The sequence below is a fragment of the Littorina saxatilis genome, linkage group LG1 (genome assembly GCF_037325665.1).
Source record: "Littorina saxatilis isolate snail1 linkage group LG1, US_GU_Lsax_2.0, whole genome shotgun sequence".
Classification (NCBI taxonomy): Eukaryota; Metazoa; Mollusca; class Gastropoda; order Littorinimorpha; family Littorinidae; genus Littorina; species Littorina saxatilis.
Genome location: NC_090245.1, coordinates 86670883 through 86740882, shown reverse-complemented (window position 1 = coordinate 86740882; position 70000 = coordinate 86670883). Strand labels below are relative to the sequence as shown.

At 40.5% G+C, this 70000-nt stretch overlaps 2 protein-coding genes and 2 long non-coding RNA genes across 4 annotated transcripts; 2 read left to right on the top strand and 2 right to left on the bottom strand.

Moving 5' to 3' along the window:
* Positions 1 to 17086: 17086 nt before the first annotated feature.
* On the bottom strand, positions 17087 to 32725 carry LOC138982679 (N6-Methyl-AMP deaminase-like). The gene is made up of 8 exons (XM_070356008.1): positions 32580 to 32725; positions 22351 to 22484; positions 21761 to 21821; positions 20525 to 20821; positions 20070 to 20150; positions 19502 to 19646; positions 18883 to 18983; positions 17087 to 18564 (listed from the first exon to the last, which is right to left on the bottom strand). Exons 1-8 carry the CDS (start codon positions 32625 to 32627, stop codon positions 18376 to 18378), a joined length of 1056 nt encoding a protein of 351 aa, XP_070212109.1. The 5' UTR covers positions 32628 to 32725; the 3' UTR covers positions 17087 to 18375.
* Positions 32726 to 32822: 97 nt separating this feature from the next.
* LOC138951672 (tripartite motif-containing protein 2-like) lies at positions 32823 to 36650 on the top strand. The gene is made up of 4 exons (XM_070323257.1): positions 32823 to 33204; positions 34046 to 34144; positions 34726 to 35839; positions 36610 to 36650. Exons 1-4 carry the CDS (start codon positions 33043 to 33045, stop codon positions 36648 to 36650), a joined length of 1416 nt encoding a protein of 471 aa, XP_070179358.1. The 5' UTR covers positions 32823 to 33042.
* Positions 36651 to 36952: 302 nt separating this feature from the next.
* LOC138982608 (uncharacterized) lies at positions 36953 to 39181 on the bottom strand. The gene is made up of 2 exons (XR_011460900.1): positions 39102 to 39181; positions 36953 to 37059 (listed from the first exon to the last, which is right to left on the bottom strand). It is a non-coding gene; the product is annotated as an uncharacterized lncRNA (long non-coding RNA).
* Positions 39182 to 51763: 12582 nt separating this feature from the next.
* Positions 51764 to 57001, top strand: LOC138982689 (uncharacterized). The gene is made up of 4 exons (XR_011460933.1): positions 51764 to 52129; positions 53621 to 53907; positions 54202 to 54404; positions 54823 to 57001. It is a non-coding gene; the product is annotated as an uncharacterized lncRNA (long non-coding RNA).
* Positions 57002 to 70000: the final 12999 nt, after the last annotated feature.

The window sequence follows — 70000 nt, the reverse complement described above, 5'->3', positions numbered from 1 at the left end:
GAGAGTTAACTTGTCACACAAAAGATTTCACCTGCTTATGAAGGCGTGTTAAAGTTAATCGTCTGCTCAATTCACAAGGTCGGTTTTACGTTTTTCCCGCCTCCTTCCTTGAAGAGCGTGCCATGAAAAGACAACACATGTACGTGCGCGACCTCGACCTTTTAGAAGCCGCTAATTGCCGAAAGACAAACAAAATGTGTTGACTCTCAGGGCAAAGGTTTGTGGTTTTCTTAACAGGTTAGTGTCTTTTTCTTGAGATGCCTGACCTTGTGGTTGGATTCAGACAATGACCTTCGTAAAACTTCTGGCGTTTTCAAAGAATGTTTATGAAACTAGGCTCAAGTACTATTTTTTATTTTGCACAAAGTCATCACCAAACAGGGCTCTTTTGGCAGACATGCAGTTTCTGTTAAAAATAATGTTTTGAAGTGGCTAACTACAGCTGTCGTCATATATTGATGACTAAATTAGCAAAAGCCAATCCATACTTCCATAGATCTGTTAATACGGATTTCAACTTTGCAAGAATACATGCTCGCGTGGATGTCAGAATGGACCAAATAAAACAGCCAATAGCAAGCAAATGGGTGAAATAACAAACACACTTAAAAAATAAAGACTAAAGCTCTCAACATAAGACAAGAAAATGAATGTACCTTTATCAACCAGACTAAAAAAAATCTCTTCATTAAACGTCAGACAAACACAACAATCAACACACTTAAACAAAACATCATTATACACGACAGACAAACAAATTCACAGATTAACTTCCTCTCTCACAAAACAAACAAACGAGGGAAGTAAGTCGAGCACAAGAAAAAATCTTCTCTCAAAACGGAAAAAGTCCACCATCGTGAACTTCGATCGTCAAACAAAATCAACGAGGAACTACAAATCCCTGATTCGACTTCTCAGGTCTATGGCAAGCCTGAATGCATGCTGCTGCAGATCCTGTGCAAACTGAGCCAATCCTTTTGACTGGGCACACAGGTGCGGCTGGACATTGTCCATAGTGCACAGGCTACATAGGGAGACACACAGGTTGGACGTGTCTTCTTTTCGGGAAGGGAGAGAAGGGTGGAGGATGGAGGAGTAGGGGCGTTTGGGGGGAGGAGGGGGCGGGGGTTGAAGGGAAGTATGTGGTGGGGGGGGGGGGGGGGAGGGGGATTAGAACTCGCAAGGGTTTAGATAAAAATGGTTGGGAAAAGCAATTATTTTTATCCAGTAGAACCAGACAGCATCAATCCAGGGGAAGTTTAAAACAGGCGAAGGCCCGTTCTCTCATTTCAGACAAAGTTAGCTGCAAAACTTCTTGAAGACTAAGCTGCTAACAGACAAAGATAAGTGGTTTGAAGATTGTCATGTAACTTAGGTTGAAACATGATGAGAGATGGAATGAGAGCTGAATTGATGAAGGAAACAGATAACGAGCACACACATGATATGAAAAAATTGCATTACTATAATTACTCTTCGGGTGTATTTTGACGTTTTGAGCCTCACTTTTAATCTTCGTACTACAGCTTTGTACAATATCTGTGTTGATTTCTTGTTTTTCTAATTGATTTTCCTGTTAGCCACTTATACGTTACGTGAGCTGCCACTATGGCAGTAGGCATTGTAAGCGTAACTCCACCAGACATAAAAGCGTTCAAGGAAAAATCAAAACCAAACCGAGCCACATCCAACCTCCTGCCCTGGAGGCCATGGTCTTCCACTTAATGTGTTTTCCTCTTTTTCTTCTGTTTCTTCTAGTTGTGTTCTTTGAACACGAGATACCACTGTCTAGTAGATTAGCAACCCGAGGGAAAGGGTGTAACGTTGAGACAGAAGGGGAGATAATTATGTAAGAGGACAACCGGAATGAAGCTTGCAAATACATGTTAAAACTCTACGTCAACAGGAAATAACAGCATGGACAAATACGGCACAGGACTCGAATACTCGAGGGGAGGAGTTTGCAACAACCTTCAGCACTTTTTTGCGGATCGTCTGAAACCTGAGCCCGACCAAATTCTGTACTACAGGAAATGAACAGGCACTGACTGACACATAGGTACACACAGATAGAGAGAGGGGAGGAGGGAAAGAGAGGAAGGAGACAGACAGACAGACAGACAGACAGTGAAAACGCGGGAAACATGGACGCCTTGAAAGCGACTCACGCTTGTGGAAGCTTCAGTATGTGGCATGTGCACTCACTTAATCGTACGAATTGGGCGGGAGTAAATGTGGTACAGGCCTGGAAAAGCTACACACCAGGTAATGTCTAACTGAAGCAACGATGAAATAAAAAAGAAAGAAAACTAGTAAGTCGAGAAGAATCATTGTAATTTTGTTGAAAATTGGGAGCAAAATCTATCGCTTGTATATGAAAAAAACTACTTGATTCATACTTGAAAAGGGATAGCTCCTTTGACAAAAAAATCACGTTTTATAAAATCAGAAGACGTGGTTGTGTCAGTGTATTGATTATGCTGAAGTACAGAAAACTGCTAGGGTTATGCCTCTTCACAATTCAAATCTCTTTTGGCAAACAATATCATTTTTGACAATCAAAAAACATGATTCTTTTGGAAGACTATAATAAAGTAAATAGAAGTTGATGAAGAAGATGGCATCACAACAATTCAATGCGTTCTGCTCCGATAATTTTCGCTTGCGTTCGAAGAAAACTACTGGGGCGAAACAGCTTAAAAAGGCAAAGCTTGTTTTGGCTAAAAGGGTATATGTTTGATAATCAGATCACGTAATGATATATTTTAACGTATTCATTTTTATTCAAGTGTCTTATCTATATTGAGAAAACTACCGGGATTATGTAGCCTGAAAACGGGTTTGTGTTTGTCTGATTGTTTGTTTGATTGTTTATTTGATTGTTTGTTTGTTTGTTAAGTTCTTTGTTTGTTTGTTTGTTTGTTTGTTTGTTTGTTTGTTTGTTTGTTTGTTTGTTTGTTTGTTTGTTTGTTTGTTTGATTGATTGTTGTTTCAAACCGTTTGGATTTTTGTGTGTGCTGCTGTTGTTGCAAATGTATCATGTATCCAGGAAGAAGAACAGGGCGATGCATCTTCAAGTCAAAACACGTGCTTGATTCTGAGCATTAATTTTGTTGCACGTGCAATGTACCTCAAAATATAGCTCGCTGTACTACCAAATTTACTCAGCTTTACAAACAGGAGCTTATTTTACTTTGCACTTTTGCAACTAACTACTTTCTTGTGTATGTGAAAATTAGTACAATAAGGACACTATGGAACTTGACTAAAGCTATAAAAAAAAATAATTAAAAACGATATAAAATACTCGTTTAGAACTGTCGTTTGAGCAGACGCGTATAACTTATGACAACGTGATGCGTCCATGAATGTATGTGGTCAGGCTTTATTAACTCTTAATCGTTTATAGCTAGTAGATCAGCAACAGTTTTTTTTCTTATCAACAAAGAGTGCACCTAAAACCCTCCCCCGCATCAGCAACAGGTCTTTTTTGTCTTTTTACATTATCCACATACGTTCCTTTAAACATGCACACAAAAAAGAAAAGGGGGAAAAATGATGAAGAAAAACACTATAGCAAGAAAAAGAAAAAGAATGGGTGCAAAACCTGTTCTCTATCATCAAAACTGTACCGAAAGCTCTAATCCCAAACCAAACTCGTTCACTTTTTTTTTCCCCTGTCTCGGAATCTCTGTCATATGCAACGAAGCAACGTTTGACAGCAGGGTTCGTATCCATATCAATGCAGCAAAAAATGTCATCGTGTAAATACGACTGCAGCAGTGCTTTGAACTTGTCCGTGTTACCACCAGCCTATGTTCCTTTGCAGCCAAAATGCAGCCAGGAATCACGTGCCAAGGTGGACAGTGCAAGCCATAAGTTGTCTGTGGGCCGAGAGTGGCATCATGCCACCATGACGTGGTTATGACGGTTTATTGCTTTCGTAATAATCGTTTTCATCTTTTGAATGCGCTGACACCCGCTGTCTGTGTTTCAGATCATATGTTAATGTGAACCAGAGATCTTTTCTGTGTGTGAACGTGTTTGTCATGCTCGAAAGTGTCCTTATTTTCAGGCAAATGGGCAAGAACTCCACGACTTGTCATTCTTGGCTAATGTGTTAGAATTATTAGCAACAAATCTTTCAATGACGTGCGTTGAAGTATCTTTTTTCATTGTGACTTGCATTGGGGTTGGCTTTCAGCTAAACAACACTTAGTTAAATCCCATTTTTGCATGTAGTTGTTCTCATCATTATCGTAACACTTTTACTGACGCGATCCAGCCGTACAGATCAACAGATCAGTATGTACATCAGTTCGCTGCATCTCTGCCGTCACTGAGTTGGTGTTGTTCAACATTGTATTTGCTTTCTCTCCGTACGTCCCCACTGAACTGGCAGGAAAATACTAGCTTAAGGATGTGTGTTTTTTCCCTTCTTTTTTTCAATATCTTCTGTGCCAGCTACATTCATTTTGAAATAGTAACGGCGTCAGTGAAAATTGACTACAGCTTTTGTTTCGCTGCCCATTTTGCTTTTCTGTGTCTTAGGGTTTAGTCCTCTCTCTCTCGCTCTCTCTCTCTCTCTCTCTCTCTCTCTCTCTCTCTCTCTCTCTCTCTCTCTCTCTCTCTCTCTCTCTCTCTCTCTCTCTCTCTCTCTCTCTCTCTCTCTCTCTCTCTCTCTCTCTGCCCGTGCATTTTCTTTTAGTTATACAACCCTGAAAACAAAACAACAGTTTATCAATATTATCTCCATTAAAAATGCTATCAAAGTACAATTCTCTCGATACCCTCAGGTCTACCAAAGCCAGTCTATTTTCCGATACACAGTGAGACACATAGAACGTGTGTGGGCCAGTAAGAATAATCAAGTCCTACTTCCTTGTCAGGTCTCCCCACGCACGCTCCACCGAGAGGTTCTCGGTGTAACACAAAATTTTTACTCCACGAAAAATTTACTCCGGAGTAAAAATTTCGTACGAAATTCTTACTCCGAGTAAACCTTTCGTACGAGAAAAAAACTCCCCATTGTACGAAAAAATTACTCCCTCCACAAAATGTTGACTCCCCAATTGTTTTACTTCCAGTGAAAATCTCGTACGCGAAAATGGGATGAGGGTGAAGGGATAATGCCAATATGTGATCTCGCGCAAACAAATGTCGCGCTAACCTCCCTCCACCCCTTCCACCACCAAGACTAACAGGGGACAGGGGAGTAAAAGTTGCGTACACCTGGCGTGGCGTAAATTGCTCGTGTTAGGGTGGTATCATTTATTCGTTATTTATTCGTCAGGGGAGTAACATCTTCGACCGAAATGTTGACTCGGAACACACCTGTCGTTGGAAGTAATTTTCTCGTGTTATGGGGGAGTAGTTTTTTCGTAAAGGGAGTAAACGTTTCGTACGAAATTTTTACTCCGGAGTAAAAAATCTTCCATGGACCCCCTCAACGGAGTTTTAGAGGGTCCCAAGTATCCAGGGTCCCGAAAGCCCGAGTGTTCTTCCTGTACATTGATCACGCATAGTGTGATATGGGGTGTCTTTTTTTTTCGAAATATTCCCGTAGGGCTTCAATTCGGCTTTGGTCGGGCGTCAATCCAGGATCATCAACTCGAAGTTTCAAAAGTAATCCTATCAATGTGTACGTCTTCTTTCATTCTATCTGAAAAAATCTCACTCTTGTGGTTCAATTTCCCTCCATTGCTTCGCTGGATCTGTGTCACTGTGTTCGTTTACCGCTGATGTCGGCCCGCATCCTTCTGCGCTAGCAACCAGTGCTTTTTAGATCAAAACCTTTGCCGGGCGCAGCTACATCTGCATCGGCGTTAGCCTCCTTTCCAGTGTTCTTTCTGCGTGAAATTGGCATTGATGCTTGCACTCGATTTTACTGACGACCACAGTCTGAAACCAGTACCAAGGGTACGCACAATAACGGAAATTTAGTGCGTCCGGGTACCCGCTCTTCGTAGGTTTAGTGCATCCCAGGACCCCCTCCACAAATTTTTAGTACGTGTTTTGGGCTTCTAGTGCGTATAGGACGCAGGGACGCACGGTTTGGGGAGCCCTGCCGGTTGACTGAAAATGGCATAGTGCCCGAATGACGTCATAAGTTTGACCCACGTGATGCACCGCACGGTCTTGCAGAAGGATCACCGCACAGTAAACATAAAATAATTATTAGATCTGGAAACCCTTCCCTTGCTCGGAAAGTGTGAATAGTTTTGTGTTGTGTGTATTTGATTTGGGGTTTTTTAGTTTTGTTTTATGAGTTCGTGTTTCAGTCGGGGATGCTGCCAAAAAACCCTGTCTGGTATGAAATGTCGGTCTGGTATCCCGGTGTCATTGGATACGAGTGGGGTTTATAGGCACTTCGAAAAGCTTGTCTGCCATGAAATATCACTCTGGTATTCTGGTGTTATTTGCTATGAGTTGGATTTATGGATTTATGGGGACGCAGTAGCCCCTTTAATTACATGTGTCCGTTCTAAACCTCTGGTCCTTTTGTCTGTGTTTGTGTCTGGTGAAGTTGTCTGAAGAACCCGAAAAGACAGAGATCATGACGAATTTTTTCATGACCATGACGACATATTTTTATGCTTAGGCCAAGTGAAAAATTCCATGTTTCCGATCCCCGACCGACCCTATTTTTGTCCTCCCAACCCTAGAACGTGTTTTGACTCTTCCGAACAAAAAAATTATTAATTATAACAAAACTCGATTTTGAATACAAACCCTTCGCGCGAATACCAGAAAACGTAACCGACTTATATATTACCGACCTTTTTTTTCTTTTTTTTTCTTTTTTTCTTTCTTCTTTTTTGTCATCAAAATCGTAGCATATCATTTTGGGGGCCTTATATTGTTTATGGTAATGTTGATGAAGAAGGTGATAAGAAAATGTCATATTCTTTGTTTTGATAACTCAAGAACGTTCAAACAGATAAAAAGGTCTGCCCGTGTTCCTGTTTGTTTTATTGTGCTGTTGTTGTGTGACTGTGTTGTCTTCTTCTTCTCCTTATTCTTCTTTGTCTTTCTCTTCTTTTTCTCCTTCTTAATCTTATTGCTTTCTAGCTTTAGCCTGCACCATTCTTCTCTTTTGGTTTGTATGAGATCCATATTGCGCCCTCTTCTTCATATCAAATGGAAGCACATAAATACAGGCATTTCTTTTCGTCCCAAAGAAGGAACTAGATTTGTGTCTGTTTTTCATGCACCGAACCCTACACCCAACCCAAGCCACACTTTTACTCATCCACTAGATTCCAGGAGTTTCCGCTTCCTTATACGTCTACCAAAAAGAAAGTCCACTGAATTCCCTAGAATCTTCTGGCTTTTCCTTCCCGACAGATCTGCAGTAGGTTGACCGAGACCTGCTTCCTTTTCCTGAATTACTCCTCACTCCGAGTACGCAAAATTCCTGGCTAAGTCTCGGGTCAAATTCGGGAAGTTGGACGGGGTTTGCACTCGCGCTTGGCATGCGCGCAATATGTCTGTTTCACGATCGAGATTAAGAGCTTATCTGCTCCGATCGATTTCAACCCCAGGAACTCCTTTTTTTCCGTTTTATTTTTACCCTCCGCCAGAAAGAAGCACGCCTTGCTGATACGATGACCTGACCGCGGCTGGACATTCTGGTCACTCAAGTGCTGAAGCTCTTGCTGCACCTCGGACGTGGGCCCATGTCCTGACTTACCTCACATTATTTGACCCAACAAACTAAATCAGAAGAGTGGCTTGGATAAACCTTAGACGCTGCCTGACTCGGGACCCCTTCCGTGAGACTCAAAGGAGCCAAAGTTTGTGAAAAATTAGCGTGAACAGACGTCAGAATCTAGTGGCTTGAGAATTAATCGTTCATGAACAGTCCATTTCCACACGATGGACAGGATAACTGAAAAGACCACCTATAACGTAAATCCAATGCACAGCCAAAGAAGAGAGAGGGGGGGGTGGATAGGGGGTAGAGCATAATCATTAACCGTTTGTGGTACCTCTTTTGAAAAGACAACAAGGCCTCTTTTGGGACGATCCTTTCAGCACTGGCTAACGGTAAAACACATTTCTTTCGCCATGAACACGTTGGTGGTTTCTTGTTGTTGTTTATCATAGCTCGCTTCCGTCTCTTTACAAACGGAATGCCATCAAGGCATCGACGGAAATGGACACACACAGACGGAACAAATACTCGTAGAATCAGACAAGGCATACCAAAGAAGGAAGGGAATAAGGGAAAAAGTTAGTTCTTCCTTAAGCCTCAAAGAATGCAGCCTAGACGTCAAGTCAGTCCTCTCACAGGTACAAAAAAAACTTACAAGTAAAAAATATCTGCTCGACCCTTACGGAAGAGTGCAGCTTACATGGGCACGGTGCCCGGCTTCCGTGTGTTGGTCAACTTGACTTTGTCATTCTGCCCACAGTCCGGCCAGTCGAACCAGTAGTGGTGGCCATCCTTTGTGTCCAGCAAACATAGATGTGTCAACTCGGACCTTGCTGCTCCCTTCCTGATTCAAGTCTGGATCACAATACTGGACCATCTTGCCAAAAAGGGGAACAGTCAGAAAGAGAAGAGTGTTGGTGTCATAAAGTGTGTTGTATTGTTAACCAGAGACTTTCTGTCATTTGGGGTCAACTAGAAAATGTGGCTCAAATGCAAGAAGCTTAATTCAAAACTGAGCTTACCTGGATACTTAAAATGCGCATTCTACGTTATGACCTTAATCCCAAAGTGAAGTTCCCTGTATACGAGTATGTCCAAAGAGGACCTTGCTTGACGCCTGTGGACAATTGTACCTCGTCTTCTGAGTTTTCTTAGCTAAATGAAACAAAGCATTGCACTCAAAAGACCATGACAGAAAAAATAAAACATATGGTCTTTAAGTTAAAAACGTAATCCATTAACCGAGCTTCCCGAGGTTTGAACGTGCTCTAAAAGGGCCTGTCCACAAAGCTGATATTCATGGACTGCTGCAGTATTGTTAGCTCGGTCAAAGACGTGTTGCACTCAAAACACAATGCAAAGAAAAAAGCGTGGTGTAAAGTCGAGTATTATTGGCAAACACGATCGGCGCTTGGCGAAGCCAAACACAAACATTCAACACCGAACTACATTGCCAGAAACAGAACCAGACACCAAAAGGGCATTGCGTAAAATTATGTATGACAGTTACTCGCAAGAATGTTTGCTCCCAAACACCAAAGGGAAACGGGTTTATCTTATGAGCTTACCCAGAACGGCCATACATAGCACAGTAAACGGTGTCCCGAAGTGCAAAGACAAAGAAAAGAGTGTGGTATTGTCAAGTGAGTGTTTAAATGGCGATTATCTTCCTTCTCAGAGGCCCAAAAGAGATATTTTTTTTATATATTATTTCCTTTTCAACGTGTCTTTAAACCGAACAGCGGTTGGTCGGACTACTCTGCTCCCAAAGAGGAAGTCTTAGCTATTTCGAGCATATATAATGCTGCAAAGCGGAGAAAACAATTGCTCGTGAACAAAACAAAAATACGCAGTACGCATCAAGCCAAAACAAAACAAGAATAACCAGAGTTGACTTAGTGTATGTTGTATGGTTTACAAGAACACTTATCTTGTTGCAATTCTAAGCCAAAACGTAAATGCACCCAATAGGTTCGGGGCATATTCAAAATTCCTGTTCACAGGCCAGTGAAAGCCAAGCCAGATCCATGCAAACACCAGCGCAAAGAAAAGAGTGTGGTATTATTAGCAACAATTTGTGCTGTAGTGTGAACAAAACACAACTGTTTGTCGTAGCTAACTAGCTTTTTCATGCGGTGCCTTGGGCTCAGTTGACAAGAAAACTGCACCAGAGAAGACGGTGAAGAAAGCTTGCTGTTTCCGGTTCCGGTCGAATACAGTAGGACGAAGGACGTGCAAGTTTCAAATCCCCAAGTAGTCTCTGTGTAAGGGAGGGACTTGCAAGTTTGAAAACGTTTCTGAAGGCTTTATTTATTATATTTATTTATTTTTGACACAAAAAGTCGATTTAATAAGCGACAGCAATAATTACAACCATTGGTGCGTGTACTGTAATATGTACTTTCGATCGCAACACACACACGTTCGCCCGTTCCATTAAGAGATCGATCGGTACCGGTATAGTTGCGTTTACAATGAATTACAACTGCACACCTTCATTATTACCTTAAGGCCCCTCTCAAAAACCATCCCCTTTTTTTTTTTGTAAAGTCGAGACCCCCCAGTACAAGACAGAGCAACCTCCTGAAAGTCAAAAACAAACGAAGCCAGACTGCACTAGGTGAGCCCTCTGAACCAACGAACCCCCCGGTAACAAGCAAATGACATTGTTGTTGTTGTTGTTTTTTTGTTTGAATTTTTTGTCAGCGAAAAACTCACACATACACACAGGACAGACGTGAACAGCTAGGAGCTAAGAATATGTCTTCGACAAATATGGCCGAAGCTCTGTGAACTATAGAGTCCTTGTGTTCCGGTGCAACGTACACTGGTACTGGGTTAAACGCTGAGGTGTCCGACAGTGCTCTTTGTTCAGGATCTTATGTTGTCTGTGTATGCTTTTGTTGTTGGTGGTTTTTGTGAGGGTTTTTTCTTCTCCAAACCCAGTCTTAAACAATATGTTTCTTCTTCCTCGAAATCTGAAGTCGAGAAACTAGACGTGTGTGTATGTGTGTGTGTGTGTGTGTGTGTGTGTGTGTGTGTGCGAGCGTGCGTGCGTGTGTGTGTGTTTGTGTTCCCAAAATTCCCACAACTTGACCAGCACCAATGTAGTTTCGCAAGTTATAGTTGCTCATATGTTTATGTTTATGCTAGCTAGCGTGTCCAAGTTCAGACTGGGAAAAAGATTACAACTGACCCTAACAAGACAATTTTTCAGAGAGAATACATGTTCGGTCTTATGTCTGCGTGGCAAAGAAAAGAAAGAAGAAAGAAAAGAAAGAGAAATACGGGAGACTCGATTAGCGGGTTACTCTTAGTAAATCAACTACAGGATATATCTATATGGTTTTCTTTTTAATTTAATTATTTTGATAGTATTTATTATTATCTTTTTAATCATTCTTGTGTGAAATTGTTTTAACGTTTCGCCCTTTACTCAAGGGGATTTACATTTTCAACAATAATTCTTGACAATTTATTAGACAGTTATTTCAAGCACCCTTTCCCCTCCGCCCCCAACCCCTTTCCTCGGTTAACACGTAGAAACAAGAAAGCCACTCAACGCACTTGACTTTCTGGCTTCCGTCGGTAAGGTCATGTACTTCTAACCCTCCCCATACAGATCTGATCTTGATTTTGGCATGCATATGCTTCTTGGTCCTAACATGCAGACATCGAAGAATTAATCCCCGCAACTTGACGTTGTCAGTGCGCCCAAGAAGCAAATGTCCTGGACAAACTTGACAATCGGATATCTGTAAACTTTAGCAAATCTTCTTTCTCTTCCTTTTCGATCAGGAGATGCACAGATGACGTGGGATCTCGACTTAATACGTGTGTTATTCTGCCAAACAGATAGAGTGGAGCATCTAGTGCATTGTTAGCAGCAGGTGTAAACAGCCTTTGTTTCTCACTCCAGTTTCATTCCAAGGATGCAGGAGAAAAAACAAGTCGCGTGAAGCGATATAAAAACATTTAGTCCGTCGGCATCAAACTAAAATATTAACACAGTCATCGCCGATAGTCTCATCTAACCATACCCGAAGACCGAGACGGGTCACGCTCGTCTCCGCGAAGCATGCGACCATAATCCTTACGGAACCTATTTTCTTTTATTTTGAGCCCTTTTTTAGCGTAAACATGACATATCTATATATTTTGGAATTCAGGAGAAAATTAGGAATACAAAACTATCATTTTTTTAATGATCTGTTGCTGAAAATTCCATTTTAATGACAACTTTAATGAGCAAACTAATCAACTAATGTTTTACCTTCCGCGCTGAAATGCAATCCTATAGCCTGGACTTCGTCGAAGATTGCTTAAACAAAATGTCAATCAAAATTTGGTTGAAAAATGAGGTCGTGACAGTGTCGCCTCAACTTCCACCAAAAGCCGGATATGACGTCAAAAACATTTATCGAAAAAATGAGAAAAAAACGTCTGGGGATATTATACACAGGAACTCTCTTGTTCAATTCATGAAGATCAGTCCAGTGGTGTTATCGGAATCGCTCTGCACACACACACACACCACCATAACCACCACCACCACCACCCTCGTCTCGATTCCCCGTCCATGTTAAAACATTTAGTCATAACTTGACTAAATGTAAAACGTACCTTTTTGAATGACGTCTATCACCCTTCCAACAAAAGCAGGGCCGGACTACCGGGGGGGTTATGGGGATTGCGCACCCCCCCCCCCCCCCCCTAGCCTAAACATGTACCTCACTTATTTAAAACATTTTTTATTATTGTTAATTTTATGCCGTTTCATGCAAGGAGCGACCATTTTCCTATCTCAGAATACGACCTACCCATCCGGTTCAGGGGGCTTCGCCCCCTGACCCCCACATCCCCCTGGACCACCACTGGCAACCCCCCCCCCTCCTCTTAGCCTAGTCCGGCCCTGAAAAGCTTTGAAAATCAGAGCAGTACGTACTCTTCAAAAGTAATCAAATGGAGCTTTCTTTTCCCTCCTTGCGTCGCTCCAAGAGGACCTTTCGAAGGACGTAAAACCAACAACAACCAGCTCTTCCTCTTGGCAAGACAATGTTAATGGTGATGACCTTGTGACCTCGTAATCGCAGTGAAATGTCTGGCCTGTTGATTTTGGAGGTTCAACACCTAAACCTGCTTCGGCTTTATTTTTCCTCAAAATCTGTGTGGTATTCAGTACAGCACCCGGCGAAAGAAACGCAACTCATTCGCGCACACTATTGCAAGTGTTTTTTTGTCATTTTCAACTTGTCGTAAAATATGAACCAGATAAGGTACATAAAAAAGGAAGACAGATTTGTGGCGGATATTTTACTGGCTGTACGATGAGTGCATATTATTTAATCATTTTCTGTAAAACAGGGTTAGGGTCAAGCGAGTCGTGATTGCAGGCGAACGTGTCGCTTCGACACGCTACAAAAATCGTAAAAATGCATTTATGGTTTCCCATAAAACCATTTATGTTCTGAATTTGTGAGAATTTGACTGCGTTTCTTTATTTTACCCATTTTTACACCAGTGAAACACATTGTTCTGCCCCCCCCCCCCCCTTACCCAGCTGTCCCCCGGGGGACCAATTGATATTACCAGTGCCCCCCCCCCCCCCTTCCACCCCGGTAGACCCCCTGGGATGTCCCCCACCTTCTCCATTTGATCCACTTTCTTTACACCCCCGGTATAGGGGTGTGTATAGGATTCGGTCGATGTGTTTGTTTGTTTGTGTGTTTGTGTTCGCATATAGATCTCAAGAATGAACGGACCGATCGTCACCAAACTTGGTGAACAGGTTCTATACATTCCTGAGACGGTCCTTACAAAAATTGGGACCAGTCAAACACACGGTTAGGGAGTTATTGGTGGATTAAGATTCTACAAGGACTTATAGAGGGACATATTAATGGTCAAAGGGAAATAACCTTCTCAGTTGGTGGCAGTGAGAATGGTAAGGACGGGGGCGTTTTTCCTACCTCGGAGGAATTTCTTGTTTTTTCTTGGTGTTTAACGTCGTTTTCAACCATTCAAGGTTATATCGCGACGGGGAAAGGGCGGAGATGGGATAGAGCCAAGTGCTTGTCAATTGTTTCTTGTTCACAAAAGCACTAATCAAAAAATTGCTCCAGGGGCTTGCAACGTAGTACAATATATTACCTTACTGGGAGAATGCAAGTTTCCAGTACAAAGGACTTAACATTTCTTACATACTGCTTGACTAAAATCTTTACAAAAGTTGACTATATTCTATACAAGAAACACTTAACAAGGGTAAAAGGAGAAACAGAATCCGTTAGTCGCCTCTTACGACATCAGTGCTGGGGAGCATCGGGTAAATTCTTCCCCCAAACCCGCGGGGGGTATTTGATCCACTGAAAACACCCCGGCATCCAAGTACGTCCCCTAACCATCTTGACCCTGCCGCCTCCCTCCTCCCACCCCACGACCCCCGCTTCTACATGTACATAGTGTCTAAGTGTGTGTGTGTGTGTGTGTGTGTGTGTGTGTGTGTGTACGTGCGTGCTAGTCTCTCTCTCTCTGTCTCTGTCTCTGTCTCTCTCTCTCTCTCTCTCTATACATGTGTGTGTGTGTGTGTGTCAGTGTGCGCGCGTGTACGTGTGTGTGAATGCGTGTCTGCCCGCTTGCCTGTCTGCCTGCGTCTGTCTGTCTGTTAATAGCTTTCACAAAACAGGCTCCGCCCAGAGATGAAAGTATCGCTGCATTCCATTAATACCCAGGAGATGTGTCAACCTACTTTACTTACATTCTACTGCAACACTAACGCTGGGGAAAGGATGTCCGTAGCTCAAGTGCTTTCACAGCCTAAAAGCACATTATTTTTAAGATGCTGAATGTTCTCATCACGCAGATCCTTTTCTGTCGCATCTTCCTGGATTTAAACAAACACTTTAAACGCCTCCATGTGTGTAAACAGAAACTAAAAACTGATATGCATACAATGGAACCTCTATTTTAAGACTCGCCATTTAAAAACTCCGTCTAAATTAAGACCTGGTTTTCTCAGACTTTCTCTCCGTAGTACAGTATCAGTAAATGTACCTCAATTTTACTCCCTCTCTGACCTTAATGTCCTTAATTTTAGATTTTATCCTAGAAGCATCACTGTGTGTCTTTAGACATAACTTTACTTGGACCTCACCTACGCCAGGTATAATGTGCTGGGTGGGTCCAAGACAAGGGATATTATGTCCTACAGACACATTTTGAAAATTATGGGTACGGCCGTGGACACATTTGTTACCTGGTCGGACGTAAATAGAATGCCTCATCATTTTGTCGTGATAGTTTTCCTAGAATTTAAATCTACTTTACTCTTGTTGTTAGTCTCATGCAAAAACATAAAATGTGAGTCACCTTTAGGACTGAGAAACAGGTGAAAAGGAAGATCACCGTGACAACATCCTTATTATTTCTTCACCTTCTTTGTGTGAGGGTGTGGCTGTAACTGTGTGTGTCTCTGTGTGTGTGTTTGAATATGGCTTTCTACATATCTTTGCTTTTGAGGTGCTTTTTAAGATCCTTTAGGGCATACTGATATTTCTTGCAAAGGGCAACTGCACCTACATCCAATTATTTAATTTTAACAATAAGTTCACTTGTTTAACAAAGTCTTAACATTTTAAATACCTAAGGTACCGTACTTTACGGCTAACAAGACGACTACAGCACATTAGGCTTGTTTATTGTACATCTGATGATACTTATATTTTCATGAATTCTGCCTGATATTTTATTAACACAGTGCAGATGTGATAACAACACAATTCTGTTCACTTCAATTACCCTCCATAAATTAGCCCAACATTCTTAATTTCTTAATTTAGTTAAAAGTGTGTTAAATGTAACATTATTCAGGACCACACTTTTCACACACACACAAAGTAAACAAGTCGCGGAAGGCGAAAATACAACATTTAGTCAAGTAGCTGTCGAACTCACAGAATGAAACTGAACGCAATGCAACGCAGCAAGACCGTATACTCGTAGCATCGTCAGTGCATAGGCAGTGAAATTGACAAGAAGAGCGGGGTAGCATTTGCGCTGAGAAGGATAGCACGCTTTTCTGTACCTCTCTTTGTTTTAACTTTCTGAGCGTGTTTTTAATCCAAACATATCATATCTATATATTTTTGGAATCAGGAACCGACAAGGAATAAGATGAAAGTGTTTTTAATTTGATTTGGAAAACTTAATTTTGATAATAATTTTTATATATTTAATTTTCAGAGCTTGTTTTTAATCCAAATATGACATATTTATATGTTTTTGGAATCAGAAAATGATGGAGAATAAGATAAACGTAAATTTGGATCGTTTTATAAAAAACAATTTTTTTTTACAATTTTCAGATTTTTAATGACCAAAGTCATTAATTAATTTTTAAGCCACCACGCTGAAATGCAATACCGAAGTCCGGGCTTCGTCGAAGATTACTTGACCAAAATTTCAACCAATTTGGTTGAAAAATGAGGGCGTGACAGTGCCGCCTCAACTTTCACGAAAAGCCGGATATGACGTCATCAAAGACATTTATCAAAAAAATGAAAAAAACGTATGGGGATATCATACCCAGGAACTCTCATGTCAAATTTCATAAAGATCGGTCCAGTAGTTTAGTCTGAATCGCTCTACACACACACACACACACAGACAGACAGACAGACACACACACACACGCACGCACATACACCACGACCCTCGTCTCGATTCCCCCCTCTACGTTAAAACATTTAGTCAAAACTTGACTAAATGTAAAAAGCAAAAGCAATCATTATGATCAACATTCAAACCTGTTTTTAAATTTCACCGTGCTTCCTGGATTGGGACAACCCAGAGCCCAACTAAAGTGTCTGTATCTCTAAAACTATTGGGAGTTTTTGATTGAGACTTCATGTAATCCTCAAACACCATATCACCTTCCTATCGACCAATTTTTAAAGGATCCCAATCTTTGTAAACAAACAAATAAACAATTACGTCATTTGAACTACTCAGTCCGGATGTTGTGGGTCGTTGACGACCCATATTCAACGACCCATATGGAATTAAAGATGGTATTTTACTGTGTTTATCCCTATTCGGATGGCGTGGGTCGTGTACGACCCATACTCTGCAAAGAGGCGGTAAAGAGTTTATCCCTATTCAGATGGCGTAGGTCGTGTACGACCCATACCTTCTACGTTGAATCCATATTTAAAAAGTATGGGTCGTACATGACCCACATCATCCGGACTGTGTGGTCCAAAGCGTGATCCAGTGAAGGTTGATGTCAAAAGAAAGAAAGGAAGAAAATCAATACCTAGCACTAATTTCCCAGTCATATCGCACTACATAATAGTCTATTAAAAATCTAAAAAACACAAGCAAGGTTACTAATTGGAACATTTGATTGTAGACAAAACAAAACATTCACTAGTCTGTCGACCTACTGGCCTTTAATTGTAGTGGACGGACATACAAATCAAAATGAGACAATCAAAAAAATAACTAAGCTCAGTAAAGCATATAATGCAACACATCTTATTATCCAAGGTTGAGAATTCCTCCATATGTTGCGGACAAAAAGGTGCCCCCTCAAATCATGCACCCCCAAACATAATGTGTATGGGGTCATTATTCTCCCCCAAACATAACATGTATGGGGGGTCATTATTCTCCCCCAAACATAATGTGTATGGGGTCATTATTCTCCCCCAAACATAATGTGTATGGGGTCATTATTCTCCAGAGCTGGGTACCAGTGGAAACCATGCTACGAAGTTGACATTTCTTTACTTAACTGAGATATTTAAACCATACAAATTGATTTCATAAATATAAGTACTGGTTCCATATATATCCTTGGCCTGCAGATAAACGAATTAAAAATACTTGCAGCTTTTGTTTGTCTACATTATGACAACTTTGTGACAGGGAAACCAAAGGTTGTGGTATGGATTTGAACACTTAAAACAATTATAATAAATTTTAAAAAGACAAAAATATATACCTGTACTATGTTTTCTGTTGCATGTCTGTATCATTATCTAACTGGGGTATTGCTTTAAAAAGTAAAGAGAATACATTCTAGCTGCCATTTAATATACGTTATAATCATTTAAAGGACTGAAAATGCATGTCACAAAATGAACACAGCTCTGGAGAATAACCTGTTTAAATATAGCGCTGACTCCTTGATAATAAGATGGCCAGAATGGAGCAGTATAGCCTATAGTAAAACATTGGTCCCTGAGCGTACTGTAAAACTTAAGGAGGGACAACATGGAGAATCCAGTTGAGGCTTACACGAGCGCAGCCTTGGAGTGAAGGGAGGTAATCCCACCATGATTTCAAGACAGTATCAAAAGAGAAAATTTAGTCTGATGCAAGTGCCTTCCCCTGAGTACCAGACAGATCAGCTCCTGCCATGCCTTTTGTTAAGCAGAGCGGTTAGAAATATGTACCTAACTCTCTCTCTAGCATGTCTAACAACTGGTTGTATGACTAGGCTTATACATAGCTGCCAACCTTCTGAAGTCAAAATCCAGGGGGACCATTTAGTCTTGAATATGAGCAGGGAGAAGTTGTAAAATTTGGGAGATTCCCGAAAAATCCGGGAGGGTTGGCAGCTATGCTTGTACCTAAAACTTCCATCCATCAATTAATCAAGAAATCAAGCAAGCAATCAAGAAATCATCCTATTCCGTTATGCCCAGAAATGTCGTTCATGGATCATGAGGAAAAGCTGCCTGCCATTTTTCTCTGAGTTTGTTCTTCACACTCTCCGGAGCAAATATACAGTCTATGGAGGCAAGTGAGAGATGCCAGAGGTCTTTTCTGGAAAAATTAAATGTCCTTGCCGCATGAGCATACTCCTCTGAGACTGTTGTCTGGTACACTCCTGTTCCGTCCGTCTGAGGGAAAAAGACAGAAAATCGTTGTTAGATCACAAGAATTGTCTGTAACAAAGCAAGATTTCAGATGTTCACATCTACAATACTGGAACCACACAGTTAGACGTGAACAACGTAACCCATGCTATTTGGTACCATCTCACTTTTGCACCAGAATAGAAAAAGCTGGCTTTAATCTGATGATTATATCTTTGAATTGTATAAACGGAAGACAACAACAGGAGAACAATTTGTCTACGGTTTTGTAATGAATATGTCTAAAACTTCTTTTGCATAAACTGAACTTTATCTTCCAGATTCTTTCAAATAGCAGCTTACACAGATGACAACAGGATGCTTTTTCTGGAACCAGAAGTTGAAGTGATGTTCCATGTACACTGTGACTGTCTTGGTCTTCAGGTTGGATGTCATGCAGGCCTCTGGAACAAAGAATGCACAGTTTTAATGGAATCATCAAAGAAGGCAAATGAGGATACAAAGATGCTGAAGGTAGTGAAAGACCTGGAAACAGGAAAAAGGCTGGGGGAAGGGGAGATGAGGGGGGGCAGAGGTTTAGGAGAGTTATAGGGTGTAAGGCATGAAAAAACAGCAACTGCAGAGTTTTAAATGTACATGCATGATGGAACTGCTGAAGCAGGGAATATAAAGTGTAAGTGAGTACAGAAGGGAATATTATTATATACATGCACCACAAGGTACAAAAGCATGCATCAGTCTGCAGTGTTGTTTCCCTTCTTTGGGGTGCTTTGGGTACATTTTCTATAAACTTAATAAGCTTCAAAAGTGTAATATGAAAATTGTAATATTTAGAACTCACACATGCACACATGTATGCACAAATGCACACATGCATGCACACACACACACACACACACACACACACACACACACACACACACACACTCCTTTGTAAACACACATACAGCTCAATACCAACCTATGGGAATTTTCTTGGTAAGCACAATGTCCTCTATTTCTTCATGCCCTTGGCCTGGTTCATAGCGGTGCAGAAATGTGCCGTGTCCAATGCGATCAGGGGGAGCTTGCCTCAGCACTGCCAACGTCTCTTCAAATTTGGGTAACTAGAATACAAAACACAAGAGAAAATATTCAAAATGATATCACAAGGGAGGCAACTTTCTTTATCACCAGCCTAGCCAAGTTTCAGAGTTTGCTGCAATTATCTCCTCTTGGTAAAGTTTGGTCCAATGCCTGCTTGAACATTATTTCCTGGAGGCATTAGAATATGCAGATAATAAATAATGATACACAAACAACAAACAAAAGTTGTTTAAACTGTCTAATTTTCAAAACTTGAACAGGACGCATTCTTTCGCTGATAAGACGCACATGCAATTGTCCATAAAAAATAGCAATCATTGTAAGGTGAAGCTTGGCGTGTCTACACAAAACACATGAACTATACTTGTGAGTATTAGACTGGTAATTGTCCCAAAAATTGTTTGAAAATAAACAGTACAGCGGAATTTTAGAAGCTATCTTACCTCAGCTAGATGGCTCGCCACTTTGAGACCCTTTTGTTTTGCTGATAAAAACACAGGTATGAAGTCTGCTGCATTTCCTACCTGAAATACAAAATTGTGCGATAATTAATAAAAAAAAAAGGTACCATTCTGATGTAAATGTAGTGCAGAGTTCAACAAAAATATCCATAGAGTATGCCCATTACTTTCTGTAACCCCTGTAACTTAAACATTAACAGTGTTCAGACCTGGGAATTTCCGCCTCAGAAGTTAGTACTCAACTTCAACATAAAGCAATAAACTCACATTTCCCACGCAAAATTCCTATAAAAAACAACAACTTGTAAAGCAGGTCTCATCACTGTCATTGTCATCATTACTGTCGTCATCGTCGTCATCTTCTCCATCACTAACACTACTATCATCATCATCATCATCGTCTCCACGCATCACTACCATTATCTATGTATACTCACAGCAGGATCCCCGCTAAAGTCAATTCCCACAACAAGGCCGTCCGTTTCCTCCTTGAATTTTTCTGCCAGGTCAACTGTCAGTTGTGCGACCTCCACGCTGTTACGACGATCTATGGACAGCAGCAAGTAGACTTCAATGTCAAGGTTTTCCGCCTGGCAGTCACGGACACCTCTCAGCATCGTGCGAACGTACAGCTCTCTTGTCATTCCTGTGCGGGGGATTTCTTTCGGTGTCGAACGAAGTTCCAGGTACTTGACATTATCCGCTGCAAAGCTGCGAATGACTCCGACTGTTAACTGGAAAATAAACACAATATGACATAAAAAGTAAGTCTAATCTATATAGATCAAAATAAACTACAACCAAGTTAAAATACTCTTCTACTCAATATTTGACTAAAAGAACATCAGAACAAAGGAAACTATGCTGTACATGAGAATGATCCAAGAAAGGAACAGACTACAATACAATACAATACAATTTAATAAAGTTATTGTATTGTATTGTATTGTATTGTAGTAGCCTACAAATCACCATCTCTCTCTCTTCAACTGTTGCTTAAAGCCTATTATGACCATTTAAGCTATATTATCTCTGAAACAAAAAGTATGTTTTCAAAATGTCTTTCTGCCCCTCTGTCTGTCTCTTTTCCTTCTTACTTCCTCACTTCCTGTCCCTTAATGTTGTACACATACCAATAAGAATATCCCTTCTGAATAAATAAAGGTCTTAACTTCTTCTTCTTCTTCTTCTTCTGCGTTCGTGGGCTGAAACTCCCACGTACACTCGTGTTTTTTGCACGAGTGGAATTTTACGTGTATGACCGTTTTTACCCCGCCATTAAGGCAGCCATACGCCGCTTTCGGAGGAAGCATGCTGGATATTTTCGTGTTTCCATAACCCACCGAACTCTGACATGGATTACAGGATCTTTTCCGTGCGCACTTGGTCTTGTGCTTGCGTGTACACACGAAGGGGGATAAGCCACTGGCAGGTCTGCACATAAGTTGACCTGGGAGATCGGAAAAATCTCCACACTTAACCCACCAGGCGGCCGCGACCGGGATTCGAACCCTCGACCTTCCGATTAAGAGGCCGACGTCTTACCACCACGCCACAGCGCCCGTCAAAGGTCTTAACAATGCTGTTGTTTTCAAATCGTTCAAATTCACAACATTGAAGAAAACTTGAGATAAAACAAAGGTCAGACATCCAAAGGCAAACAATATAAATACCTTGTAAACGGCTTCCTCATCATCTACCACTTGATGAATTAGTTTGAAGACATTAAAGGAGCTGTAAAACAAAACATACAAACATCTCCTTCAGCACAGCCAAGAATTAAATACACATAATTCAGTTTTGAAAACTGTTTCAAAACACTGAAAACCCCTATCAAGATTTATTTTTTTACTTTACAATATATATTAAACTAACAACTAGCTGCACTGAGCAACATACATGAGCATAACAAAAATGATTTCAATTTTTTTTTTTTTTTTTTTTTTTTTTTTTGACTATGCAAAGCATACAATAACATTTGAGGGCTTAAATCTGTTACAGAAGCTGTACATACGTACTATGCAGTTAGCAGAAAATATAATGAGCATTCTGTGACTGAAACATGCAAGTCTATGTAATCATTCAACGATTGAAATATGTATGCCTACACATAATACTGTTTCAGTTCAGTCAGCAGGAGATGTGAGGGCTCAACGATTGAATTTACATATATTATATCTATCCCGCTTGCAATGGGTGTGGCCAGTCTGTGTCATGAAATCAGGTTCATTTAAACTGTCTTGATATGACAGGAGAGACTTACTCATCCATTTCCTTGCAGTCTGATATGCTCATGGACCAGTTAATGCTCACATCTTTGTTGGTTTGTGATTTTCTCTCCACCAGCTCCTTCAGGGTGTGACTGTCAAAACATGTGTTCAGGTGAGCGTGCAGTTCCTGCACAAATATTTCAGTACATGTACATGCAGCAGTGGCGTGGTGGTAAGACGTCGGCCTCCTAGTCGGGAGGTCGTGAGTTCGAATCCCGGTCACTGCCGCCTGGTGGGTTAAGAGTGGAGATTTTTCCGATCTCCCAGGTCAACTTATGTGCAGACCTGCTAGTGACTTAACCCCCTTCGTGTGTACACGCAAGCACAATCTTGACCAAGTGCGCACGGAAAAGATCCGGTAATCCATGTCAGAGTACGGTGGGTTATGGAAACACGAAAATACCCAACATGCCTACTCAATGAAAGCGGAGTGAAGCTGACTCTCAGATTATAGTTTGGGGAACCTAAATGAGCAAACGAGCTCACACGTAATTACCAGACAATTTTGGAATGCTGAAGAAGAAGAAGATATTTCATTTTCACATGCAGTGTATTCATCTGCATTGGAAGGTTGCATGCATTTTCCCCTTACTTTAATTTTCTTTTGTTTTGCTGCACAGGAAACAGATCACCCAACATAGAGCTACATTACATGTACTATGGTGTATAAATAATATATATTACTATTAAATGTACACAAGTATGGATATATATATATGTATAGTATGTATATGTCAAGCGCCATTTGCCGATCAGCGCGATCTTAAGATGGCGCAGAACCATATGACGATCCGCAGAAAGCGCACCCATCTCGAGATGGGCCACGATCGTCACATGGTTCTGCGCAATCTTAAGATAAGCAAAACAATGACTCGTCGGGTTTAAATAGAAACAACATATTTTGAAAATTGTCGTCACAGACAAAATTTCGTCGGTTTGTTCAGTGACCACCATCTTGGAAATGACGTCAATTCTTCACTTCGTCATACATGACTCGGTTGCAAATAATAAGGTCTGCCCCGTATGTCCTGAAAGGCACTGAACCAAACCCTTTCATGACGTTATTGTATTTTTTTTTCATGTGTTACATTAAATGCATTGATTGTTATTATTAAGTTTGTCTCAATGAAGAAATGAAAAAATAACCCAATGTGAACTCTAAAATATCACTATATCGCTATTCTGTTCATGCAAAATAAGTCACCTGCAGTTGAGCTTTCGTCTTTGTCTGGACCCTTCTATACATATAAATAAAAGAGAGTGTCTGTCTGTCTGTGTGTGTGTGTGTGTGTCTGTCTGTGGTCGCCATACCTCAGAGATGGCAAAAGATAAGCACAAGATATTTTGCATGCACACTGCCCTGGACCCACAAATGTGCATCTGGGTTTTAGTTTCTCCAGACAATTGTTTCCTTCCTCGGATAATTACCCTCGCCATCTATCAATACAGTCTATATAGTGCAAGGGAGGTAAGTCATGGTTTGTCACCCACGGAAGGGAGGTAACTCTCATCAAACCAGTATACCGTGTCATTCTCAAGGGTTACCCCCCGCCCGCTATCATCCCGCCGTCCCCCCCCCTCCCACACACACACACACAATCAATCAATCAATCAATCAATCAATGAGTCTTATATCGCGCATATTCCGTGGGTACAGTTCTAGGCGCTCTGCAGTGATGCCGTGTGAGATGAAATTTTATACGGCCAGTAGATTGCAGCCATTTCGGCGCATATTTACCTTTCACGGCCTATTATTCCAAGTCACACGGGTATAGGTAGACAATTATTAACTGTGCCTAAGCAATTTTGCCAGGAAAGACCCTTTTGTCAATCGTGGGATCTTTAACGTGCACACCCAATGCAGTGTACACGGGGGGAAGTTCGGACACCGAAGAGAGTCTGCACACAAAGTTGACTCTGTGAAATAAATTTCCGCCGAACCTGGGATCGAACTCACGCTGACAGCGGCCAACTGAATACAAATCCAGCGCGCTACCGACTGAGCTATATCCCCGCCCCAAAAACACACACACACTAACCCTGCCCCCTGCTCCCCCTCCCTGCCTTCCAGATCATCGCGAATAATGTTTACGAAACGATCGCCTCAGTGAAAGATCACGAGAATTTACAGATTTCTCTCCCCTGTTCAAAAAGGTATGACGCGCTCACTCATGAGGTATGCGTGCTTTGATCAGACGGTAACTACAGTGGGTGTGAGAAGGGGTAAACAAATCACGAAGAATGTTGCGTCCCATCTAGTCAGCGGCGCTTTTCCGGAAATGACCTGCGCTTTGTTGGAATTCCAACTATGGCCGCCATTGTTGGAATTCCAACTTCGCGCTACGCGATTCTGGAAATGAACCGCGCGCAGAGTGAGAATTTTGCTCTTTCTTAGAATGCGATGATTAAATGATAATTGATGGACTACAATCATCAGCGTATGTTTAAAATATCAATAGTTGGTTGTAATAAAACAGATGCATTAGACAAAATCATACCAACTGCTATTTTTGTTACTTACGAACCTTGGAAAAATAAACTGCACTGACCTGGCCGGCTGAGATCTTTTTGACGTCGTTCTGAACAAACGAGCGCTTCAGTTTGCCATTTTAACTGGTGCTAGTGAAGTTTACCCTTACAATTTAAGTAACGTTGACAACACTCATGCGTAACTTAATTGTTGCTTGATTGTCTTCTTCTTGATGTAGGCCTACTGTGTAAAGTTGAAACAGTAGTTGGTTTGGGTATGTGTGAGGGTATATTTATGCATCCCCCCCTCCACACACACACCCGCACACACACACCCCAAGCACACCATCATCATCATGCCAAACATCTATGCGTGTATAGTTGGGTTCAGGGTAGGTATTTGGTAAGTTCTGTAAGTAGCAGTCAAGGGACCAACATTATTTTACTAGTTTGCACAAAAATGTAACTTACTGAGTGGAAATTGCTTTTGTTTTATCTAAAAGTAAGTATGTTATATTATTGTAAAGTAAAATCCATTAACAAACTCGCTTGATAATTTCTGTGTATTCCGTTAACTTTTGCGTTCTTTATATTTTATTGTCAATACAAAAGCCACCAACAGCATTCAGTATTAAATTCATTATGATATGCCACCTGCATCTAAACAGGTTTATTGTTAACATTATTGACTGTTAACTCAGTGTGACCGGCCATTCTTGTGTCATTGGAAACACCCAGTGTCACAGAAATTGAAGATGCATGTCCCAAGTGTGTTCTATGAGAGAAAGATTATATTCAACAGCTATATGGGCAGAAGGGCAGAACAATTTTTTATTACTTGCTTGAGAATGTGTAAATACTGAGAACAAAATGACATATTTTTGTGTTCAACACTTTTTTCATCATTAGAAACAGTTTATAACGGTTGTGAACAACTTCTCCTGGTGACACAAGATCAACAGGAGGTACCATAATTTTCATACAGAGGGTGTAAGAATTTGAAAGGATTAAAGTCAGTTAATGCAAAAATTAGCACTAAATGTGTGCTTGTGTGCATATGTGAAAAACCTGGTAATATGGTATATTTGAATACATCTCCAGTTTCAATGTACACAGTGTCTGCCTAACCCAATCATTATGATGCAAAGCAAGGTGTGTGTGTGTTTGTTTTTTGGGGGGTACAAGGGATGCTCTTATATTTCTTTGGAACAACTGACACGCTATGTTATATATAAGTGCTACATTTTGTGTGCTTGATTGCATCACTAACTTAATGTATATAAGTTGAGTAGGACTTTTCTTTGAATAATGCCTTTTGGTCTTTGATAAACAAAGGGAAGGAAGCACTGCCAATGCATACATTTCATGATTTGTTTAATTAAATTCACACACCACACAAGAGAGGTAGCTTTCTCAGAAGGAGAGAAGGTCACTTTTTTCAACCAAAGCAACAAAGCGAAGACCAAAACAGAGATTAATGAACTGAATTTATAAACAAACAGAATATGAAAACAAACTTATGACTGTGATTTACACTACATGGGTGGGAGTCTGAATTTTGCCTGCGACTGAACTTTTTTTTTACTGCCGGGGTCCAAGGGCCGCCTAGGCCTTGGTGGATTGCAGGGGCAGCATGCAGCCAAAAACAAATTTTAGCATTTAAGCAGAGGATTAAGAATTATTTTAAGCCTGGCTTTAAAACTGAAAAAATAACAAGGTTGGTTTAGGTACTCAAACCATAACATCTTGTTAATTGAAGCGATTTATGCACGTTTTTAACACCTCACATGATTACAATTATAGATTTTTTTTGTACGTCCCACATGCATTATATTTCATTTGATTCACTCTGAATCACTTCTCTGTCTTAGTAGGAAAGCCGCATGAAATTATATATATCATTATTGAGAAAAGAAAAGACAATTCATACATCATGATGCTTGAGGAGCAATTATGCACACACACACTCACACCCCAGGTCAAATGCTTGTCTTTGACCCCAGTCTCACAGGAACACCAACACAAAGAAATCAGTGATGCAAATCAAAACTTTAATTCTCCCACAAAAAAAACACATAAACTGTATGAGCACCAATGAACACACACACACACACCATTTCATTTAGTTTTATACACATAAAATGGAAAGGCAAACATCATTAGGCAAGTTTGTTGTTCACAAATACAGAGATACAAAAATTAGAAGATGGAATTCAGAAGAAATGTTCAAGGGTAAAAAAATATTTTATAAGTGCACAAAGCTTTCATACCCACAATAATGACATTATTCAGGATACAGCCTCAGTTGCCTTATTGATTAAAACAAAGTACGTTACTGCTTAGTTTGTGCTGTTTGCATGAAAATGGATCGATGGCAAAGAAATCACAACAGACTGCAAAACGTAACTTATAACACCACAATTATCACACAGCAGAGGCAAACCTTGGTAACTGGGGTCAAACGGTAACGCAAATCTCAAAAGTTACAGAAGATACTTGTTTGAACTTGACAGTCAAACACAAAAAACTATACATCAAGAAAATAACAAGAAAAAAAATTAGTGACATCATTATGATCACAAAGCAGAAGCAACTAGAAAATTGGGGTCAAACTGTTCAGCACTATAATGTCACAGAAGACACACTTTGAAATTGGCACACTGACCCAACAAATAGACAGCACTAATAAATTAATCACATCACAATGATCTCACAGCAGAAGCACTACTTGTAAACTGCAATGAAACTGTACAGCACATCTAACTTTTTACTTTATTTGGTGTTTAACGTCGTTTTCAACCACGAAGGTTATATCGCGACGAGGGAAAGGGGGGAGATGGGATAGGGGAAAGGGGGGAGATGGGATAGAGCCACTTGTTAAGTGTTTCTTGTTCACAAAAGCACCAATCAAAACATTGCTCCAGGGGCTTGCAACGTAGTACAATATATGACCTTACTGGGAGAATCCAAGTTTCCAGCACAAAGGACTAAACATTTCTTACATACTGCTTGACTAAAATCTTTACAAACATTGACTATATTCTATACAAGAACCACTTAACAAGGGTAAAAGGAGAAACAGAATCCGTTAGTCGCCTCTTACGACATGCGGGGTGCAGAGAAATAAGGATGTGGAAAAGAAGACTTTTGGTAAGTGAAATAAAGGTGATGGATCCAGTCAGGTAGAAATAAGACAACAAGAAAAGAATTGGAAAACTGCAGGGAATAGTAGGGAGAGTTTTCTTGGAAGGAAATATAGGTGAAAGGACTGGTAAGGCAGAAATAAGACAAAAGAAGAGAAGTAAAGGGGTGGGGTAGCTCTGTTTAAACGCTCCCGCCGCGTGAAGGCGACCCCATGGGAGCCAGCACATCTAAATGCCACAGTAGAACATGTCTGTTTAACACACACACAATTAAGAGATAGCACATAACAAATGAATCACATCTTAATGATCAGCAGAAGCACTACTTGTGAACTGGGGTCTAACTGTTCAGCACTACTTAAAACTCACATTCACAGGAGAACACCTCTGTAAAAACTTGGCACACCCACACACAAAAATAAACAGATGGCACAAAAAAACCTTAAAAATTACAAAACACATCCGTTTAAACTTTGCACAAGAAACCATAAAACAGACAGCAAAAATAAATGAATCACATCTTGATGCTCAGCAGTTTAAGCACTACTTGTGAACTGGGGTCTAACTGTACAGCACTACTTAAAACTCACATTCACAGGAGAACACCTCTGTAAAAACTTGGCACACCCACACACAAAAATAAACAGACGGCACAAATAAATTAATCACATCAAAATAATCACACAGCAAAAGCACTACTTGAAAACTGGCGTCAAACTGTACAGCACAATTTAAAAATCATAAAATGCCTCTGTTTAAACTTTGCACATGAATCCATGACAGACAGCAAAAATACATTAATCACATCTTGATGCTCAGCAGAAGCACCACTTGTAAACTGGCATCAAACTGTACAGCACAACTTAAAAATCATAAAATGCCTTGCACAAGAATCCATAAGACGGACAGCAAAAATACATTAATCACTTCTTGATGCTCAGCAGAGTACTTGTAAACTGGGGTCAAACTGTACAGCACGACTCAAAAAATTACAAAACACATCCGTTTAAACTTTGCACAAGAAACCCAGTGCCACTATGAAACAACAACAACATGATTTTTGAAAACACATACACATGTATACGTTCTGGACACCCCCTGAATATGTTGATTTAAACATATGGAAAATGTAACAAAGTTGTGCAATGCAATAATGACACAACGCAGTGACCCCAAAATGTGACAGGGGTATCTCAAACTAGATTCATGTTGGCAGACTATCAACTACAACTACCCTTGACGTTTTCATAGTTACAAAGCTTGATTCAATAACATCTGAGATAACTTCAACGTTAAAGCCATATGTACTCGATGACTATACACGCTAATTGCTTTACCAACAGCTGGAGACATGCTAAATTAAGTTCCCTGCAAAATATTGTGGTCTAGGACCCCTTCAATGTTGAGATATGTTAATTTTCATTTTGATCTGGATCGTCCTATTTATAGATTTGCCAACAGAGGTAGCGTTGACGCAAGGGAAATAACTCCGCGTCTTTGTTTACATCCAAAGTTTTTGAGACTCTAAAACAAGCTGTAATGCATGTATATGGTTCGCGCATGGCGACATATCGTCATTACATGGTCTTATGGTGCGTTTGACATCGATTATGGGCAAACTACACTTTGTAAACACGGGAGCGCGTACATATGCCTTTAAGTTTTATGAAACAAACATGACTGGCCCCCTGTGACCCCAAAACTTGACAAGGGTCAATCAAACTTAGGTCAAGTCTGGAGATTATCAAACACTAGAAGTATACAAGGTTTCAAACCTGTAGCTTCAAAAACATCTGATATAGCTTCAAGTTCAACGCAAAAGTTTTAATCAAATGAAACGAACATGACCCCGCTGTGACCCCAAAATTTGAAGAGGGTCAACCAAACTGAGATCATTTTGTAAGATCTTACTTTATTTGGTGTTTTATGTCATTTTCAACCACGAAGGTTATATCGCGACGGGGGAAGGGGGGAGATTGGATAGAGCCACTTGTCAATTGTTTCTTGTTCACAAAAGCACTAATCAAAAATTTGCTCCAGGGGCTTGCAACGTAGTACAATATATATTACCTTACTGGGAGAATGCAAGTTTCCAGTACAAAGGACTTTGTAAGATCATCGAACCCTAAATGTTTCAGAGGTCTAGCTTGAAAAACAACCAAGCTAACCTCAAATGTTAAGTTTTTTTGGCCGGATATATGGATTGACACATATTATTCTTAGACTCGCCAATTACTCAGGTGAGTCAATAAAAGACGATTTGGAAAGATTATGCTTTTATGTGCAGAGAAAAGTCTGTGAGTGAACATCATACAGCACTAATGAACAAATTGAGAAGGAAAAAAACCCATGCAGGTGGAAGGTAGAAGACATAAATCAACACTTCCTCATCAGTCCTTGCACACAACACACACAAAATGGACATCTTCTGCCGAGACCTCAGCTCTCGTCATCTCCACCCCAGCACAGTCAAAGTGGCACCAGGAGTGACATTTCTCACAGACTGCACCCAGTCTGCCAAATCCGGTTTTGAGCAAAATGGCATGTCACACATGTTTTTTTCTCGAGGACGTCCATGTTGCAGAAGCCTCTGATGACTGTATTTTCTGAACATCTGGCAGTGACATTGTCGCATCACAGCCACTGGAATGTTTGCCAGCAGCGACTCAGCATTCTGCACACAAGTAAGCAACAATCATAGCAAAACAACTCATTGAGGTCTGGATATATTAAAACAACAACGACAACAACAACAACAACAACAACAACAACAACAACAACAACAACAACAACAACAACGAATGAATTTTAAGCCATGAGTTGTCATTGTTCAGATTTTTAAGCAAGATTAGTGTAAAGTTATGAACACCTTCATCTGTTATTACAATGATAGCTGAGCACTTAAAGTTAAAAAATATTCAATTAAATTGTAACTATGTCACGGTGTAACTGTAAAGTTATGAACAACAAAAGGTAATAACTTATTTATATTTAACTTGATTTCTGACTAGTTGTTGACATGGAAACCAAAATGTTTGACATGGATATGTTTTTGTTGCATGTCTGTGTTATTATAACTAGAGTATTACAGAAAAAAGTACAGAGAATGATACGAATCATTTAAACTTTAAAGGACTGAAAATGCATGACACTAATGGCAGGCACACAGCTCGTATTACATGGACGATTGTTTAGGAAACCTGTTAGTGTTACACATTGAATTATCATTGATCTCACATGGTTGCATAGAACTTTGAAACTGAGTTTCATTCACTGGATGGACCATAGAACATGTCATCTGATACTTTCAGTCTCAATGTCAACAGAAATTTGGCTGACAGTGACACTGACAGCCATGGAATCAAGAACAGTTGGGATTTAACCATAACTCATTAACAAAAATAAACATGCGAAAAAATAAATAAAACAACATAGCGAAATACTTTCAGTCACGTTCATAACTACGAACTTACCTCTTTTTTTGCTGGGTATGCAGAGAACGTCGTTTAAGTCCAATCCTGGAAAGTTCACGAGCTGAAACTTCTTTTCACGCACCCATGGCACCACTGGCACTTGAAGTTGAACTTCGAAGACTTCCCATCTTCAATGTGGTCCCTACGTTTTGTTTTTAGAAACAGCACAATGTTGTCATATTACTTCTGCGTGAGCACGGTTGTATTTTTCTGCGTAAGTTGCACGACAAAACTGTCCACCTCTTCCCTGTGGTCACCCGTCATGGTTAAGGGCGAGAGGCAGACTAGCATCGCCAGTCAAAAGGAGGGCCATTTCTAGAATGAGTCGGTGCGTTTCCGGAAATGACGCGCTTTGTTGGAAATCTACTGAGGCGTGACGAAGTCCCGCGAGATTCCAACTCTGCCCCGGATTCTTACTATGCGCCCAACAAGAACACGTTGAACCAAATAGAAACTTGCCTTGCCTATACATCCAAATGTATGAGCTCACACTGTCATTTTTCTTATCCACATTGGAATAAGATTCGAGAGGTTTCTGAGAGAGCTAGGGGAGAGCAGAAACACCCGGGCGAAGCCGGGCCTGACTGCTAGTTAAGTAATAAGTATGTGTGTTTCCAAGTGATCGGCAGATGGCGCAATTCTTGCTTGGTTTGCACAATCTTAAGATCGCGCAGCTCTATTCATTTTCGGAAATAATCCATAGATGGCGCGCCCATCTCGCTTTCTGCGGATCGTCATATGGTTCTGCGCCATCTTAAGATTGCGCTGATCGGCAAATGGCGCTTGACATATATATACTGAGGGTGTCAAGTAAATGAGACAGATACACAGACAGAGAAAAACAAAGACAGAGAGAGACACACACACAGAAGTAGAGACAGAAAGACAATGAGCAACTGAGTCCGACTCATTCAAGATAGTCAAGATAAGGACCACTTGTCACTACATTTTTGCACTGCTGATAAGTAACCGTAAAACGGTAACAGCTCCGCGCTTTGGCTCTTTTAACACAATGTGACATCAATTTCACGGACAAAATGTTCTGCCCTGCTATTTCACAGGGCCTTTCTATATTAGAGAGAGAGAGAGAGGAAGGGGGGGGGGAGAGAGAGATAGAGCATCCAGACATTTACTCACTATTTTGGGCATTGCATGGCAGAACTGATCAACAGAACCGTCGCCCATTTTGCTCCTGTGATATGTCGAAAGGGTTTGCAATGGCAACAAATAAAAGGAAGTGAAAAGTCCACAGGCTTTTCTTTTTGATCACGTCCAAAGACTGGGAAACAACTCTGACATACCCTTACGGCGAGTCCAGAGTTATTCCCCGTTCTAAGATTTGTTTAAAGACTGATCAATCTCATAGTGTCACACATACGGGACAAATGAACCCTCTGTAATACCAAAAAAAGCTCTAAGTCTGGGAAAAGGACTCAGAACCGGCCTCAGGTTATATTCATTTCAACTTTCATCATCTCAAAACTAGACATTCAGTATCTGAGTTGCAGCAGAACGAAAACAAAACCGAAAGTAGAACTTGCACGAGACGAGATTTGTGGTCTCCTGCTGAAATCATTTCATCGTTCCCTTCTGAGACAACATGGCGAGTGGTGGGTACGACAGGGAAGTGGATACAAGAGTGACATGCAGTGTTTGCCTCGAACCATACAGGGGACGATTTCCGAAACTTCTCCCTTGTTTTCACACATTTTGCTTGCCTTGCCTGACAGAGCTGGCTCTTGCTGCCCCCAATAACAGAAAGGTACAGTTTTGTTCTCAGGTTGTGGTCATAATTCAGCCATTTGTTAACACTTTTTTTGTTGTTGTTTTTTTGTTCATCTGACTCATTGGTCTGACCCCTGGCAGGTTGATTAGCAGATAGTTTTGACATGTATACGGATTTTTTTAGCCTGGACATTTTTTACCTATTAATATTTCCAGTATAGGTCCAACTGACCTATTGTCCTCTGTGCCTAGGAATAACACTGAAGATATGTCTGCATGGAAAGGTTACAGGGGTCAGGCCGGATTGAAGATTTGGGTTTGACCTAGTAAAAAGTAAATTTTAAGAGGCTGTCAGGTCTTAATTGCCTATATTGGACAAGAATTGGTTTGTACGATTGAGTTTTTACACCCTCACGGCTTTTGTGGTATGCGTGTTTAGGTGGTATCAGCCATCTGCACTTATGGTAGAATGACCAAGATCTTTAACGTGCCATTGTGGTGACACGGGGGTGGGAGATGGATACCGTCTCTGGGTCTGCACATAAAGTTGACCCGTGTCCGTCCCGGCCCGGATTCGAACCAGCGACCTTTCGATCACAAGTCCAGTGCTCTACCACCTGAGCTACCCGGGCCCTCGGGTTTGACCTTGTTGTCAGTATTGTATTTATACAAAACCGGCCATGACGGCTAGTTTATAAGACAGTGTTTCGAGTGATCTGATCTCCTATAGTGTATAGTCGGTGTGTTTTGTTTAATATTATTTGGCTGTGCTCATCTGAATTTTGTATGTTGCATAGCAAACAACGCTCGAAAAAGAAGAAAAATAAAATGCTGCACTTGAATTAAATATTCTGTGATTTGGCTTTCTTTTTTCAAAGCCTGGAATAGGTGATGGGGCAACCAGTGGTGGGAATATTGCTTGTCCTACCTGCCGTTCTTTGATTCCACTTCCTGCAGGCGGTGTAGCTGCTTTTCAGGTAAATCCTTTTGACTTGATAATTATTGTTGTCTTCTTCTTTTTCTTCTTCATATTCGTGAGGAAATCCCTTAACAGGGCAACGATCCTCATTTTGGTTGGTTCGCCTAATTTCCCTAGAGTGAAAGATAAAGTGGATAGTGTACCTACGAAAAACAAAATCAAACTAACTCTCTCTCTCTCTCTCTCTCTCTCTCTCTCTCTCTCTCTCTCTCTCTCTCTCTCTCTCTCTCTCTCTCTCTCTCTCTCTCTCTCTCCTCTCTCTCTCTCTCTCTCTCTCTCTCTCTCTCTCTCTCTCTCTCTCTCTCTCTCTCTCTCTCCCACCCCCCCCTCTTTGAAATATTGAATGTCAAGAAAATCATTCTAATTAAATTTTGAACAATGCTTGCTGCGCTGCCCATTGACATGCCTATATATATATATTTGACATTTGTGACTTCTTGTTCAGGCTTTGAAATTCATTTTCACAAAGTTTTAAGTGGCCGCTCATTTAAAACTAACGATTTGTATTTGAATCTTGATAGTTGTTTTTTCACTTGTTCAGTGTGTAATATATATATGCCAATATTCTTTCTACCACAGACAAATTTCTACCTGTTTGAGAGGGATAATGAGACTGAGCCACAGCCTATGCGAACTGGGGCTACCTGTGACATTTGTGACTCAGCACAGTTAGCAAAATACTTTTGTCAAAAATGTCAGCAGAAATATTGCAGTCGATGTCAGCGTTGCCATGACAAATTCTGCAGCACTGGAGTGCCACTTGCTCAGCGTAGCAATCAACAACCTCAGAGGGCAGAAAATACCGCAGTTTCTGAGGAGTTGCAAAGAAAATTGAATGACTTGGCTCAGAACTTAGTTGTGTTGCAAACTGCCAACACTTTGCTGACTCAGAATGTGACATTACTTCATGATACGCAGAAAAAGTTGTCAACAGAAATGACAACACAGAACGACAACCACAAGAAGGAGATCCAATCCATGCAAAAGGATATGTCTGCTCTCAGGAATGAGAATGCTACACTCAGCCACGACATCATGTCACTGCAGAAGGAAAACAACAAACTGCAGCAAAACATGTCGGCAATCCAGGCAGAATCAACAAAAAATGCTTCAGTAGTGCAGTCTTTGACGTCCCAAACTGAGAGCCAGAAGCAAGAAATACAATCTGAGCAAAAGGAAATTTCATCTCTCAAAGATGAGGGTACCAAGTTGCGTCAAGAAATTTCATCGCTGCAAAAGGAAAACAGCAAACTGCGTCAAGATCTGGCAGTATTTCAAGCTGAATTGTCACAGAGGCACAGAACACCGGCATTGGATGGTCAGGCTCAGAAAGATCTCCTGCAGCTAAAGGGAGACAACAAGAGATTAGTGGCTGACGTCAAGTCTCTACAGACAGGGCAGTCAAGAATAGGAGACCAGTGCGAGCAGGTTCTCACAAACTACAAACAGATGGAAGGCAACCTGAAGGGGCTACAGGCAAAGGTGTCATCCTTAGAAAACTATGTCGGCAAACCAGCCAGGGAGGAGATATCAAGCAGTGATGCCGCTGTGCCTGCTGCCACCTCTGATCTTCAAGACCTAATATGGGACCTGCCCTCAACCATAAAGGGGAATACAAAAGTCAAGAAGGAAATGAAATCAAAGGAAAAGAGACTGCCAACGTTCAAAAATTCTGAATCAACAAAGAAGGAAGGTAAGTTGTTGGAACGTTTGTTATTGACAAAACAATACGTTACCGTCACAAATATATCAACCCAACGGTCAAAAGTCAAGAAGGGTAAGTTTATGGAACGTGTAATTATTATAAAAAATCAAAAAATCACAAGAACGTCAACCTAATGGTTTTTGTACTAGACGGACATGTATACAAATAATTAATGAGACAATCAAAAAAACTTAGCTAGGTAAAGGCGTTGACTTTTTAACAACAAGATGGAGCGATTTGAGGATGAACGGAATTGCGTTGACTTCTCAACATCAGTGTGCTGATAGTCGAGGACAAAAGGATTCCTCTCGCCTTCTTTATTCCTAGCTAAATCCGGCACTCAGAAGTAATAAAAAATAATCATTATGATGCTGTTTTCATTCATTAACATACAAATTAAGTGAGCAAAAAATTAAACTCACCACAGTGATTACCGTAGCAGCCATGCATGCAGCCGCTGCAGATTTCCATTGCTTCAACCAAAAACTTAATATTCATTGACCATTATGCCCAGTTAAGTGGCTATATCAGGGAGTTAGTCCTGCTAGAGAAAACAGGTTCTTAGTGGGTATTTATTCTCTGAGGGATGCAAATTCTACACCTATATGCATGTACTCGATCAGTGTCATCTAAAATTAGAAGGGTTTAAAATGTTCAGAAAATTAAGGCGAGACCGGGCAGGCAAAATGAGTTATTTTTGGTCTCATATACCTTTTTGGGGTTGTTGCATTTTTCACACCTTTGCGGTTGGTTGAAAGTGACGGTCGGCAACGGTCGGACGGTCGGCAACGGTCGGTGACGGTCGGCGACAAAAAAACAAGTGTTGCACCAAAACAAACCCTCTCTCCCTCTTTGATTTTTTTTATTTTGAGCGAGCGTCTGTTCACACGTGAATAATAAATCAGTTCACTCAAAAAGTTCACTCTATTGTATACCCGAGTTACGACGACAAAAAACAAGTGTTGCACCGAAACAAACACTCTCTCTTTCTCTCTCTTTAATTTTTTTTTCTTTTGAGTGAGCGTCTGTTCACAAGCGCATAATAAAACAGTATGAGTCAATAAAAGTTCACTCTATTGTATACCCGAGTTAATGACATACCCGGCATTGGTCTTTACTTGGCTACATTCTGTAACACTCCATGATAATGCCTCGACTGAAGGAAACAGACGTGGCCATGTGGCATCTGCTGCGACGACACTGAAAATCTGAGTAGTATATCGAATGTGAAGTCAGTATCATACCTCTCTCTCTCTCTCTCTCTCTCTCTCTCTCTCTCTCTCTCTCTCTCTCTCTCTCTCTCTCTCTCTCTCTCTCTCTCTCTCTCTCTCTCTCTCTCTCAGTCTCTCTCTCTCTCTCAGTCTCTCTCTCTATCTATCTGTCGACAATCAGTAATGCCTGGCCGCTTCTGTGGAGAAGGTGGCCCTCCCTCCCCCCTCCTCCCCAGCCTCTTTTCTCTCGGTTGGGTTTAGTATATAGAGAATGGATTTTACACCCATGCATACTCAATGTAGCCATAATGTTGCCGGCGTCATTGGCAACCTCTCTTGGATTTCACAAAGCAGTTTTTGACTTATTTTTCTGGGTTTATAGCGATACATATTTGGAAGAAAAGAAAGTAAAAAATAAAAAAAATTAAAACTACAATTTCCGGTTTCCACGTACGGTTGTTGTTAACCTTTGTACTGTTTAAGGCGACTAATTGATCGGAACTTTGCTCTGGGTCGAAAGTTGTCGTGGGTATTGATAAGACGTACAATCTTGGGGAGCTGCTGGTTACGGCCATGAATTATAAGCACACAGGACTCCTTCGTCGAAGTAGCAACGAGCCACCGATCATCCCCGGCCCCATCTTTTTGCATGCCCATTCCACTTTTGAAACGTTTTATCATTTTTTTTTCCATCCTAGCGGCAAAGATTGGGCATTTCCCGACAAAACCGATGGTGTTTGGGTCTGCATGATGACGAAAAGTCAATTACAAGAGCAATTCAGTGTGCTTTTCCAAACTCCAGCCTGGCATTGTGCACACTCCATCTGAAGAAAAATGTTGCCAGACACTTGAAAGACAAAGTTGGCGTTGCTTCCAGACAGAGGAACTTACTGATTCACCAACTCTTTGGAGCAGAAGGGCTATCAAACTCATCGGACGAGGTCACATTTGATGTCAGATTGAAAAACCTGACAACGATGTGGCCTGAACAAGACACACGCTATCTCAACAGGATAGCGCAGCAGATCCATGACCATGTCCTGAAGCTCCACTGGAATGGCCAACTACAAGACACGCATTGGACCAACAATAATGCTGAGTCGCTTAACCATACGCTGAAGCACATGGTTGAGTGGAAACCGAGAGAGCTTCCTGACCTGATCAATAACATTGGCCAAAGCTCAACAAGTGGAAATAGCACGCGCCATCATTGGCCGTGGAGAGTTTCAACTGGCTCCACACAATACGCACAAACTGCTGCAAGGAAACTTATGGGTTGCCATGACAGAAGTACAGAAAAGAAAGCACATTGCGACTCTCAGACAATCTGTCAGGCCCCCTGGTTCTGTTCAGAGCAGCTCATCATGCTTCCACGTCACTGGAACACCAACAAAAGGAAAGAAACCCGGCCAGAGGAAACGAAAAAGAGCAGAGAGGACAGCCACCGCAAAAAGGATGAAACTTGGAAATGAATAGTCACCCTCGAACCGTGAGGAAGAACCATAAAATTGTCCCCCTCCATCATCTTGTTTTTGGATGAGCAGCTGGCTGATTTACGGGAACTTTGCTCTGGGTAGAAAGTTGTCGTAAGTATTGATAATATATAAATATAACTATAACACTGACAAAAAAAAATCCAAAGCATGTTGGGTACACATAACTCCTTCGTCGAAGAAGCAACGAGTCACCGGCGATCATCCTCGGCCCCATTTCACAGAATGACCATAAAATTAAACTAGATACTTAGGCTTACATCTGGCCAAGCCCTATTTAGCCTTAGATAATTAAGATTAGTTGACCTAAAATGACAGGAATGTTTTTTCCCATACCGGTAACTTATTGTTAAGATCTGTACGATTGATGAATTAACAAACGTAGAACTTAGATTTTGTTTAGCGAATAAAGATTTTGCGTGTTACATTGAATCCCACAGTATGTGTTTGTAAACACTCTCTCTCCCTCTCTCTCTCTCTCTGTTGTTTTCCCCATTTGACCCCCTCTCCTAAGCCCCCTGAATCTCTCTCTTTCTTCTCCCTCACCTGACACCTTCTCCTAAGCCTCTCTCTCTCTCCCTCTCTCTTCTCGGTGTTGTTTTCCCCATTTGACCCCCTCTCCTAAGTTTGTAGTTGCCGACCGTCGCCGACCGTTGCCGACCGTCGCCGACCGTTGCCGACCGTCGCCGACCGTTGCCGACCGTCGCCGACCGTCACTTTCAACCAACCCCACCTTTGAACATCCTGGAATGCATTCAATAATCTGCTTTTGTCATTTTAGACATGTATTCATGTAAATAAAACCATTTTCAAACCGATGTTTTGTTGTTTTTGTCTGTGTTTTATCAAAAAAATCGAAAAAATGGTCTACTTTGGATACTCCGTGCTGGTAAATGTGCGCACATGACATGACCCTTCGCTGTTCAAACTGTGTGGAAATTTCCGTTCTTCAAGATGACGTCATCACCGTTGGGGAATTTCCGTTGACATAGGCACAAAGAGAGAGAATCCGTTCCAACCGAAACCCCGGAATTAATATATGCAAATATATGTAGGTCAAAGGCATTTGGCGCAAGCGCAGTAGACAACTTATCAGTCCCCCGGTGTCAACAAATCCATGACTTTTTCACCGATTCAGCAGCATTTTTCAAAGTTTTGAGCTGCGGAGAACAACCCTAACATTGGAAATGTTCGGCATAGTGGCAAGAAATATCAGAGAAAGATGAACCAGCAGCAGCGAACAGTAGAACGAAGTAACAACACTCCGAAATGAACCAACATGATCGAATTGAAGCAGACGACATTCTAAGATTCTTGACTCGACGAGGTGGGTTTTGCTTCTTTCTCTTTTCGATCTTGTTTGTTTGACAACGTGATTTATTGCACATTGTTATGTTGTTGTTGTTGTAAGAATGTGTTAGGGTTTGCAGGTAAATGATAAACAGTTTGTGTCTGAAGTATTTTGCGGGTTTCTTGATCCAATTTACTGACCATGCCGCCGCCGCAAACCCCCCCCCCCCCTCCCCTCCCTCCCTCCATCGATCATCTCTGTGATATCGTCTTCACAACCCCTATTTTATTGTTCTTCGCTGGCCAGTCCTTGAGAGCTTACTATGGTGTAACATGTCATCATTATTCTTTGTCTGTGGTCAAACTGAGAAGCAGCATCTGAGCGATGTACGACTGACACAGTTTCTGTTTCTGGTCATTGACCGTAGGAAAATAAGTACCCTACTAGAGAGCGTTCTCTAATTCTAAAGGATTGGTTTACACCAGCATGGCTGACCAACCTATTATTGACAGCAATATTGTTGTCAAATCTTTTCCATTAACTAAGGAATAAAAAAATAGATCCAATTTACTTCACCAAAGAAAAAAAAAGAGTTAAACTAAAGGACTGGGGATGCAACTCATGAATCAAAAGCATAAAGATCACCTGCAAACAGTGCTAGGTTTAGGAAATCTGAAAATGTATACACACACACACACACACACACACACTCACACACACACACACACACACACACACACACACACACACACACACACACACAAAACAGACAACAGACAAGAAACAAGCAAATACATAGCAAGTGTGATGAAATGAATTAATTTTAAAAGAAAAATATGAAAAGAAAGGAAGAAAGAAAGAAAATAATTCAGCTAGTTTCAGTATTAGTTCCTGAGTGTATCATTGTATGTGATTGTGTGGTTACTCAAATCCCATTGTAAACTTGACATGTAAATTTTGTGATAGGGGCTGGTATGTTATGGGATAACCTTCTGTGAGGTTTAGTGTGTGACAGGGTGAGAATACTTTGATTTCTTTTGCTTTTTCGTGGCTGCTTTTATTTTCAATTATTTATCATTATATATATTAAAACATACACTTTTTGTCATTAAGTTGTGTGTGTTTGGGTATTAATAAGTAGTGCAAATCCACATGTAATGAGTATGAGTCACTGTTAAATTAATGAATGTCTTTTGTGTGTGTGTGTGTGTGTGTGTTCGTCAACCGACATGTGTGGGTACGAGCCGCTGAGGTGGTTGTAAGAAAATCCGCCTGGTTCAGTGGTTGGGGGCTGATTGGGATTTCTGATTTACCGGCCTAGCCAAAAAGTTGAGGTACACCCCATGTAACATGGTCATTTGCAAAATAAAGTACAAGCTCTTGTTGACGTTTATATTGAGTCTTAAAATTTGCAGCTTATTACAAACAAAAACCATGGACAGTTGTATCAAATATTAAATCAGTGTTTGTGTATTTATTAGGTTGGAGCAAGGGGAGAACCAGTCCTCCTGTGGTGGCAGCGAGGAGAAAGATTGACCTGATGGAAAAGTTTGCTAAACCGGAACTACCCTCTTCCACAGCAGAAACATCAGCTTTGCCATCTTCTGACCAACCATAAGAAGATACAGATACTTTGCCATCTTCTGACCCATCACAAGCAGATATGGATACTGGTACTGTGCAACGTCACTCCGCTGACATGTGTTGGGCTTTTGTCAACATTGATCAGCTCAATCTATTGCTGAAAGGTCTATATCCTGTACTGAATGCTTGTCTGATAGCAGTCTGATTATAAAAGAAGGTGATGCATCAGCCCAAGGATTTGCACAGGCCCTGCATCTGGAGTGCATATGAGTGTCCATTCAAGTCTGCAGTTGTTTACTCTTCTCCCGGTGTTTGCAACGCTTCGGGTGGTAAAGTTGCATTTAAAATAATCCGCGTATGACCATGTTGGTACATGGAAAGGGACATTCAGCTTTACAGAAATTTGCTGCAGTGTTAGGATTGAGCACAGAAATACTGTAATTAAAATGTTGCAACTTTTGAATGGCTTGATAGCTTTGTTCCATTTGTGTATATATAATTATGTAATGCTGTTGATGATTTGTGAAGCATCATTTCTATGCAATGGAATAAGAAATCAGTGCATCCGTTGGGTTTTTATGAGTCTGACAGTTTGGTTCTGATCAATATTTTCATATCAGCACAAACACAGATAATTGACTTTTTTAATGTTTTCATATGATTTTTTTTAAATAAAAAAAAATCTGATAATTTGATTATCAAATCATTTCCCCTTCATAGTTAAAGTGTTATTCTGGTTAAAAAAACCCACCCCATTAATTCAAGCTCTACTGTGGTACTAGTTTACCGGGGTACTAGTGAGATTCTTTTACATGCTGTTTTCTCTACATGTAATTTGAGACAAAATGTGGTAATTAAAATGTTGTAACTTTTGAATGGCTAGATGGATTTGTTCCAATTTTGTATATGTTGTTTATGATTTGTGAAGCACCATTTCTGTGCATGGAATAAGAATACAGTGGATTCCTTGTGTTTTTATGAGTCCGACAGTTTCGTTTTGATTCATATCTGCACTAACATAGATGAGTTTTCAAATGATTTTTTAAAAAAAAGTTCAGATAATTTGATCGTCAAATCATTTCTCCATCATAGTAAAGTGGTCATTCTGATAAAAACATATGAATTCAGGGTGCACTGTGCTACTTGTTTTTTTATGTACTGGTTCAAATCTTTAAAATGCTGTTTTCTCTGAATGTAATTTTCAGACAAAACGCTACAATTAAAATGTTGCAACTTTTGAAAGGCTTGATGGATTTGTTCAGTTTTTGTATATGTTGTTTATGAGTTGTACAGCATCAGTTCTGTGCATGGAATAAGAGTTCAGTGCATTGGTTGGGTTTTTATGAGTCTGACAGTTAGGATCTCATGTATTTTTCTTATCAGAACTGAACGGGTAACTGAAAATGCTAAATTAAAATAATATATTGCTTAGAAATGCTTTTCGATGCACAGAATTATTAAACACACACATATTGCTGCAAAGAAGAAAAATTGGATCAAAACATGCACTGGTTCACAAACTGCAACATTTTAAAAAAAGCACATTTTATAACGTTTTTCTCACATTTTGGTGAATAAAACCCCCAAAAATTGCTTTACACTCAAAATTTAAAATGGTTTCCCTTAATTAAGTTATTCTGCTTGCAAAAATCAAACAAGCAGCAAACTGTTTCCAAAATAAAATAAAAAAGTGCCCGCCTACCCTGTCTTCCCTTAAGGCAATGAGCGGCAGTAAAATTAAACTTGGAGAATACATGGAATAACCTAGTTTTCTGGGTAGTTATTGAAGAGACTTATTCAAATAAATGTCCGACAAAATTTAAATACTATATGGACACAGACTGCCGTTGCTATGGAAACAGCTGCCATATTGGTTTTCTAAGAAACGGTTTTACAGCAACATCATACATCAGACATGCATAATAGTTGGCACAAGGATATACACATGACTTGTATCTGCAATCATATGGAACGATATTTTGACTAAAGACTACAGTTGAATTTAAATTAATTTTTGTAATAAGGATTAATGAATTTCTAACTGCACATTAATCTTTATTTCAAAAATTGATTTAAATTCAACTGTAGTTTTTGTCAAAATATCGTTCTATATGATTGTAGATAAAAGTCTTGTGTATCTTTGTACCAAATATCAAGCATTTCTGATGTATGATATGTTGCTGTTAAACCATTTCCTAGAAATCCAATATGGCACTGTACGCCAGTTTCCATAGCGACGGCAATCTATGTCCTTTAGTTTTCGCAATTTTTGGCTCACGTAAGTGTAGCCTTTGCGATGCTAACTTTTGTCTGTCTGTGCGTGCGTATGTATGTATGTATGTCTGTGGTAGAAACTTTAACATTTCCGAGTATTAGTCACCTGGCTGGCTATAGTGGAAAGGTTACTTAATTTTGGTGGTCACATTAGATATTATGTTTTTTGGAAAGTTCGTTTTATTTGCAGCCACAGTTCGGTAAACGACAAATGGCTAAACCCAACCACCTAAGAATGAGAAGCGTTTTTGTAACATGAACCATATTCTGCAAAAATGCAGCCATGACGCAGGGGGTAGGTTACAAAAAAACGTCATGTACCGCTTGACTGCATACGGATATAAGCAAATTATACCTTAAACGAAAGCTAAAGATGTTTGCCATCAGACAGCAAGTAAAATGCCTAATTCGTATACACAGTTTTATTTTTAACAACATCTGTATAACATGCGGACGACAAAACAGGAAATGCCATTTTCTCAATCGATATGTATAGCTAACTGAACGCCTGGTTGAAACCGCAATCAAAAACATCTTAAAAATTGTTTATTCTCACAGCTAGAATTATTTTACATCAACAATTGTTAATTTACCGAGGAAAACAACAGTCACATAAGATACATAATGGATGATTTTGAATCAACTCCGAAAACCGAACCGGGTCGAAGCAAAAAAGAGTTTACACATACACAGGCTTGAAAAAGGATAATTTGGTTCAATCTGTTAGATTTTTACCCATAACGTTAAAGATCAGCTTAATATAAAAGGAAAGTTATCATTGTAAAAGGATTTTGCTATCGCAAAATAATTCAACTTCCGGTTTTACCACATGGCGTCCATAATATTATCAATTTATTACATAGCGTGCATTTGTCAGAAATTATACTAAATGTTAGAAGCGATCTTAAAGTGAAAGTAACGTTTAATAAAAGTATGCGCATTTATTTATTGATTGATATATGACTAAAATAATGGACATGTAATTTAAACGTACAAAACGACATTTTGTACACTACCTCTCTAAAAAAAACGCGACCATGACCGACCGATATGTATGTGTAAATTAGGTCATTGTTAGTGATGAAAACGGGTTTTCTTTAAAAGATAACACGCAAACTGTGAAGTTCAAGCCCATAAATGATTTTAGTACGACTTCTTCAAAACAAGTCTGTTTTTCACTCCACCAGTTTCAGTTTTAATAAAATGTATGTATAGCTCTCATTTTCAAAAAAAACTTATCTGCAATTCACTTAACCAAATACACAATGAACCCAGAAGGTATTAGAGTGAGACACTTTACAGTGAAATATGTTATGATTCCCCTTATTTCAAAATATATGCATTTTAATTGGCAGACACGATTCACGTCGTTGGTACGTGTCCTCTGGTGAGGCAACCGTTAGCATTTTTTGTCGTAAAAATTGACATTTTTAAACATAAATCATGGACAAAAAACTAATTCTACAAAAAGTGCAGATTTTCTTGGTATAATCAGTTAAAGCATCTTAAAATTCAAGAAATTGTGCAATTACGTGTATGTATTTGAAATGGCAGAAAATATTGAATGAAAGTAATTTTTGACTGATTGAAACCCTACCCCCACTAACAAAATGTGCCCTGAGATTAGGGGTGTTAGTTGAAAATGAATGAATAATGGCTATAGTTTTCCACTAAAGTATTCAAAACCTAAACATATACATAGGCAAGATGTTCTACATTAACACAATTAACTTTTTAAACATATACATATGCTTAGTACACGATACTTCCGGTTTTTCTACCGGATGACTTATACATTTAGGGAGTAAACACCTTATCGTAGAAAAAGCTTTATTTTCAAAAAGTGCAAGTAATTATTAAAAATTATACATGATATTTATATATTGGAGTTAATTTTCCTTCGAAAGTCATTTGTTTCAAGTGGCAGACAATGTCAGTTGGAGAGTTACATGTACGTAAAGTGTATAACTGTTGTCTGTGATTAGTGCATTGTGTACACATTGGCACCATTTGATCCTAAATGCTAAACGATGTCGTGATCATACCACAGTTTTAGGATAATTTACATCGCATCGATTACTAAATTGATGGTAGAATTTCACTGATAAATTCTATTTCCGGTAGCGTCAGTGCCGTTATCTGAGATAGTAACGTTTTACATGGTTTCACGTTCAGTGGTGAACGTAACGTGTGGTTTAACAAAATTACTTGCACATACAATAGTGAAGTCTGTCTGTGTGTCTTTGTTTGTGTGTTTGTCTATGTCTGTCTGTGTGTTCGTCTGTTTGTCTCTCCCTCTGTCTGTCTATCTCTTTCTCTCTGTGTCTTTGTCTGTCTGTCTGTGTCTCTCTCACTCTCTCTCTCTCTCTCTCTCTCTCTCTCTCTCTCTCTCTCTCTCTCTCTCTCTCTCTCTCTCTCTCTCTCTCTCTCTCTCTCTCTCTCTCTCTCTCTCTCTCTCTCCCTCTCTCTCTCTCTCTCTGCGAGGTAGGTGCACTTAAAGAGAAAGCTATACAGAAAGAAATGCATTTCTCTACCAAGAATGAAGTTTGTCTGTCTGTGTGTTTGTGTGCGTGTTTTTTTGGTTGCGTAAGTGTTTCTCTATAAGCATCTCTACGTCTTTGTTTGCGTACATAAGTGCGTGCGTGCATGTGTGGGGGTTTCTGTGTCGGTTTGTCTCACTGTGTGTATGTCTGTCATTTTGTCGGTATGTTTGTGTATGTCTTTGTGTGTGTGTGTGCGTGTGTGCGTGCGTGCGCGCGCGCGCGCGTGTGTGTGTGTGTGTGTATGAGTGCGTGCGTGTGTGTGTGTGTGTGTGTGTGTGTGTGTGATTGCAATTATTCCTCCTTTTTACATTTAGTCAAGTTTTGACTAAATGTTTTAACGTAGAGCGGGGAATCGAGACGAGGGTCGTGGTGTATGTGCGTGTGTGTGTCTGTGTGTGTGTGTGTGTAGAGCGATTTAGACTAAACTACTGGACCGATCTTTATGAAATTTGACATGAGAGTTCCTGGGTATGATATCCCCAGATGTTTTTTTCAGTTTTTTGATAAATGTATTTGATGACGTCATATCCGGCTTTTCGTGAAAGTTGAGGCGGCACTGTCACGCTCTCATTTTTCAACCAAATTGGTTGAAAATTTGGTCAAGTAATTTTCGACAAAGCCCAGACTTCGGTATTGCATTTCAGTTTGGTGGCTTAAAAATTAATTGATGACTTTGGTCATTAAAAATCTGAAAATTGTAAAAAAAATATTTTTTTTTATAAAACGATCCCAATTTACGTTCATCGTATTGTCCATTATTTTCTGATTCCAAAAACATATAAATATGTTATATTTGGATTAAAAACAAGCTCTAAAAATTAAAAATTTAAAAATTATTATCAAAATTAAATCTTCGAAATCAATTTAAAAACACTTTCATCTTATTCCTTGTCGGTTCCTGATTCCAAAAACATATAGATATGATATGTTTGGATTAAAAACACGCTCAGAAAGTTAAAACGAAGAGAGGTACAGAAAAGCGTGCTATCCTTCTCAGCGCAACTACTACCCCGCTCTTCTTGTCAATTTCACAAAAACAAACAGGTAATGACGTAATTTTAAGTGGCACAAACGTGTACATGAATGCCTTCCCTTTCGAATGATTTACAGTTATATAATTTCTGTCAAGCGGTTTAAGTTTTATGTTCGTTTTATGAACCCAACCCTCAAAACAAGAATAGTAACGCCAAAGAAGGAAAACATACACACAAACCAACGTTTTTCTCACCGGTGGTTTGGAATATTGCCCCAAAACTTTCGATTTAGTGTTGTGGTGTTAAAATCTATCAGAAAAAAGTGTTTGCTAACGTGACGCCAAAAAGTAACCAAAACGGTCCTTAGCCGACTGACTATATGTGTGTGTGTGGTTATCCAAGACTATGGATAAAGCTCGCATAAGAAGATTACGTCACGGTCAAAGTGTTTGACGTCAATTAATGCATCATGACGTCATGCCTCCCTGTAGTCTTTCTCTCTCGCGCGGTGTGTGTGTGTTCATTTTGTGCACATGTGTTATTGTTACTGTTTGTGTATGTGTACTCGTGTGTGTGTGTGTGTGTGTGTGTGTGCGTGCGTGCGTGCGTGCGTGTGTGTGTGTGTGTGTGTGTGTGTGTGTGTAAGAAAGAGAGACTGAGAGAGAGAGTGTGTGTGTGTGTGTGTGTGTGTGTGTGTGTGTGTGTGTGTGTGCATGAGTTTGTGTGTATGTTTGTGTGTGTATGTGTGTTTGTTTGTAAATGTGTGTGTGTGTCCGTCTGTCTATGTGCGTATGAGTTTTGTATGTGACTAAGTGCCAAAAGGTGCTCACAGAACAGAAGACGACTTTGTTTTACAATAAAAATGTTTCTAAAAACGTGTGTCTGCTGAAAATTGGTGTGTGTGTGGATGAATGTGCGAAGAGATAGTGGACATAATTTCGTGTGTCTGACTTGAACGGTTTTGAAGTTATCTTTGTTTAAAGTCAAAAATAACGCCAAAACCGGCCATCTGAAAAAGGACATCGTGATACCTCGTGTTTTGAATATGCCACAGAAAAATAACAAGAAGCACAAATGAATTGCATTTAGTTTGATTGAATGCCTGAAACATCGCTTTACAGACGAGACCAAACGTCAAATCTAAATCTCGAGAGAATTTTTTTTTTTCGATAACGGAATTTTAAGGTGTCGCACGCAAGATGATTCGTCATCACGGCATACATTTTTCAATCGCAGATATTTACTAAATTTCTTTTTCAAAAACTCTGGAATTGATGTCGACACGTCAAGCGATAACGGTGTATCAAACTGCTGTCTTTCAAGTAATCCAGCAAAGACTGCAGAACTTTTGAACAGCATTTTTGAAAACGATTTGAAAATTTCGTCATATCTTGCGTGCGACAAAATGTTCGGTAATTAACGGTTATTTTCTTTTAAAAACAAAATTTACATGTACAAAGATCTACTTCATTTACGGAACCACGTGACACATTCTGTGTTCAAAATTTGTGAAGAAATCACGAACCACGATTGCGCTATCAAGTGTTGAAATTATGTCGTCAACATCTTTTCAGATCTTGCGTGCGACACCTTCTTGCGTTCAACATAAAATGTCACTACCTTATCGAGTTTAATGGGTAAAACTAACTATTTGTTGTCTTAGTTTAATCTTCTTAATTAAAAGCGTAATAAAACCGAACTTCTAAGATGAATTTTAATTGAGATTAGCGAAAGAGCGGGCACGCAAGTCGACCTTAAAGTAAAAGAATGATAACACGAGCGTTTGTCGTGTTGTCTTGCGTGCAACACATTGTCCAAAAAGGAAAATGTATATTTTTCTCAGACGTTTTTTAAGTTGAAACCTTGAAACTTCACACACATTTGGGGTTTAATCGCCCCCATGCATGGTAAAAGTCTTGTTGACCCTTGTCAGATTTCAAGGTCACGGCTGGGTCACATGTGGTTCAGAAAACGGATGAAACATATTTTTTCAGAGATTTTTGAAGCTAGAACCTTCAAACTTCAAACAACGCTTTTGCTTAATGATTGTTCAACATGGAGAATTCAAGGTTGATCCTTGAGAAATGTGAAGGTCACAGCAGGGTCTCGTGTGGGTAAAAAAAAAAAACATAACCTTTTTCTCAGAGTTTTTCAAAGCAAGAACCTTGAAAGTTCACATCTTTGGGCTTAATAGCCTCCATACACGGTTAAAGTCTTGTTGACCTTTGTCGAATCTCAAGGTCACATGGGCAAATCAAAAACACGAAAATGCATCATTATCTCAGTTGTTTTTAAAGGGAGAGCCTTCAAACATCACACAACTCTCAACTCCGACTTAAAGAAGTTAAGGTAGATCCTTGTCACATGTCAAGGTCACAGAAAGGTCTCGTACGGGTAAAGCAAACAAAACAAACAGATAATATTCATTTTTTCAGCTTTGTTGTTAGCTAGAATAGAGGCACATGCCACCATTCCATTCAACATGACTCATAGAAATGTATGATGTATGACGTAATTGCATTGTGTGTAATGACGCGGCTGCATCTGTAGTTATTCCAGCCTTTGAAGAAATGGCGTTTTTCCTTGCTTGGACACATTTTTCCTTTTCTTGGATGTTTCCGGAGTTTGGGTGAGTTTGGTGTATATGGTTGAACACAATTTAAAATTTGCATAAAAGTGTATTAAAATAAACAGTGGTAGCCAGTCTCATCTGTTGTGTCGACAATTTAATCTCTTTTGTGTGACCTCAACTTGACCCCTCTGAATGCTCTCAATCATGGAAATTGACCACACTTTGATTATAACCAAACAACATCAAAACTTTGGAATGTGTGAAGTTTCAAAGGTGTTGCTTAAAAGGCGTTCGTGAAAATGACAATTGTATGTGTCTGACTTCAATGCGACCCCGCTGCGACCTTGACGTTTGATTTTATCAACCAGACTTTCATCATGTGTGAATGACTTCAAACACTATAAAACTAGTTGAAGAAATTGACAATTTTTCAAAGTTTAAGCCAGATGGCACTGCTGTGACCTTGAAATTTGACAAACATTAACCAGGCGGTCACCTTTTTTAGAAAATATCCTTAAAGGATCTTTAACCTCACTGTGACCTTGGAATTTGATGAGGTTTAATTTAACTTGCGTAGTGTGCCAAGTTTCAAGGCCCTAGCTTCAAAAACATATGAGAAAACCTCATTGAAAAATGTATATGTTTGACCTCAACGCGACCCTGCTGTGACCTTGACTTTTTCAACCAGACTTTAATCGTGTGTGAACATTATACACTAGAACTGTGTGTATTTTCAAAGCTCGTGCTATAAACGCGCTGAATAAATTGAAAATATTCCACATTTGGACCAGATGTGACCCCGCTGTGACCTTGAACTTTGACAAAGATTAACAAGCAGGTCACTTTTAATGAGGTTTTATAAAAATGCTGAAAGTATGTGAAGTGTGTAAAGTCTAACTGATCTAGTATTAAAACATGTAAGACGTGACAACGACAATTTTCCAGTTTGCAAAGGAAATTTAACCTCGCTGTGACCTTGAAATTCAATGTTGTTTAATGTGATGTGCACCATACCTGGAGGTCATTATACTTTGGTTGTGTGCCAAGTTTCAAAGCCCTAGCTTTAAAAACGTGCGAGATAACCTTAATGCTATGACTCAGTGCCGTTTTGAATGATATAACGAACAAAATTATCGTTATTTGTAAAATCATTTGGGTAAATTTATCTTTTCTTTTCGTAATTGGGTTCCAGCATCTGTTGTCTTAACAAAAATCACAATATCAGTCGTGTTTGTCAACTTTTATTTTTTAGCCCCTTTGTCCGCTTTTCGTGCGCACCTTTTGGCACTTAGTCATGTATGAGATCTGTGTGAGTCACTGTGTGTGTGTGTGTGTGTGTGTGTGTGTGTGAGCCTGTGTGTGTGTGCGTGCATGCATGCGGGTGTGTGTCTGTTTGTAAAAAAGACTGGCTGAACACCGAAATACTAATTTTACCGGGTTATTATCCAAGCAACAGCTTCAAAGTATTGAAGCAATGATCAACATTTCGTCGGCACGTATGAAGATAAAGTGTGTATCCAAAGAAAACGGGTGGTGGTGGGTTTTTGGGGGGTAAAAACAGGTGACTGGTTTGTGTTGTGTGTGGTATGTAGACCAGGTCAGGGGTCAAGGTTTCGTAGCGGCTCCAGAAAAAATAGATAAAGAAGATACCAAAGGAGATTTCCTAAAGGTTGATCTGCACAGCGTGTTTTCAGTGTCTGCGCGAGGAAGCGCTGTCAAAAGGGCAGTGGCGATCTTAGTGGCAGTCGTGTCCCCGTAAGTAGGCTACAGACAGACAGATCTAGATCTAGCGTCTCCCACTCTTGCACTGTGTCTATGCTTACTGTGTGCGTGTATGTGTGACGGAGCCGTGATTGAGTTTGTGTTACTGTTTGTCGATTTCTTACGGGAGTCTTGAAGGCTTCGCCTCTTGTTTCATTTCTATATATATAAGTCACTTCAATAACTATACCCAGAAAACTAAGTTACTCCATGTATTTTCCATGTTTTCATAACTCATAACTCATAACTCATAACATTTTATTGATCCAACAAAGGAAATTAAATTGGTCATCAGCACATATAGGTCATTAATTAATAATTATAAAAGAAGAAGAGAAGAAAATTTATAAAACCCATGATAACAAAAAAATATCTAAAGTAATATATGTACAACTACAATACCCTTTTTACTTGCACACTTGACACACCGACACACCAACACACATGCATACATACCTATATTTTCGTCATTCTAGTGCCGCTCATTGCCTTAAATCCTGTGATGTGTGTGTGTGTGTGTGCAGGTCACGAGAAATATATAAGCCCGTGGTTATTACTGTCATCATCTTCTGAAGGTACAGGTATCCGTGTTTTAAATCCACTTTTTCAAGCACGAGACCTCTTCCTCCTGCTCTGTGACCTGTCTGTGTCTGTTTATTCTGTGTGAAATGCTGTAACTGTAATAGATGATGTTTGAAAATAACTCTTCTTCAGGTTTGTATGGGTTGCAGGAATGGCCAAATCGTCCGCCCGGTCTCCATGCAGGGGCGAGTAAAACATCTGCTGGGCTAGTAGAAACCGCCTGGCAACTCGCCTGGCTGGCCAATGAAAATTCTGGTCAAATGCGACCATTTTGGTTGTGATATCGAGTTTTAAAGCCATATAAACACTGCAGATCAACTGTGGTATCTACCGGGCCAGCAAAATTTCTGCCGGGCTAGTGACTTTTTTGAAGTTACCCGCCCGGTTGGCGAGTTAAAATTTTTAGATTTGTGAAAGAGTTGTTTTTCTTGGAAACACTGAGGCTAAAAATCAGATGTGACATTATAGGCTAATAACTATAGCGAGCGGCGTGTCTTCAGCTGCATGTGTATGAGAGTTGCGATAATAGACGAATTCCATAAATAAGAATCCCACATGACAGAATAGGCCAATCACTAACAAGAGGCGTGTCTCAACATTGACACCAAGTAGAGTTGTGTATAACAAGAAGATAATAAGATGATGGTGGTGATGATGATGATGATGATGATGATGATGACCAGAGTGGTGCTGATGCTGATGATGTTTAGTATGTTGATGATGATGTTAACAACGACCATTGTGATGATGTTAATGAAGATGATAATATTCACTAAGGGTTTAAGATTGAAAACTTCTTTCTTTTTTGACAAAATGTTTTAACAATAACATAAACCGGAATGCGAGACGAGGGTAGTGGTCTATGTGTGTGTGTGTGTGTGTGTGTGTGTGTGTGGGTGTATGTATGCAAGTGAGCAATTCCCGAAAAACTACCGGACCAATCTTTAGAAAATTTGACATCGAAGTTCTCTCACATGATATCTCCACACTTATTTTTCTGCTTGTTTATGAATGTTTTGATAACGTCATATCCGGCTTTTTACTAAAGTTGGTGCCACACTGTGGTGATGTCATTTTGTATTCAAATTTATTAAAATTTTCGTCAAGCAATCTTTGACAAAGCCTTGACTATGGGATTGTATTTCAGCTTGGAAATTTAAAGACTAATTAATGAGTTTGATCATTAAAAATCACAAAATTCTAATAAAAATAAAAATGTTGGTAATTGATCTAAAAAATGATTTCATCTTATTCTTTATCATTTCCTGAATCCAAAACATATACATTTGTAGACCAGAAAGTTAAAAAGAATAAAGTAAGCGGTAGCGCTACTGTGCTAAACTAGCTTGTCACTTCAAGCTATCAGCGGGATATGTAAAGCTTTTGTCAGGGTGAAAAAATCCAGTGCGTTCAGTTTTATTTTGTGAGATCGGCAGATTAATTTTGCTTTACGCGACATGTTCCGTCTTTTCTTTTTGGTACAGGGTTATCTGATAAAGGCGAGGACGAAAACTGCCCCATTTGCCTTGAGCCAGCTAGAAATCCAAAGAAACTACCCTGTGGACACACATTTTGCACAGTTTGCGTTGAGCTCACGCTATCTATTTCACCCCGCTGCCCATCGTGTCAACGCACATTTGGTATTGCAAAAGGAACTCAGCCAAGAGGTGGTACAATGACCCACACTGTCTCCCGGGTTATTTCACTGCCAGGCTATGAAGGTTGTGGAACAATTGTCATTCAGTATTACATCCCTTCAGGGTTTCAGGAGGTAACGGAGCAATGACATGGGTGATAAAAACTTTGTCAGTTTAAGATGTTTTAAGGAGGTTCAAAGAATTGTATGTCGGTCTGTCTGTCTGTCTGTCTGTGATAAAGATCAGTTAGTACGTGTATGACAGTATTCTGTTGTTGTTTTTCTTGTTGTTGTTTTTAATAGGGTTTTTTGTTTTTATAGCAGGTTTGACTGATAAGCTGATAGGCTGGACTTTTTGTTCAGTTAAAAAGGAAGAGCTCCTAGACACACATTGATCCTGCTTTGAGCTTTCTGTTTTGTCTATTTCAGCCATGCCACCCATGCCCAGGCAGAATGTATGGAAGTTCACAGCGGACAGCATACTTACCAAACAATAAAGAAGGAAATGAAGTCCTGAAAATGCTTCGTAAAGCATTTGACTATCGTCTGGTGTTCACAATTGGTGACTCAGTTACGACTGGATGTACAGGAGTCATCACCTGGAACGATGATATTCATCACAAGACATCAGCGTGAGTGTGCATTGTTGATGTAGAGGATGAAACTGGTACAATTGAATCCTTGTTTTAAGACATTCAAGTATCTGAGAGAAGCAGGTACGTCTCAAAAAAGGGGGGAAGTCTCCAATCAAGGGCCATATAACTTAAGGGATTAGAATGTATTTCACTGAATGTGTGTGTGGGTGTCTCTCTCTCTCTCTCTCTCTCTCTCTCTCTCTCTCTCTCTCTCTCTCTCTCTCTCTCTCTCTCTCTCTCTCTCTCTCTCTCTATCTCTCTCTCTCTCTCTCTCTCTCACGCTCTGGCAATTTTTAGATAATAAGCATGGGTGTTATGCTCTGCTAAAAAAAAAAAAGTCAAGTACAAGACCAAATTTATAATGTTTTTGTCCTCGCTATACTTTAATTGAGAGCTTACTCTGACATTGTTTCAGGTATGGCTACCCAGACCCCGACTATCTAAAGCGGGTCAAGGAAGAGCTGGCAGCCAAAGGCATCACTGCCCCCTGACCCCTGAACCAACTTGAATTATCAGTGGAAACATTGACAAAACACACTGATACAGAGCAGTGGGATCATCTGTTATTTTATTTTTTTGCTTTTAGTTGTGGGTTTAGTTGTGGTTTTAGTGGAGATGGTTTTGTAAATGGTTTCATAAATAATGCAGTCTAGTAAGAATATTGTGTATGTGTGAAAACAGCAGGAACATTGCGGAATGGAGGAGAGTGCATCACTGGCAAATAGGGCTTTAAAAATTGTGTTTTTCTTTTGGAAAGTACAGCTCTGTTTTGAATGTTTGGAATGTAAGTACCAAAAGTGTCCTTAGTGAGACCTGAATATAAGTCACAAATAAGGGCTCAAGTGTATGCCGATGTGCTGAAGCTGTGTGAATCAAAGTGTGGAGTTTGTTTTTAAGAAAAGAAAATGTACACCATTTGCAAGCGTGGAAAAAACAGATCGAGTTCTCTGATGTTATTGTCACAAGGCGAGCGGCACTCTTCTGTGACAGAACGAATAACACATACTGAGAAAATTGTGACAGGTCAAAATTAATTCTCTTCGGAGAAAGACCTGTTTGGTTTGGTGGATCTGTGTTGGTTCTGCAGAGTTTTGCTATTTAAGGGAGTCCTTATTATGTGAAGAATCATTAAGAAAACATACTTCATTTTGCTTGTATTAGGAAGCAAAACATCTATATGGTTTTTCAAAGCGAACGGGAAGAGAGTGGGGAAAATGAGAGAGTGAGAGTTTATGTTAAGACGTAGGTGCCCTCATGCATGGGTTCGATATGTGGGTGTGCCTTCCAAGATTTGATTACGTTTTCTGGTTTCTTGTTTCTAATTTTGACATGAATATGCATTTGAATTCTTTTTGACTCTTTTTGTCTTTGTTATGACTTCATGATCTAATTTCATATATCTGGAGAATTCTTGAGATAAATTCACTGAGTATTACATGTACAATAAGCCACTAATCCAACCATCCATCAATCTCTCTCTCTCTCTCTCTCTCTCTCTCTCTCTCTCTCTCTCTCTCTCTCTCTCTCTCTCTCTCTCTCTCTTTTAATAAATGTTGTATTGCTATGTTCCAACACGATTTTCATAGCTAATCGCTTTTACTTTGTAGTTGTTTTCTAATTGCATGTAAGCTGCTTGTGGTTATTTTGTTGACCTTGTTTAGTTCATTCTCTGAGATTTACAAGAACAACTCATATGTGAAAGACATACTTTTTTATGTAATTATTTTGTTCATTTAGCGTTTATTATTAGTGTAATCCCTCTTTATGATGAGGGCTGGTCGTAAAAAAGCAACTACTTTGGGCTAATGGCATTACCCTCGTAACTGAATAACAAATTGTCATTTTCATTCTCTCTATCCCTCCCCCTCTCTCTCTCTCTCCCCCTCTCTCTCCCTCTCTCACTTTCTCTCTCTCTCTCTCCCCTCTCTCTCTCTCTCTCTCTCTCTCTCTCTCTCTCTCTCTCTCTCTCTCTCTCTCTCTCTCTCTCTCTCTCTCTCTGAAAACAGATTGTACGACAAGGTATTCTGTGTTAAACCTTGTTATCCTTATAAAATAAAATCAGTCAGCCATGCCAATCTCCTGTGTGTTTGCGTTTGCGAGCGTTCGTGCGTGCGGGTGTGTGTAGAAACATCTGTGAAAAAGTATCTATCTACGGTCGAAAATGAAGATCTCTAATCGTAATCAACTGAACGTGAGAGACAAGTGGAACCAATCTCCTCGTACCTGATACAATAACAAACATATTCATTGACTGCACAACCAAATTCCTCAAACAACGATCATCTGTGACAATTCTGTGAGTTAGGCTGGGGTGGTGAAGAATTGGTGTATTATTCATTCAAACACAAATTCACTGAGTGAAACTGTATGAAGTCAACGTTGATGCTGAAATTGTGCAGTAATAACACACACACACACACTAACATACACACACAGAGAAAAAGATACGCTTTACTGTTGATGCAGCTCAAAGAATGACCATAGGCGTTGGGGTATTATGGGAGGAGATAAAACCAGTTTTAATTGCTTGTTACCTGTTCCAAACCAACGGCACACTCAGGTTTATACAGATATCAAGTAACTCGGATACCTGATACTTCATCTCAGAAACATCCCAGCTTTCTTCTTGTCTCAGTGTCCGTTTTTAGTTTGCTTTCTTATGATATTTCATTAAATATCATTTAGTCCATATTTTGCTCGAGACTGGGCATCGCGAGGCTGTATCAGTGCCGTATGTGTGTGCGTACGTCTGTGCGTGCATGTGCTCGTGTGTGTGCGTGCGTGTACCAACACACATGCACACAGACCGTGGCTTCGAGTCAGTATCTCTCTCTCTCTCTTACTCTGTCTCTCCCTCTCTCTATCACACACACACACACACACACAAACACACACACACACCGTACTGACACACACGACACACACACACACCGTACACACAAACACACACACACCGTACTGACACACACGACACACACACACACACACACACACACACACACACACACACACACTGCCTTCGTCAATAGTGCCCTTCAACAAAGGATGTTGTCTTTCTGGAGTTGTTTCACTTGAGCAAAAATACTCACCAGGTACGAACACTTATTGACCGGCAAAAGGCTTTTAACGTGTAAACACGAAGAATAATCAGTGACTGTTCTGTTTGGCGCTAAACATCAACTTAATTGACAAATACACACTAAACCGTTTTAAAACAGAGAGCCAACTTGCATTATTAATGAAGCAAACAGTCCAACACACACCGGTAAAAGAACTATTACTGAATTCACTCACGCCGTACCATTCTCAAAATGTGTTTGTCTTTCTAGAACATTCTTATCGATTTTCTTCGTATCACTGATAATGATGTCGAATTATGCATAAATATTTCATGCGACCGCGCAGGCCGACAAACGACGTGTTAAAATGTATATAGGAATCGTGTCAATTTTAAATTACTTTTTTTTCTTTTTACATTTAGTCAAGTTATGACTAAATGTTTTAACATCGAGGGGGGAATCGAGACGAGGGTCGTGGTGTATGTGTGTGTGTGTGTGTGTGCGTGCGTGTAGAGCGATTCAGACCAAACTACTGGACCGATCTTTATGAAATTTGACATGAGAGTTCCTGGGTATGATATCCCCATACGTTTTTTTCATTTTTTTGATAAATGTCTTTGATGACGTCATATCCGGCTTTTCGTGAAAGTTGAGGCGGCACTGTCACGCCCTCATTTTTTAACCAAATTGGTTGAAATTTTGGTCAAGTAATGTTCGACGAAGCCCGGACTTCGGTATGACATTTCAGCTTGGTGGCTTAAAATTTAATTTATGACTTTGGTCATTAAAAATCTGAAAATTGTAAAAAAAATATTTTTTTTATAAAACTATCCAAATTTACGTTTATCTTATTCTCCATCATTTTCTGATTCCAAAATCATATACATATGTTATATTTGGATTAAAAACAAGCTCTGAAAATTAAATATATAAAAAAAAAATTTCGAAATCAATTTAAAAACACTTTCATCTTATTCCTTGTCGGTTCCTGATTCCAAAAACATATAGATATGATATGTTTGGATTCAAAACACGCTCAGAAAGTTAAAACGAAGAGAGGTACAGAAAAGCGTGCTATCCTTCTCAGCGCAACTACTACCCCGCTCTTCTTGTCAATTTCACTGCCTTCGCCATGAGCGGTGGACTGACGATGCTACGGTCTTGCTGAAACATTGCATTGCGTTTACACACCGGTGACACTGTGACGGTTCCCCTACGCTTTGTGGTCGGTGCCCTGACCCTTTGTGTTCGGTTCCCACTCGGTTCCCACACGCCAAAATTCGCGGACAAAACATCCATTTATGGTAGTATTACGCAATGTTGCTCTCTGAGAATGGTCTTGTTAGATCTGTGAGTGTTTACACTACCTGCCCAGGTGCTGTTGGATTGAAGGTTTTTGATATTTTAGCCGTTATTAGGTAGAATGCCTTCCACTTTACTGCAAAACTGCATAATTCGTAGCATCGGCAAGAAATATCCTACCAAAAAATGCCTGCTTGGAACTGTCCGTGGTCCAGCAAAAAGTTCAACATGTCTGTAGCAGACAGCCCAAGTTTCAAGATTGTAGGGCCATCCAAACAGCCGTAATAATAAAAACAACAAAAGTAGTCAGTGAAATTGGCTGTGTTCGGTCCCCCCACACTTTTGTGACGTAGGCGTGACGGTTCCCATAATTCATTGTGTCGGTCCCCACTTTCTGTGTCGGACCCCACTTTCGACCTAATTTCTCAGCCTATTTTGTGTCGGTCCCCACACCTTCTTGGATTTATGACTTGCCGGTTACTTGTATCATTGTATTCATTGAATCTAATTGTCTCGGAGTTATTTTTCAGCAAAAACCGGCAAGGCAGCACCTTTTGTGATACCAAGTAAGTCAGATGACATCAGTATGTGTGTGTGTGTGTGTGTGTGTGTGTGAGAGAGAGAGAGAGAGAGAGAGAGAGAGAGAGAGAGAGAGAGAGAGAGAGAGAGAGAGAGAGAGAGAGAGAGAGAGAGAGAATTGAATTGAATTGAATTGAATTGAACTTTATTTTACAAGGATTTAGATTTAAGGCTACGCCTTTTCTAACAATCTGTCCTTGGGACGCATAGACACACAATTATATAATAAAAAAATAAAAAATAAAAAAAATAAAAAAAATAAAATTAAAAATTAAAAAGTTAAAAAGTTAACCAACAATAGGAGGTCGGAAAACGTGATAATAAAGATGACGATGATGATGATGATGACGATAATGATGATGATAATGATGATGATGATGATAAAGATGAGGCATGAAGATCATACATATGTGGTTATTCATAAAATCAAATGCATACTATGCAGGTAATTATATATACAAGCTGGTGGCAATCGAACATGTAGCAATAGAGTAACAAAAATATGTTCAGAATATACAATGCACAGCATATTTTTGACGTAATACTAAGTTTGGTAAGTCAAAAGGCGTTAAACTACTCAGTCAGACATTAAGTGGTTTTTTACACATTTTTTAAAACTTTTTAATGACTTTAGGTGCTTAAAGGATGATGGAAGTGAATTCCAAACTGAAGTACCCGAAAAAGCAAGACTGGTTTTATACAGGTCAATTCGTGGAATTGGTGGGATCAAGTTGACCGACCCATATCTGTGGGTAGCTTTATTAAATAATGATGTAATGTAAATCGGCACTTTACCGTGATACAATTTATGCATGAAAATGGCTTTGTTTAACTTGAGATGCTTTTCCAGTGGAAGAAAGTTAAGCATTTTTAATTTCATATCTGTTGAGGCATTATCCTTTACGATGAGTTTGGCCGAGCGACGATAGAGAGAGTCTAACTTTTTCAAGTGGACATCACTGCTGCCATCCCAGAGCGTCGAAACATAATTAATGTGAGGCATTACATGAGCATGGTGGAACATTTCCAGAGTCCTTCTGTCGGTATATTGCTTTAACTTGGATAGGAGGAAAACGTTCTTGGCTACTTTCTTGCAAATATGCTGTATTTGTGCCTGCCACTTGAATTCACAATCAAGAATTACCCCTAAAACGCGATGCTGTTGAACTTGTTCAATTGATTGCGTACCAATAGTAAGATTTAGTTTGAGTGGAGAAATCTGATGTTTTTGTCTGGTTGCAATTACCATACTTTTAGTTTTTATTGGATGGACAAGCATAGCATTAGCACTACACCAGTTATTTACATCGTTTAAAGCTGTTTGAAGGGAGGACTCTATTACTGTAACAGACTTTCCACTTGAGTGAAGAGACGAATCGTCAGCAAAAAAATCACTTCTTACATTACTGTCAGAAATGTGCAGTGGCAGATCATTGATATACAGACAGAACAAGATCGGCCCAAGCACTGACCCTTGAGGCACCCCGCATTTCACAGTCTCCTCAGTAGATATTTTACAGTTTAGGGCAGTATATTGAGATCTGTCCTGTAAATAGGAAGCAAAAAAGTTACACACTGAACTGTTTCTGAGATACAACTGTAATTTCTTCAGTAAAATTGAATGATCAACAAGATCAAACGCTTTTTTAAAGTCGAGAAACACAGCACCACTGATTTCAGATCGGTTTGTTGCAGACAACCAGGTGTCGCATAGCGTGGTAAGGGCGCTGTGACAAGAGTGATTTGTTCGAAAACCAGATTGAAATTGATGGAAAAGGTTTCTGCTTTCTATGTACGCGAGCAAATGTTTGTGAATATGTTTTTCCAATGGTTTGGATAAAATGGGTAATAAGGAAATGGGTCTAAAATTATTTGGGTCGGATAAATTTCCGCCTTTATGGAGTGGAATTACTTTTGCTCTTTTTAGTAAACTAGGTACAGTATTTTGCTTTATGCAGAGATTATACGCATAGGTGAGTGGCTCCACAATATATGGTAGAGCTAATTTGGCCAAGTAAGGAGGAATCTTGTCAGGACCCATGGACTTTTTATTCTCAAGGCCTTCTAGCGCCTTACCTACCTCATGCACTGCCATGTCTGGAATAGTAAAAAAATCGTCCGGTTTACATTTGTCATTGCAAAAATCATGTAATTTTGTGAGAGAGACTTCAAGGTCAGAATCAGGACTGTCGCATTTTGCAGATTCATTTAGCCTATTGGCAAGGGACAAAAAATGGTTATTAAACTCTTCAGGGGAGATGGTTGTGGCAGACCGATTTGAGTTCTGTTTAGATTTACCTAATATGTTATTAACAGCACGCCAAACAGTTGCAATATCTTTCTTGTCCTCGATTAATGTATTAAAGTAATTTGCTTTTGCTTGACGTGTTAATTCTGTCACTTTATTCCTTTGTTTCTTAAAATCAGACTTCATGTTGTTTGCTTTGTAAAAATCACGCAGGGACATGGCTTCTATAATCTGTTCCGTCAACCATGGGGGAAGAGATGGATATTTCACTCTGTGGTGACGTAGTGGGGCATGCTTATCCACTATAGGATAAAATATATCTAAAAGGGCGCCCAACGCTTCGTCAGCAACAACATGATTAAACACAGAGGAAAATGGTGCTAAACTGAGATCAAAGAAGAATTTAGTTTCATCAAACGTTTTAAAGCTTCTATATTCAATAGTTGTATGGCCCTTGTGCACCGGCTTAGGTAACTTGAACGACCAAGAACAAAATACTGAACAATGGTCACTGATGCTTGAAGGTACAGTTTTCACGTTTGACACCATGGAAATATTATTAGTGTAAATGTGGTCAATCAACGTTGATGTTGTATCAGTCAATCTGGTTGAGGTGTTCACAAGTTGATGGAATCCAAAGAGAGATGTAACTGAGCGCCAGGCTGTCTGGGTTTTATGTAAGTCTATGTTAAAATCACCAAGTAACAAAACATTGCGATTATTACATTTGATGTTATCCATCAAATCAATAAAATCGTCAGACCAAGCTGAATTGGATGCGGGATTTCTATATACAAAACCGAGGAGAAAAGAATTCGAATTCTTATAAGAAATTTCAAGCCAAAGGCATTCAATACTTTTCACTTCCAGATCAGCCCTGCGCTTAACAAACTTTGCAATGGAATCATGGACATAAACAGCAAGACCAGTATGTTGTACTTCCATACTGTCGCGTCGGATAACAGAATAGTGAGGTATCCGCAACATATCATCACAGATGCGTGAGTCCAGCCTAGTCTCTGAAATCCCAAACAAATGGGTTATGGGAGAATGTTGATTTAATAACACGCAGAGATCAGGAATTTTGTTCAAGAGATGATAAATGTTTAAGTGTCCGATATTCAGTCCTGCGGCTGGAGCTAGTGCCGACATGCTTATAAATGTTAAGAGTACACACAGAAGCAGACACAATCCGCACACACTGGACGTTGTAGAGTGAAAGTTCAAGATTTGCTAAAAAAGGCAAAGTCCTTGTCGTCTACGAATTACACAATAGAGTTCTAAACAATGTGCAACGACGGGTCGATCAGACGATATGGAGAAGTGCTAGAACCGAAGGGAAGGAAACACACTCTTTCCTCAGTGTCCACGTCACGTCACACAGACAGGCAGTCCGAGTACAACGCAAGGCACAACTAGAAACACAGGTATAGTCACTGCACAAGGTGCAAAAACGCTTCGAACTTTATCGTAAGATTTTAAGCGTAACACAAGCTCTAGGTTGTATAACACTACAAGAAAATTGAACCAAATAATGTTTGTCCAAGGCGACCCGGCGATCGCGCTCACACACACACACACATACACATACACATACACATGCACTCACGCACAGACACACATACATACACACACACACACACACACACACACACACACACTAGTTGCTGCATTTGATGCTGTTTGTGACTATGCACGGAGCAGATACAACGCTCAATACTGTTAAACAAACTAAAATATTCCGACCAGTCCGAAGGTCACCTAACTTACACAGCCTTCAGTTTTAAGCTTTTAACACATCAGCTGAGTTGAAATTAAATTCAGCAGCTGAACTGCATTTGCACTGAGCTGTGACGACAGGTGCGGCAGTTGGACACGGTCAGCAGACTGGCTGTAGACAGGTGGGTGTCCGGGGGGAGGGACCGCAAACTGCTGATGACTGGTAGGGCGAATTTGCGGACAGGGGCGAATGGGCGGCGCAATTGCGCTGCTTGCGTATTGCCAAATTGGTTGCGTTGGCGTGGTCACTGCATGCGCCAGTTGACCGACAGACTCTCGTGTAGACTGGGTGGGCGGGTAGGTAAATGGAGGGGGCAGGTTAACAGGGGTACGGGTGGGAATAAGTGAAGGGTAGTGGTGGGAGGACGGCGGGGGTGGAGGTGGTGGAGGGTAGAAGTGGGAATGGTGGTTTGGGATGGAGCGTGCACCCGTGTCCTCATTAGAGTGTCTGTGTGGAGGCTGCTTGCGACGAGAAAGGTCTCGGTTGTCCTTGTCATGGTTCTTTGCTTGATGAGCGTCATCGCTGGAGCGGCGGTCCTCTTTCAAGTTGGGTGTGTCGGCATATTTGATGTTAATAGCCAGTTTGGCAGTGCCCTTTGCGCTGGGGTGAATATGATCGCTGTAGAGCGCCAATCTCGGTGCACCACTGCTCGCAGTGAAGCTGCTGGAGTTGTCTACAAAGACAGCATCAAGACGTCGGCAGGCAGCTTCCAGGTTTCTATTTGAGGGAAGGATGGAGTTGTTGAAAGTGTGTCGACCTTTTGCTGGCAGGATGGAGCTGAGACAGACTCTGGCATTAGGAAAGCCTTTGCGGCACAGTCCAATTATGTCGGCCCACTCTTTCTCCGACACAGGTCCCATCTTGCAACTGTTGACGCCAACATGAACAGTCACACGATTCACTGCTGCTTGAGGAGATGTGGCATTGCCGTGCAGCCATTTGCACAGGTCATACACTGTCATACCAGACACGCATACTTTTTGCAGAATCTCACCCTTTGGTGCCAGTCGTTGTGGGTCGACATGCTCGATGACAGAATCGCCGATCAAGAGCATGGTTGACTGGCCGGCAACCGAAAGAGTGGACAATGTTTCTTGGGGTGATGTTGGTTTCTGTCTGTCCACACATTCAGCAGGGTTTTCCTTAAGTGGGTGGACCGACTGGGACTGGGAGAGTGTGGACTCGCTGGGGGAGTTGTCGTCGGATAGGGCGGCAAAGGAGTTAGTGGTGGGGACAGCATACATGAGAGGAGGGGAGGGAGGAATAGCGCTCCCAACATAGCGAGGGCTTTGTTGCACACAGTTCTCTGTTGCAGAGAGTTGGCAAGGGGGAAGTGTGGTCCGGGTGGCATTGCCATTGGCAGCAGTTACAGTTTGAACTGCTTGAGAGTAGCTTTTCTTTGATTTAACCTCACGGCGCGCTTCCTGCAACTGGCATTTTATGCTAACATTTTCTTTTTCGAGACAGGTCACTTTGTTTTTTAGGACTGACAGTTCCTCTGCCTGTTTCTCGAATTTCTCTGAAAAGTTTCTCATCAGAGTGTTTTTTACTTGCATCTTAGCGTCTTCGATTTGGCTTATTTCCGCTTTACCATCCGACAGCTGTTTTGTGGCATTTACAGTGTCTTGGAGGATGCAGTGGATGGCGGAAATCTCATCCTCTACCTGAGATAGACGACGCCACACTGCAGGTAGAGCATTGTTGGCAGGCCTGCCCCTTGAGCTGCGTGCATCGTGTCGCGTTCGGCTGCGGGGCGTGAGTACAGACCTCTTAGACAGAGTGCTGCGCGGCGTGGCGTGGCCTGTGGTGGTTGCAGCGGTGTCTTGATGCGAGGGGATGGGGGTGGGGGTGAGGGTGTCTGAGACAAAGAAAGGAGGAGCGGTGTCTGTGGGTTTGGGGGAGGCAACGGGAGGAGGGGTAGAAGTTATGGGGCACTTGTCTTCCATGGTTGAGCGGAATGAGAGGGGCAAATTACACAATGACTCTGTAAGCTCTACATGATCGTTGTTGTCATTGTATTTTGCTAACAGCTTCTCCACAAGGTCGCACTCAGCACTCCACATCGCGCACCCACGGCCCTGACACAGCAGCGTGCCGGCCGGTGTCACTGTGAAGTACAGCGTGATTGTTAGGAATTTCTTGTTCTGTACTTTGAACCGCAACACGGTTTTTGCTAGTTCTGGTGGAGTGACGTTGGGTGTTTCAAAAGATGGCACAATGACTGATTCAATAACTGTATTGTCTTTGTCAAAATCTTGGGATTTAAATGAAAAACTCCCTCCTTGAAAGGAAGAATAGCGCAGAAGGAGAGCGCTTCGCCACAATACGATTTCATGCTCTCCGCAGAAAAATCTTTTCTGATTGGGGCACAGGGTTGGGATGAGCTTGGCTGATAGCTCCGTGCCTACGGAGGACGCCATGAATACACACACGCAGCACACTATTGTACTACACACACTTCACAGCACAGAACTTCACATATGTTGCATCACGACGGCTGGGCAGAGGATGGATCCCGCAGATGGGATTACACCATCGTTGTAATGTTACCACATAGTGACAGTCCGCGGGCGTCGGTCCATTCAATTTTCACTGACTTGGAACAAAGGAAACGTATTTGCACCACTGTTTTACACCAAAGAAGGCAACATTTTGCCAAACACTTTTCACAGACAGGTACAACCCATCTTTAGGTGCCCGCACAACAAAATTCACAATATTGGAGAAATTATACACGTCGCTAGAATCCTTCGAATGCGGAGCCGTGTAGACACGTCTTGCCCGGTCGGAGAGCACGTGTGAGAGAGAGAGAGAGAGAGAGAGAGAGAGAGAGAGAGAGAGAGTTGTGTTTCCGTACCCGCGACAGCGTTTTTCCAGCGGCGCGACGAAAATCAAGCACATAGAAAATGACCAGGAGTGTTTCCACACGCGCGACGCGTTAGCGGCGCGACAAGCGGCAAGCGACGCGATTTTTTTGAAAGGGTCCTGGAGCGATTTTTTCGCGTTGTCGCGCGGCAACGCGGGAGTTTACAGATTTTACCGCATGTTTAAAACGCAAGTACGGAAACACGTCACGCGTTTGCGCGCGTTTTCTTTTGTCGCTGCCGCTGTCGCGGGTACGGAAACAGAACTTACCGCGAGTACGACACTACCGCGAGTACGACACTACCGCGAGTATAACACTACCGCGTGTCACACTACCGCGAGTATAACATTACCGCGTGTCATTTTATGACTTCCATGGCTGAAGGCAAAGGTTGAAATGTTTCCTTGAAATATAAAACAAAAAGGCCTGGTCTGTTCTCTGAACACTAATTCAATGTTTGTCATGCTAACCAAGAACTCAAAACGATCAGAACACACTATCAGAATACATATAGAATGGGTTGCTTCCAATCAAAGTTAGAACACAAACTCACAAGAAGTAAGTTTGCATGCGTTCTCTCTACGGTTATGGTACTCGCGGTTGTGGTACGCGCGGTAGTGTGACACGCGGCAGTGTTATACTCGCGGTAGTGTCGTACTCGCGGTAGTGTGACACGCAGTAGTGTTACACGCGGTAGTGTCGTACTCGCGGTAGTGTGACACGCGGTAGTGACGCTCGCGGTAGTGTCGCATAACCGGAGTGATCTGGAAAGGTGTCAATCTCTCTCTCTCTCTCTCTCTCTCTCTCTCTCTCTCTCTCTCTCTCTCTCTCTCTCTCTCTCTCTCTCTGTCTCTCTCTCTCCCTACCGCTCCCACGCATTGATTTGTATAAATCTAGTTTATCCTACTGGGGATCGCTTGTGTGGAATATACTTCCAATGTACTGTAAAACATGTCAAACCCTTTCATCTTTTAAAAAAAATGTTCGAAAATATCTTTGTCAAAAATAATTCTCTCCCTACGTTTTAAAATCATAACTGTTACTGCATAACATCTTAATCATCATTTTATTAATCAATGAACCACGTTATTATAACTAGTGTTTTGTTACTTTTAACCTGATTACAAATTCTTAGTTAATTAGTTATTCGTTTGGCTGTTCAATACATGTTATATAAATATATAATTGTAATGTATAATGTCATGTATGTCTAAAAGGGACAGGTTGGAAGATTAGGCATTGCCTAAAACCTTTATCCCTTTGTATTAAAGTTTTGAATCTGAATCTGAATCTCTCTCTCTGTCTCTCTCTCTCTCACACACACACACACACACACACACACACACACACACACACACACACACACACATACTGATGTCATCTGACTTACTTGGTATCACAAAAGGTGCTGCCTTGTCGGTTTTTGCTGAAAAATAACTCCGAGACAATTAGATTCAATGAATACAATGATACAAGTAACCGGCAAGTCATAAATCCAAGAAGGTGTGGGGACCGACACAAAAAAGGCTGGTTGTGGGGTCCGTCACAGAGAAATTAGGTCGAAAGTGGGGTCCGACACAGAAAGTGGGGACCGACACAATGAATTATGGGAACCGTCACGCCTACGTCACAAAAGTGTGGGGGGACCGAACACAGCCAATTTCACTGACTACTTTTGTTGTTTTTATTATTACGGCTGTTTGGATGGCCCTACAATCTTGAAACTTGGGCTGTCTGCTACAGACATGTTGAACTTTTTGCTGGACCACGGACAGTTCCAAGCAGGCATTTTTTGGTAGGATATTTCTTGCCGATGCTACGAATTATGCAGTTTTGCAGTAAAGTGGAAGGCATTCTACCTAATAACGGCTAAAATATCAAAAAACCTTCAATCCATCAGCACCTAGGCATGTAGTGTAAACACTCACAGATCTAACAAGACCATTCTCAGAGAGCAACATTGCGTAATACTACCATAAATGGATGTTTTGTCCGCGAATTTTGGCGTGTGGGAACCGAGTGGGAACCGAACACAAAGGGTCAGGGCACCGAACACAAAGCGTAGGGGAACCGTCACAGTGTCACCGGTGTGGTTTAGTTTCATTCTGTGAGTTCGACAGCTACTTGACTAAATGTTGTATTTTCGCCTTACGCGACTTGTTTCTTCTTCTTCTTCTTCGTTTGCTCAGACAGGCGCTCTGGTCCTCCTGGTAAATGCTGCTGTCCGTTGAAGGGTCTCCAGAGCTGTAGAGCTTGTCCCTCACTTGTGTGTCAGCAGACCAGATTTATGCTCAGGTTTTGGTGGATTGGACAGTCCTGCTGGAAATGCTCCACTGTCATCATTGGTGCACCACAAAGGCACGCACATGATTCCTCAAATGCACAATTTTGTATACATGTGGTGCCTGAGGCGGCAAGGACCTTTACTTTTTTACTCTTTTTTTTGTTTACCAGTATAAGCATAAAAACAATGCGTTTGCAATAGAACAGTTATCAATAACCGATCAGTCATATCTGGATTACTCATGGTTTTCTGTTGTTTCGTTTTGTTGCTGTTGTTGTTTTTTGTTTTGTTTTGTTTTTCTCCCACAAATACGTCATATTCACTGGATACTGTGACTTGGCGTTGGAAAATGACCGGTGTTTTTGTTTTTGTTTTGTTGTGGCTTTTTTTTACGCCAGGACTTGTTCTCATGTGGAAGTACCGGTTCGGGGAATAGCAAGAGCGATAACTGGATTATGTCACGACATGAGCCTTCAAGAACCATGACAGAGGACAGTATAGTCGGAAACTCGATTCTTTCTTTGTGAGGAAGCGCACCAAAGGAGAATTTAAGAGAATTAAGACTTGGAACACATCTGGTGAATGGCAATTGTTTAATGTTCCCTTGAGATTTGGTCAGTGCATACTCACTTACGAAAATAAATTACGCGTGCTGTTCGTTTCTTTAAAGAAGCCGCTCTTTCGACCATACAATTAAGTAGAACATTATCTTTTTCTTGGACCGCAACTCCCACGTGCAATCGTCTTTGGTTGTTTCCTATTTGTTTGTTTTTTTGCGAGTTGGTTTTTACGTACGTGTGTAGAACAGAGTCATTATGGTTTCTTTGTTCGTTCAAGTTTTACCAATTAAGACATTGTACATCATCGTTATTGTCACGCTTGGTATCAGAAGTGATGCTAAAGCCATCAACAACAACGTCACTGGCTCATACGACTCCCTTCAAGCAGAGGAACGATCATTAATGACCGAGGAACAGGAAACCGAGGTGCAAAACATGACTGTTCCAAACTCAGTTCTTGGAGATACTGAAACAACTCTGCATCAAAACCGGCAAGTTCAAAATCGAAATAATGACAAAAAAAGACGTCTTCGTCGACACAAAAGACAAAGAGACAAGTGTAAGGATACAAAAGCTAGGGATTACAAAAGCTACAAATAAAATATGACTGCTATGTCATCTGGGATCACCACAAGCAAGTTTTCTTTGTTCACCAAACGCCATGAACCTCACTTAGAGCTTATTTTTACTTCACGAAACACAGGTATGTTTTTCTTGAAGAAATAGTGATCAAAACAGATCGATATGAAAATCGGGCTTCCCTTCACTAATGCTTGTCTTTTTAACATTAAAACATGTACCCGCTTCTGGCCATGTGCTAAACACCCAAACTTAACAATATCACCTCTCTCTCTCTCTCTCTCTCTCTCTCTCTCTCTCTCTCTCTCTCTCTCTCTCTCTCTCTCCTCTCTCTCT

What these genes read in the sequence shown, in the direction of transcription:
- LOC138982679 (XM_070356008.1), bottom strand. Translation starts at nt 32,627, where the DNA reads ATGGGCGACGGTTCTGTTGATCAGTTCTGCCATGCAATGCCCAAAATA. An exon ending in TGGCGAGCCATCTAGCTGAG is followed by an intron (nt 19,647 to 20,069) that starts GTAAGATAGCTT and finishes TTTGTATTCTAG; the next exon opens with TTACCCAAATTTGAAGAGAC. An exon ending in TACCAAGAAAATTCCCATAG is followed by an intron (nt 18,984 to 19,501) that starts GTTGGTATTGAG and finishes TCTTTGTTCCAG; the next exon opens with AGGCCTGCATGACATCCAAC.
- LOC138951672 (XM_070323257.1), top strand. Translation starts at nt 33,043, where the DNA reads ATGGCGAGTGGTGGGTACGACAGGGAAGTGGATACAAGAGTGACATGC. An exon ending in CTGCCCCCAATAACAGAAAG is followed by an intron (nt 33,205 to 34,045) that starts GTACAGTTTTGT and finishes CTTTTTTCAAAG; the next exon opens with CCTGGAATAGGTGATGGGGC. An exon ending in GCGGTGTAGCTGCTTTTCAG is followed by an intron (nt 34,145 to 34,725) that starts GTAAATCCTTTT and finishes TTTCTACCACAG; the next exon opens with ACAAATTTCTACCTGTTTGA.